Consider the following 70,730-nt stretch of genomic DNA (forward strand, 5'->3'; position numbering starts at 1 on the left):
CAACCCATACGCAGGATGCCAGTTGGGGAAGGTGATCTCTACCCTCACTAGGGTAACCAGAAGACAAGTTGGAACATTTGCCCTCACCTGGAACTTTTGTGTAATCAAATGCCTTTCTCTAAATCAGTGTTTCTCAACCTCAGCAACTTTAAGCTGCGTGGACTTCAACTCCCAGAATTCCCCATGGCTGGCTGGGGAATTCTGAGAGTTGAAGTCCACGCAGCTTAAAGTTGCTGAGGTTGAGAAACACTGTTATAAATGGTGGACAATGCAACCAAGCATCCAGGAACAGTCTCAGGAGATCCCTTGTTACCCTCCTCTTCTTTTAATATTCTACAAAATTTCATGTGATACTATCATGCTGTTGCTAAATTACAAATTAATACTCATTGGGGCTGAGGTTATCCGGATACCTCTAAAATCCTCTGGGCTCAGGTTTGGCTACCTTCTGGACCGCTGCTCTCTGCAGGATCCACTAGAACATCTCTGGCAGATCTCTGTCCATTCTGTTTGAAGACCTATCTCACTGGCTGACACCTTGTACAGTCAGGGAGGACCTCCTGATGTGTAGCCTGAATCTCCTTTTTTGCACTCTAATTAACAAGAATGTAATTAACCAAATGTTTCTGGTTCTGGTCCTGCCCTCTGGGGCAATATGGAGTAAACCTGCTCCCTCTTCTATGTAACAACCCATCAGATATTGAACTTCCCATCAGTCGTCTCTTCTGCAGGCTAAGCATACTCAGATCCTATAATCCTCATATGCTTGGTTTCTGTCCTGAAGGCATGCTACACATCCCCTGTGAAACTAAGGTCCAGAAAACTGGGTGGTTCCTGCCCTACTTTCGTATGTAAAGATGGCTGCCTCCCTGTTAACGGGAAGGTGAAAAGAATTATTCCTTTAATAATGTTTTGTGATTTCATGCTTTAAGGTTCTATTATATAAGCCCAACAGAGTCTTATGATGGGGGAGACTCATCAGAATCCATCAAGAAAAACAAACAAATGTATGGGAGGCCAAGGGATCTCCAAAATCTGCAGTTCAATCCCCTTTATTATTTATGTAGCCCCATTCTTGGCTCTGGGTACTTGGGGGACCTTCGGCATCCTATGCAGGTCTAGCAGGTCTTGACTCTCAGAGTGAGAGACGACCTCTGATGATTCCCTGCAGAACTGCTGAAACAAACCGCTTGCACGCTTCTCTTCACAGCTGGTCCAGTTCTTGGGGTGATCAAGGATACATGTTCTTGGCACAAGGATCAAACCAATGCGGCATCGCCAACATGGCTTGCTATCCCATTCCATAACCAGCCAAGTGGGCATCTGGACCATTTGAGAAGCAAAGCTGACAGCCACCAAAAAGAAACCACTGCTTCCGAAGCTTCTGGAGAACTAGGAAGGAAATGCTAGGAAAATTAATAAATGCTTTTAGGCAACGCTGCCCAAATCTGACCAAGCACATGGCTGTTCTATTATGTGTGTGAGTTTGAATGGACACAGCGACGGTATAAATCCTGGCAGACTTTCTCACAGAATTCAGAATTTCTGGTGCATCTAGCCCTTTAAAAAGCACATAAAATGCGTTTCAAAGGTATAGAAGTTTCATACAAACCCAGTTTGAGATAACTTTTAACAAGCCAATCGTTGGAGGCCTAGTTCTCATTTTCTATGCAATATCTCTGCGATGGATATCTGTAAGGCAGCAAGAAACAACCTCTATGTCCTGGCACCATTTTCACATCTGTCATTATGGCTTGTACCAGAGAAGATCTGAGTTCTAACTTCTTAACCCATATTAGCATCTTGGTTCAGAGATCACCCTTATTCTTTACAAACCACAGCAACTGGGTTTGGGCAAGATGCTAAGCCAAAAAAAATATCCAAATTTTGGCTCAGAGCAATACGTAACAAGCAAACCAGGCTGTTCATATCAAACTTCCAAGGAAGTACTGTGTGATACTGGTTTTTTTCAACAGTGTGTCAACTTCCATTCTTAAAGCTGCCATTCCCACGAGTTCAAAACTAATTTTAAAAGACAAAACCTTGAAATACCAAATCATACATTCAGTATGTTTTATTCCAAGCCCAATTCTACTTTCTATCTGCTAGCCTCAATTCTTAGTGAGAAATTATGAAGAATTATAGGTCTTCACAGGACTGAAGGGCAACTCAAATGGCTGGGAGGGAAGTGACTATTCCTTTCCTTTGGGATCATACCTCCTTCTCTGAAAAGCCATAATGGTGGAGTCAATCTGCAATTTAAAACCCAAATCAAAGGGATATCTGCATGTAGGCAAGGAGTGCTAGAGGCAACATCCCGCTTCTGCTCTTCCCATTTCCTCCTAGTCCATGGTGTTGTTATCCCATGGTGTGTGATAAACCAGGGTATCTCATACAATCTCATAGTGAAATCCAGAGAGAAGGGCAGGCAAGCTTGGGTTCCAGATTCAGCTCTATTAATTGAATCCTGAGCTATTTCTAATTTTCTGCACACAAGATTCTCCCTCTCCTCTGGTAGAGCAGAAGGGAAACCTGGCAAAGAGGAGGAAAGCTGTTGGTAGGCCACCCAGTCGTTCAGCTTTCAAGATCACATGGATTTCTCAGTCCTCAGAAGGAAAGAGAGGAAATCCTTGGTGGAAAGGACACTTGCAGAGATGCGGTATGAATGGGACTAAATCTGCCTCAGCCCCTTGTGTTTCAGACCTCTCCCCCATAAGAAAAAGTGGGGGAGAGAAGCAGAAACTTCAAGGAAACCAAAGAAAATCGGTAATTTCCACTCAGTAGAAAGGGTGATTTCTGGATTTGCTGATTAAAAGTGTTGAATATGGGACAGAGAGGAACTTTGTGATATAATCTTAGAGCGGGGGGGGGGGGGGGATAATAAGTTGGTCTGTAACTGCTGTAAAGAAGATCAGAGGTCGCTCCTTTAATTGTCTTTTTCTTTTCTTCTTTCCTTATTGGTATTGTTTCTCACACTTCCTTTTACCTTCTACCTTTTTTCTTAACTTTCCTTTATGTGTGTTCTTATGTTTACCTTTTATTCATGTAAAAATCTTCAATAAAAATTATATATATATATATATATATACACACACACACACATATACATATATACATAGGTAAAGGTAAAGGTTTCCCTTGACATGAAGTCCAGTCGCGTCCGACTCTAGGGGGCAGTGCTCATCTCCGTTTCAAAGCCGAAGAGCCGGCGTTTGTCCATAGACACTTCCTCCGCGGTCATGTGGCCGGCATGACTACACGGAACGCTGTTACCTGCCCGCCGAAGCGGTACCTATTAATCTACTCACATTTGCATGTTTTCGAACTGCTAGGTTGGCAGGAGCTGGGACTAGCAACGGGAGCTCACCCCGTCATGCGGATTCGAACCGCTGACCTTTCGATCGGCAAGCTCGGCAGCTCAGCAGTTTAACCCGCAGTGCCACTGCGTCCCATACATATATACATACATACACACATATACATATGCTAAACATATACACATACATATGAAAATTCCACTCAGTAGGATCACTTTCAGTCAACTTTTCCCTCACAGCAAAATTGAGCAGGATCATAGCAGGAGCATTAAATCTAAACTTTTGTTTATTTCTTTATTTCTTTATCAAATTTGTCACCACCCATCTCCTCCGACCGTAGGGACTCTGGGCGGTTTACAACACAGAATAAATATACAATAAAATATACAATAAAAACTCAGATAAATACACGATAAAATTCCAATGAAATCCCTTTAAAACCAAAACAATTTCTTAACTATCCCAGCTCATAAAATCCAGATGGCTGTGATCTCCTTCAGTCATTATGTAGGAGGGGCACTTCAAGGCACTAGCCAGCCCCAAGCATGTCGATTCTCCTCCCTGCCCCAAGCCCGGTGGCAGAGCCAGGTCTTCCAGAGCCAGGTCTTCAACTTCCTCCGGAAGGCTAGAAGGCTAACACTTTTCCTGGGGAGTTTTGTTCACTCTCACTTCCAGGACCACAAGGGATCCTGGGAGGGATTGGACTTTTCCCTCCTGAAGCAGAATGTTGCCAGGCCCTGTGATTGGCTGCAGAGAAGAAATCTATCACCCAATCAGAATGCCTGCATTTCCCACCTTTTGGCTCTGAGGCGCTAGAACAGGAGAAGCAGCCAGGGCCTGTGATTGGCTGCAGAGAAGAAATCTATCACCCAATCAGAATGCCTGCATTTCCCACCTTTTGGCTCTGAGGTGCTGGAGCAGGAGAAGCAGCCAGGGCCTGTGATTGGCTGCAGAGAAGAAATCTATCACCCAATCAGAATGCCTGCATTTCCCACCTTTTGGCTCTGAGGTGCTGGAGCAGGAGAAGCAGCCAGGGCCTGTGATTGGCTGCAGAGAAGAAATCTATCACCCAATCAGAATGCCTGCATTTCCCACCTTTTGGCTCTGAGGTGCTGGAGCAGGAGAAGCAGCTGGTTAAATTTCAGAGGACCCCTCCCTGTCTCCCCAGAGTCCCTGAGAGACTGTGAGGGAGTCCCCAGGTCCCTTGTAGGAGAGCCTACTAGCTGTCCTAGGGAAAGAATAAAGAAGACCCATGAAAAGGAATTAGAAAGAGCTACAAAGAAAGAGTTAAGACAGGTAGCCCTAAACTAGAGAAGAAACTAAGGAAAGTAAAATATCCGAGTAAGCTGTGGTTAGCAAAGGATGTTAAGAAGAACAAAAAGGGCTTCTTTAGATACATTTAAAAGAAAAAGGAAAGATTTGGGATACTACTTGCTCAGTGAGGGCAAATTGCTACCAGGTAAAAAAGAAAAGACAACCTTCTCCAACCAAATACATAGGTTCCATCAGGAAACAGTCAAGGGCAGGATGAAGGAGCAGGACTGAGATGTATGGCATCAGAGTTGAGGAATTCCCTATCACTTCAGGTCTTCTTTACAGCTACAATAGTTGGCATTCCTTCTGTCCTTGAGATAGAATGTGTTGATACTTATCACATTTATACCCAATCACATTTATACAGTACCCTGCTGCAATTGTACACAGTCTTCCGGGGGCTCACAATATAAAAGAAAAGCAACAATAATAAGGGACATTTCATAAGCCAACATAAGGATCGTTACCTTGCCGTGGTGCTGGAGCTTGAGCACCTCAATGATGCCATGAGCTAAACCATGAAGGGCCACCCAAGACGGGAAGGTCATGACAGAGAGGTCAGACTAAATGCGATCCCTGGGGAAGGTAATGGCAACCCACCCCAGTATCCTTGCCGTGAAAACTAAATGGATCAGTACAACCAGAGATATGTCGGTATCCCATCGAAAGATGAGACCCCCCCCCAGGTCGGAAGATGGTCAAAATGCTACTGGGGAGGAACAGAGGATGAGCTCAACTAGCCCCAGACGTGATGACGCAGCTAGCTCAAAGCCGAAAGGACGGCTAGCGGCCGACGGTGCTGGTGGTGAACGGCGAATCCGATGTTCTAAGGATCAACACACCGTTGGAACCTGGAAGGTAAGATCTATGAGCCAGGGCAAATTGGATGTGGTTATTGGTGAGATGTCAAGATTAAAGATAGACATTTTGGGCGTCAGTGAACTGGAATGGACTGGAATGGGCCACTTCACATCAGATGACCACCAGATCTACTACTATGGACAAGAGGACCACAGAAGAAATGGAGTAGCCTTCATAATTAATCGTAAAGTGGCTAAAGCAGTGCTTGGATACAATCCAAAAAACGATAGAATGATCTCAATTCGAATTCAGGGCAAGCCATCTAACATCACAGTGATCCAAATATACGCCCCAACCACAGATGCTGAAGAAGCTGAAGTAGAGCAGTTCTATGAGGATCTGCAGCACCTACTGGACAACATGCCTAAAAGAGATGTTATTTTCATCACGGGAGACTGGAATGCTAAGGTGGGCAGTCAAATGACACCTGGAATTACAGGTAAGCATGGCCTGGGAGAACAAAATGAAGCAGGACACAGGCTGATAGAATTTTGCCAAGACAACTCAATGTGCATAACAAACACCCTCTTCCAGCAACCTAAGAGACAGCTTTATACATGGACTTTACCAGATGGACAACACCGAAATCAGATTGACTACATCCTTTGCAGCCAAAGGTGGCGGACATCTATACAGTCGGTAAAAACAAGGCCTGGAGCTGACTGTAGTTCAGATCACGAACTTCTTATTGCACAATTTAGGATCAGACTAAAGAGATTAGGGAAGACCCACAGATCAGCTAGATATGAGCTCACTAATATCCCTAAGGAATATGCAGTGGAGGTGAAAAATTGATTTAAGGGACTGGACTTAGCAGATAGGGTCCCGGAAGAACTCTGGACAGAAGTTTGCAACATTGTTCAGGAGGCAGCAACAAAATACATCCCAAAGAAAGAGAAAACCAAGAAGGCAAAGTGGCTGTCTGCTGAGACACTAGAAGTAGCCCAAGAAAGAAGGAAAGCAAAAGGCAACAGTGATACGGGGAGACATGCCCAATTAAATGCAAAATTCCAGAGGTTAGCCAGAAGAGATAAGGAATTATTTTTAAACAAGCAATGCACAGAAGTGGAAGAAGACAATAGAATAGGAAGGACAAGAGACCTCTTCCAGAAAATTAGAAACATTGGAGGTAAATTCCAGGCCAAAATGGGTATGACCAAAAACAAAGATGGCAAGGACCTAACAGAAGAAGAAGAGATCAAGAAAAGGTGGCAAGAATATATGGAAGACCTGTATAGGAAGGATAACAATATCAGGGATAGCTTTGATGGTGTGGTCAGTGAGCTAGAGCCAGACATCCTGAAGAGTGAGGTTGAGTGGGCCTTAAGAAGCATTGCTAATAACAAAGCAGCAGGAGACAACAGCATCCCAGCTGAACTGTTCAAAATCTTGCAAGATGGTGCTGTCAAGGTAATGCATGCTATATGCCAGCAAATTTGGAAAACGCAAGAATGGCCATCAGATTGGAAAAAATCAACTTATATCCCCATATCAAAAAAGGGAAACACTAAAGAATGTTCAAACTATTGAACAGTGGCACTCATTTCACATGCCAGTAAGGCAATGCTCAAGATCCTGCAAGGTAGACTTCAGCAATTCATGGAGCGAGAATTGCCAGATGCACAAGCTGGGTTTAGAAAAGGCAGAGGAACTAGCGACCAAATTGCCAATATCCGCTGGATAATGGAAAAAGCCAGGGAGTTTCAGAGAAACATCTATTTCTGTTTTATTGACTATTCTAAAGCCTTTGACTGTGTGGACCATAACAAATTGTGGCAAGTTCTTAGTGGTATGGGGATACCAAGTCATCTTGTCTGCCTCCTGAAGAATCTGTATAACGACCAAGTAGCAACAGTAAGAACAGACCACGGAACAACGGACTGGTTTAAGATTGGGAAAGGAGTACGGCAGGGCTGTATACTCTCACCCTACCTATTCAACTTGTATGCAGAACACATCATGCGACATGCTGAGGAAAGACTTTGTATTCCTAGGTGCAAAGATTACTGCAGATGCTGACTGCAGTCAGGAAATCAGAAGACGCTTAATCCTTGGGAGAAGAGCAATGACAAATCTCGATAAAATAGTTAAGAGCAGAGACATCACACTGACAACAAAGGCCCGCATAGTTAAAGCAATGGTGTTCCCTGTAGTGACATATGGCTGTGAGAGCTGGACCATAAGGAAGGCTGAGAGAAGGAAGATCGATGCTTTGGAACTGTGGTGTTGGAGGAAAATTCTGAGAGTGCCTTGGACTGCAAGAAGATCAAACCAGTCCGTACTCCAGGAAATAAAGCCAGACTGCTCACTTGAGGGAACGATATTAAAGGCAAAACTGAAATACTTTGGCCACATCATGAGAAGACAGGACACCCTGGAGAAGATGCTGATGCTGGGGAGAGCGGAGGGCAAAAGGAAGAGGGGCCGACCAAGGGCAAGGTGGACGGATGACGTTCTAGAGGGGACGGACTCGTCCCTGGGGGAGCTGGGGGTGTTGACGACCGACAGGAAGCTCTGGCGGGGGCTGGTCCATGGAGTCACAAAGAGTCGGAAGCGACTGGACGAATAAGCAACAACAATTCCAAAAGGCATCTGCTATCAGCCCTCAAACGCCCTCCGGAAGGGTTCAATTTTAAGAAGCTACTGGAAGGCAACCAGAGTTGGGGTCAAATACACTTCTCATGGGAGACCATTCCAGAGGGTTGGGCCAACAACTGAAAAACAACTCTCCCAGGCCTCAGCCCTTCTGACCTCCCAAAAATGAGGGACAACCAGCGGCTTCTCCTGACAGGATCAAAGTGGTTGGACCGATTTCAGTGGAGAGAGATGATTCTGAGGGTAGCCCAGTGCCAAGCCCTTTATGCCCACGTTAAAAACAGCACTTCAAATTGCAATCCAAAGCTGATAGGAAGCCAATGCAGGGCCTGCAAAATGGGTGTAATATGGGTCCAGCAGCAAGCGTCTATGGGCACCCTCCACTGCCTTTGGCACCAATGGAAGCTTCCAGGAGGTCTTTAAAGGTAGCTTCATGTACAGTGTATTGCAGTAGTCGATGCATGAGGTGATGAGGGTTGTGACATACAGTTGGGTATCATCAGTGTACTGGTGATCCTGGACCAAAACTGTCAGGTGACCCCTCCCAGTAACTTCACATAGCTAATAAATAACAGGGAGGAGAGGACAGACCCTGTGATCTGATGGGACGAAATGAGAAGTAGTGCCCCAACAAGCTACCTTTTAGAACACTTCTGCAATGTGTTGCTGCCCTCACACTGTCCTTTCCTCTACCACCCAACCTCATCCACTGGTGGAAAAACCATCAAGCGCTCCCCTGAACATGCGGCGAGGCAGGGTTAGGCATTTACTGTCATTTTTATTGGTTTTTGAATGGTGCTAGAGAAGATGTGTTCCAGTCTTTTTGTTTCCTTCCTTGCTTTTTCACTGCCTTTTTTGAATGGTGTGTGAATGTGGTTGTTTGCAAAACCTTTACTATGCCAGCCAAAACTGCATGTAGAATTCACGTCTGGAAAATATATACCATGTCATAACAATTTGAGCATAAACATTAAAAAAAGTTCTCCAAGTTGAAGAACCACACGTGACATTTGCACAAATAAATATCAAACCTAAATTCACATATGTATCCCCCCACAATGGGTAACTACTGTAGTTGACTTTGAACAACTTGCTTGGGGAAGGAGCAGGGTAGAGCACACGCCTCTAGGACTGACCGACAGAGAAGCTAGATAGAAATCAAACACGAAGTTTATCTTCTTAGGACATTAAAACTGTTGCAACCACAGAACGCAGAGATGTTTCCAGAGATAGGAGATAAAAATCCGTTCAACAGTCGCAACGGTGGCTTGCTTCCAGCTTTACGCTTTATAGAATCACCCAACACAAGATGCCCAAGAAAGTGAGATTTGAAAGGACATTATCTTATTGAAATGAAAAGCGCTGCTCCCCAGAGACACGCAGAGATAGGTTAGGAACAGCCTTGCAGAAGTCAGCTGAAGAAAGTGGGAAGTGGTCATGTTAGCAGCATCTGCCTGTTATAAAAGGAGCCGCTGCAGCTGTGTTTGACAATTGCCGCTTTGCCTTACGTGGGGAGCCAGCTTGAGGTGAGGTCTCAGCTGTCTGTGGTCAAGTCCACCCTGCGTAGCTCTGGCAAAGCTGTCCTTTCTTTCTCCAGTTGCCCTTAGACTAGACTGGCCAGAGATTTCCATGGCTTTCACCGGGTTTGTGTATTTAGAGACAGCAATTTATACAGAATCGTTTTAGTTGTTTGTTTGTTTGTTTGTTTATTATTCAAATTTAGCCACCGCCCATCTCCCCCAAAAGAGGGACTCTGGGCGGTTCCTTTTTTAACATTCAAAATCAGAGTTGGGAACCAGTGGCCAACCAGATGTTGCGGGCCTGCAACTCCCAGCGTGCTGCCCCATTGGCCATGCTCCCTGGGATGTTCAATTCTCTTCCTTCTCCTAGAGAAAGACAATGCCGTCCATCCCGGTGGTGGCCCTGGCCTGGCTGGTCTCCCTGAGGACTTTGTCTGTGGCACTGGATCCAACCCTGGAGGGGACATGGAGAGACTGGAAGGCCACTCACAGCAAGGAATACGCCAAGGTGAGTTTGCTCCAGTAGAACTCAGGTTAAATAGCTCTGTGTTTGCTCAACAAGTCTGAAACAATGGGAGTGAGTTGGCTGTCACGTTTGCTGATCTCAGAGGCTTCTGTAGGCTCGTCCCAAAGTAACAAATCTTACTTTCACCTCAGGTGTTCCAATTCTGTACCTTGATTTCAACCTAGAATGGAAAGGTTTAACAAGTGACTTTCTGCTATCAAACTTCAGACAGGCTTTGCAAGGAATGATGCCCCGTTTGCTGGCTGGACATTAAAGGAGCTTGGTGCATCCCCAGGCGATCGAATCCTAGCCCCAGAACCATCTTATGGAGGAGAGGAACGCTAGTTATAAGCCTCGTAGGTGCCACTTGCTTGGGCAGATGGGACTAAGGGGTCTTACTGGTCTTGGCTTCCCAGCAGGAGGAAGAAGCCTTCCGAAGAGCTGTGTGGGAGGAGAATCTGCGCATGATCCAAGACCATAACAGCCAGGCCGACCTGGGGAAACACACCTACAGGCTCGGCATGAACCACTTTGGCGATTTGGTAAGCCTGGATCACTGCTAGCTTTTAATTCCTGATTAGACATATATATCCCCTTTCCTCTAGGAGCTCCCGATGGCCTATGTAGCATTCCCACCTCCCATCTCAACAGTGTTGAGAAGAAGATTAGGGTGCTTTCTCTATCTCCGTCCAAAGCCACCCAGGGAGCTTCCTTGGCTGAGGGTGGTCATGAACCTGGGTCCTCCCAGGCCGTGGCCTCTCCCATCCTACCACGTGGCAGAACTTGACTCCAATCGTACGTGTTATACTTATGATCACCTGGTTCCAGTCCTTCCACCCGGCTCCCCCATCTATTCATATCGTAGCTTGAGGATGCCAAGAGGACATGAAGCAGACCCAGCCAAAGCCACTAGCAATGGAGTTATTGATAATTAATTTGCAGGCCTTCCATCTGAGTATGGCGTTCTAATATTACAGTGCCTACGGACACATACTTTTGATTTGCAAAGACCGGATGTGTTTAGACTGTCTGAACTCACTCCCTGTCTACTATTCTGGCTGGGAAAGGTAGCATTTCCCAGAGAGACCTAGAAGCTCATGTCCAAAAGCATCTGAGTAACAGCTGACTAATATGGAGGGCTTTGCATTGTGCAATGGCAGGGAGAGCGCCATCTTTCTTTCTCTCTCTTCTACTTCACCATATAGGTTCCCATCACCACTGCTTATATCTCTGATCTTTGAGGGGATCAGCTTGGGGACCTGGCAAGTACTGGGGGAGAAACCGGTGTATACTTGCACCAGCCTAAGATGGGATTTGGTGTTAGTCTGATGCCATCTCCTAGGGGTCTCCTGACACTGACTGAATGGTCAACGAAGCCAATCAGATTTTACGTCCCTTAACCTAGTTAAGGCAGCCAGACGCGTAGACTATTTAGCTGTGACAAGTCACGTTGCCCGGGGTGCACCACGAGGAGGCTCGTCTACCTTGCACCGAGTAAAGATTTCCCAGCAAGAAAAAGCAGCATGAACACCGAACTGCTATGCCATACGATTAAAAAAAAAATCCTAGTGACAGCCAAAAATACCACTTTAACACAGGTATAGCTTTAAGCTGCCTCAGGTACGTGCTGGGGACAAGACGAAGGCAAAACAGGCTGGCGAGGCGTGGCTATGCCCTTGGGGCACTTAGGTGCAATTGGGGAAAGCCTCCCTGAGAGTCACAAGAGCAGCTGCCAGTCAGTCAACCACTTCAGAGGCTATGCTTTATGTAAATGCTTCACAGGGTCAGATCCAGCCTGCCCTATACACTTCATAGACCACTGGTCTAGACCAAAACATCCCTAAATCCACACTCCAGGCTGAAATTCTGAAACCGATGCTAAACGATTGGAATCGCCTGGTCAGGCCATTCGAGAGACCGGTTGGTGTGGTGGGCAGCAGGAAAGATCAGAAGAACCAATGAGCATATTTTCCCACCTCAACGGTCTCCTGCAGGAGTTCACACATTATAATGCATACAGTAGACTATCTCAGCTACACACAAAAACTCTGTGATAACAGGATTGGTGACAAGGGCGTAATTTTGTTCACATCATATATCCTTTGCATTAGATCATGGTATAAACCTTTTAAGGGGAAAGTTAGGAACTGGGAACGGAGACCTGTTAAGATTGCTCTTCTCCTCAGACCAACGAAGAGATTAACCAGAGGCTGTATTGCCTGCTTCCTGACTCGGATAATGTCATTGGAGACAACATGATCATGTTCAAATCCTCAGAAAGTCTGCAGATCCCTGACAGTATGGACTGGAGAACCGAAGGTGGTGTCACCAAAGTCAAAGATCAGGTAGGTCCTGGTGGATGGTTCTGGGCAAGCGTGGATTGAGGGCTGCTGTAGAGATGCTTTTAAGGAAAAGAAGGGTGTTACGATCTGCCCATTCTGCCACAAGTCAGAATTTGACTCATTCATGGAGACCTGCAGATGAAGTTAAATTCTTTCCTCTCTTAATCCATCCCGAAAGCTTCAATCCTGTCAGAACTCATATTTTTGCCCAGCTGCCTACTTCCAAGAACTGGGAACAAGTAACTTGCTAAAGGAATATAAACTGAGCCTTCAGATGCTCAGTGGGTCACCCCAGCTTTCTTTCTGCACAGGGTGAATGTGGATCTTGCTGGTCCTTCAGCGCCACTGGAGCTCTGGAAGCTATGCATTTCAAGAAGACGGGGAAGCTGGTCTCGCTGAGCGAACAAAATCTTATTGACTGTTCTTGGGACCAGGGGAATGGCGGCTGCGAAGGCGGATGGATGCACCAAGCTTTTAAATATGTGCAGAAGCAAGGAGGGATCAATTCGGAGAAAAGCTACCCCTATGATGGAATGGTAATATATGAGTAAATCTGTTTATATCCCAGCCCATTCCTGTGCATGCTTTAAACTAAGCTGCTTTGCTTTACTTTTCTAGCTGAAAATGGCCCCTGCAATAGTATGGAAGGACTTTTAGTCATGGGTGGAGACAATTTCTACCGAGGCCCTTCAACAGCAACGTTTTGTTATGATCAGGATTTTCTTTTTAATGCAGGATAGTAAGAATTGTCACTATGATCCTGAGAAGTCTATTACCAGATGTAGCTCGGTTGGACTCATAATGGAGAACGATGAAGATGGCCTTCAACAGGCTGTGGCCACGATTGGCCCCGTTACTGTTGCAGTAGATACTCGGAGTTCCAAGTTCCACTACTACAAGTCAGGTAAGGTTCCTGTAGAATAGGGAGGAGGCCTTTCACATTTAAGCCACATCCTCCCCCAACTAATATTCAACATTGATGAGCCTGGACTCTACCTGAATATGAAGTGGTAATTTTTTTTTCCAAGATGGCAACAGGGAGGTCATCCTTTTGTACAATAAGGAGAGGTTTTGGTTTATTTAAGGTTAGGTTGTGGAGCTTTTTCTGTTAGTTTTGCTGGATTGTTTTGAAGGTTTTGGTTTGTTCGGTTCTGTGAAGCTTGGACCTGCTGAGGCACCTGAGTGGCTATCAGGCTGATTTTCATTTGCTGTATTGCTCCTGGAGGCTTGTCAGTTGCATCATTGCTGCAGCTGTGGGGCCAACTGTATGGCTCCCACATCCCACCTTTGAGCACTGGTCTCTCCTTGAAGGCTGGTCACTACTTTCCATCTTTCTGGCCAAGTAACAGCCCAGCGCCAATCAATATTCTCCATCATTGTCTGCTTCACGTGTTTGTTATCTATCTTTGGAACTGTGTGGATATTTTTGTGACTCTGAAGGAAGAGGAGCAGCTGTGCAGCAGAGATGGATGGCCCTCAGGATAGTGTCCCTGTCATCTTGTTTCTCCCCAACCTTTGCTATTACAGTACTTCAACTGTGGGTTGTTTGTGAAGCCATTAGTGAACAGCCAGGACCACTGAATGGAGCAGAGCTTAACACAGCAGAGAAGCTGCGCACAGAAAAAGAATATTCTCTAAAATAGCATTAATGAGCATGTTAGAGGAATACAGGTTATTGATCTGACACACTTAGCCCTCCCAGGCACAAAGAATCACACAAAGGAGGTTCAAAAGTAAGTTTAAAAAGTCTTACTGATTCATTTGGTTCAATTACGTGTCCCTTGTTTCTTCTCTTCTTTCCCTAAACTTAATGAACTCTCAGCCCTCATTGCTGCCAAGAGGTGCGTGGAAGAAAAGGGAAAAATCCTTCTGATTCTTAGGCCCACCGCATGGCCCAAGACGGAGGGAGAGCAGTAAAAGCACGCTGCCTCCTCAGACAGTAGAAGGAGAAAGAAAGAAGAAGTGGGAGGGACAACAAACAGCTTCCTCGAGAAGCACGGAGAGTTGCATCACAGGATCAACTCATCTATATGCTAATGAGGCATGCCAGTTTGCCAGGACCTCCAATAGTTTGCTCCATCTTTTGTGGGATACACTGGGCTGGGGTAGTCAGGCAGAGAGCTCTTGAACCCTCCAGCACCTGATGTTTTGGGATTCTGGCAACTGGCTCCTTTAACATCCATGCCTGACACATACATAAGGGGCTGTGCTCCTTTCGTCCCCTTGGTTCCCTCATGCTTCCCCCTCCCTCCCTCCATCTTCATGAGAACTAGGGAGGGGCCTTGTCAGACATTTACTCATGTTATATTCCTGCCATGGAATCAGCCTCTTTTATTTGACCTTCTGTCCTTCAAGGCCATTCCCTCTGTCCTCTGCAGGAGGTGGACTACCATTATTCCAGCTATGGGTCTGTATGATTGGTCTTGTCAGATTGCTGGATCCACAGTTGGGTGAAATGGGTAGGTGTGAGGGTTGAGATGGGAAATTGGCTCCCATATTCCATGGGGTTGGGGCTTGGGCTGATTCGAGGGGGGGACCTAGGCTACAATATCCTGATGTTGTTGGTCCTGGGGAGTTATAATGGAGGGCACTAAGAGAGAAGAGAGGCCTCCAGATTGGTAACAGTCTCTTCTGACTTGACTCCCTCTCCTTGGGGACCTGGCAGCTGGAGTTTGGATGTGCCTGGCCTCAAGATGGTGCTGGTTAATGCGACTAAGACCACATCCATGAATGACTTTGTGCTGGACAAGCAGGCAGGTCTTGCTGTGTTATCAAAACCCAGCTGACAGAGAGCTCTGATGTTGATTTCTCCAGCTAGGTTTGGGGTCCTGCACCAATCTAGACACCAGGGCCAGGGAGGAGGGATGGCATTGATATTTTGCGATACCCTGTCTGTGGCCAGCGTTACTGTTTTGGAAGTGGCTAGGTGTGAATGTGCAGTTAGCCATAAGCATAAGCTGGAAAACATTTTGGTGTATTCCTTAGGATCCTTCCCTGGGCTTGTGGACCTGGTTGCTGGCCTAGTGGTGGAGATCCTCCATCTGCTAGTAGTGGGAGCCTTCAACCTCTAGGTTGGGAAGTTCAAATCTAGTAGAGCTCAGGAGTTCATGGCCTCCACAACATCCATGGGCTTGTCCCAGGTGACTCAGCTGTGATGCGCATGTGTGGCCACATTAGACCTTGTGCTCATTTCTGAGCAATTGTTGCATGATCCAGATGTGCAGGTTATTACCATATTCCTGTTGTTGTGGTCTGATCACTTCCTGGTCTAGATGTGATTGACTACTGGGGCTGGACCCTAGGTACCTTATGGATCCTGTTGGTTTCTGGAGGGCACTTAGGGATCGTCCCAACAATCTGGCAGGTGAATCTGTTAAGGGCCAGAAGGGGCATTTTGGGCTATTGACCTGATAATATCTGAGCTGTTAGCCAATCCCAGGAAACTCCTTGGTTTTCAAAGACCTCTGAGAGATGAAGTGGCAGAAGCGATGCCTGGAACAGAGCTCATTCAACTACAGTGTAAAAAAAATCTATTTAAAATACAGCTGGTGCCCATAGGTGGGTGGGAATATAATTCCCAGAACTGCCACCCAGCATTCCCAGTGGACAGGGACACCTGAAGTTGTAGTCCACTGCCATCTGCAGCATCGCTGGTCAACAAAATCTGCTTTAAAGAATCAAGAGGCATAAAAGAGGATGTGGCTACTAACTTAACCCCACCTCCTCCGGTGCTTTCAAGGGCCCCCCAATCCTACCTGTGGTTTTACCCAGGAAGATGAAATGTACAAGTTGGAGAAATGATTACGGTTATTCTTTGAAATACAGAAGGAGGCGATTGGGGTTCTGGAAAATTTCTATTTACTCAGAAGTAAAGCTCACACATTTTCATGAAAGTAACACAGGAAATACATAAACCCTTGTCAATGTTCTGTATTATTTAGAGTGAACTTTTTTCTTCCGGCACAGGATAAAATAGCTGCTAAACAAAACTACTACTACAAGGGCCAAAAAAACCCCAAACAGCTAAAAGACACCTATTAAACATAAAAAATTGGTTTGATCAACATAGTCCTAGGGGATCGGTTCCATGGAAAAAGCTGGGAAATATTCTCTTGGGTCTGATGGAGGAGGAACTTGTGAAACAACATGGGACTTTGCTTTTCTCTACGATTACAGTAGCAAAACTTTTATATGCACAATGTTGGAAAGATTCACAAATACCTACAGTAGAAGATTGGATTTTTAAATTAATGGATTTGGTTCAAATGGCTAAGTTAACTGCATTAATAAGAGAAAACACTGTTTCTAGATTTATTTCTACTTGGCAACCAATTTTAGATTACTTGCTTGTCCTAGAAAAAAATGAAGTTTTGACTTTGGGTTTTAGTGATTAAATGGTTTGTTTTGACAGAAATAATGTTACTAAAGTTTAATTAATGGTAAAAGATTATATTCATAAATTTATTCATACAGTATCTGTATTGGAGAAAGTCAGAAGTCACTTTCTGTTTCTGTTTCTATCGGTTTGCGCTTTTATAGTTTTTTCTTTTTTCTTTAGTTCTATGCTCTAGCTTTCCTATATTCTATATTTGGTATTTAATTATACTTCGGAAAAAAATGAATAAAAGTTCTAATTAAAAAAAGAAAAAGGTGGGAAATAGCACTACAGGATAAAGGTTTTGTCCAGTGCTTGAACAACAGCTGAGGGGCCCAGGGGAAAGCCGCTCCAGTAAGGCATGTTTCAAATTAGGGTTGTTATCCTTAAAAAGGCCTGTCTTTCTTGCAATCTCTGCTGCAACTAAGATGGGCAGCTATGGAAATCAAATAAATAAACAGATGGGGTGGGGTACCTGGCTGCCATTTTGGAAATCCTGATGAGCCTGCCAACAAGGATGGTCTTTCTCTTTGCCAGATATTTTTCACTAGGCCGTTTCTAATTCTCACTATCCTATATCTATTAAATAGGTATATTTAAAGAAAACTGGTCTGGAAAACGACAGCTGACTCATGCTATGCTGGTTATTGGTTATAACAACTCCAGCTCAGGTTATTGGATCCTAAAGAACAGGTGAGTCAAAAGGCGTCAGTCTGCAGAAGTGTAAGAAAGGGGAAATTCAACTATTGTATAATGGATTCATTTTTCCCATGGAATTTTCCCACAGAAATTTTGCTTCCCCCAAGGAGACCTTCAGTTGGGTTAGGTTACAATACCCATGAAGCACCTGGAGATGGTGGGAGTTGTAGTCCAATTCATACTGAGGATGCTAGTTGGGGAAGGTGGTCTCTATCCCAAGTAGCATAACTAGAAAACAAAATGGAAAACGTTTTCTAACCTGGAGCTCTTGGGTATTAAAATGCTGTGTCTTGTCTTTGTAAAGGGTAGGCAAGGCAACCAACAGGACTTGCATTGAGCACCCAACAACATTCTCAAGAGTGGGTTTCCCTTAAAACCCATATCTTTTATTTATTTATTTATTTATTTTTCAAATTTGTCGCCGCCCATCTCATCCGACCGGAGGGACTCTGGGCAGTTTACAATACAGAATAAATATACAATAAAATTCAAATAAATATACAATAAAATTCAAATAAAATCCCTCTTAAACAATTTCTTAACTACCCCAGCTCATAAAATCCAGATGGCTATGATCTCTTCAATCATTATGTAGGAGGGGCACTTTAAGGCACCAGCCAACCCCAAGTGTGTCGATTCTCCTCCCTGCCCCAAGCCTGGTGGCAGAGCCAGGTCTTCAATTCCCTCCAGAAGGCCAGGAGCGATGGGGCTAATCTCACCTCCGGGGGCAGCATGTTCCAAAGGGCGGGCGCTACTGCCGAGAAGGCCCGCCTCCTGGACCCCGCCAGACGGAATTCTCTTATCGACGGGGTCCCCAGCATGCCCTCTCTGCATGAGCAGGTGGGACGGGCTGATGATGCAGGGAAGAGGTGGTCCCTCAGGTAACCCGGTCCCATGCCATGTAGGGCTTTAAAGGCGATAACCAACACCTTGAATTGGACCCGGAAGCAGACTGCCACCCAATGCAGCTCCCACAGCAAAGGTGTTACGTGTGCCAATCTAGGGGTGCCAAAAATAGCCCGCGCGGCCACATTCTGGACCAGCTGAAGCTTCCAGATACTCTTCAAGGGTAGCCCCATGTAGAGCGCATTGCAGTAGTCTATATGGGAGATAACAAGGGCATGAGTGACTGTCCGAAGGGCTTCCCGATCCAGGAAAGGGCGCAACTGGTGCACAACACAAAGCTGTGCAAAGGCCCTTCCGGCCACAGCTGCCACCTGCTCCTCGAGCAGGAGCCTTGAGTCCATGAGGACCCCCAAGTTACGCACCGGGTCTGTCTGGGGCAGTGCAACCCCATCCAGAACTAAAGATGACAAAGTCCCGGATACGGAGGAACCGTTAACCCACAGCCACTCGGTCTTACCAGGGTTCAGCCGAAGCCTGTTGTTCCCCATCCAGACCCCTACAGCCCCCAGGCACCGAGAGAGGGCAGTCACAGCATCACTTACCTCACCCGGGATGGAGATATACAATTGAGTATCATCAGCATATTGATGGTACCTCATCCCGTGGTGCCGGATGATCTCACCCAGTGGTTTCATGTAGATGTTAAATAGGAGAGGAGAGAGAACTTAACCCTGTGGCACCCCACACAGAAGAGGCCGAGGGTCAGATCTCTCCCCCCCACCATCACCACTGACTGGGACCAGCCCTGGAGGAAGGAGGTGAACCAGCTCAGAACTGCGCCGCCCACCCCCAACTCCCTGAGCCGACCCAAAAGGATATCACAGTCGAGGGTATTGAAAGCCGCTGAGGGGTCAAGGAGAGCGAGGATGGATGCACTACCCCCATCCCGCTCCTGCCAGAGATCATCCATAAGTGTGACCAGTGCCATTTCTGTCCCATATCCGGGCCTGAGACCTGACTGAAAGGGGCCTAGATAATCCTTTTCCTCCAGAACCCTCTGGAGCTGTAATGCCACCACTTTCTCAACCACTTTCCCCAAAAAGGGGAGGTGGGAGACTGGACAAAAATTATCCAGTACAGTAGGGTCCAGTGATGGTTTCTTGAGGAGGGGTTGTACCAGCACCTCCTTAAAGGCAGCTGGAAACACCCCCTCCCTCAAGGATGTATTAACCATCGCCTGGACCCAACCACATGTCACCTCCCGAGCTGCTTTCACCAGCCAGGAGGGACATGGATCTAACTGGCACGTGGTGGCATTTACTGTCCGGAGGATCCTGTCCACTTCCTCAGATCCAACAGGATCAAACTGTTCCCAGATAGCATGGTAAGTACAATCCCTTGGTATCTCCACAGACCCTGCCTCACTCTTAGAGTCTAGCGTGGAGCAGATCTGAGCGATTTTGTCTTGCAGATGCTCCGAAAACTCCTCTGAATGGCCCTGTAGGTGGGTCACTGCACCCACTGTCCCCAAAAGGGATTGAGTGATTTTAAATTGGGCCGTTGGGTGGCATTCTGCAGACACAATAAGAGCAGAGAAGTATTGATGCTTCGCCGCTTTTATTGCCACCAGGTAGGCCTTAATAGCGGCTCTAACCAGTGTTCGGTCGGATTCGGTCTTTGTCTTCCTCCAGCGGCACTCTAGATGTCTCTTAATCCTCTTCAAAACCCTCAGCTCCTCCGTAAACCATGGGGAGCATCGAGTATGATGAGGCAAGAGAGGCGTCACAGGCGCAATCCTGTCCAAGGCCCCAGCCGCCTCCCTATTCCAGGCAGTGGCTAGGACCTCCACTGGACCATGCAGATCCTCAAGTATAATGCCCAGCTCCCTCTGAAACCTCACTGGGTCCATCAGTCGCCAGGGCGGACCAATTGAACGGGTCCTGCCTCCCTGTGGAGGGGAGCGGCATAGGAGAATCTCAGGGCCACCAGGGTGTGATCTGACCATGACAATGGGGACAGATGCAGCTCTCCCCTCAGATCACGTTGCCCCTGCTCCGACAAGAAGACCAAGTCCGGGGTGAGGCCACTGTCTCAAGTCGGGTCCCGAATAATCTGGGACAGGCCCATGGCTGCCATGGTAGCCATGAATTCCTGAGGTGCCTCATGCCTTTAACCCATGATCTTAACATACCGTGCTGTGCTGTGGGAAATTGCAAATGAATTCTTGTTGGGGCTGAGGGGTTATCCAGGTTGGCTAACTTCTGGATAACTGCTCAGTGCAGGATCCACTAGAACATCTCTGACAGATTTCCATCCAGCCTTGAAGACCCTAGTAAAGATGCGCATCACCTCAAGTGGCAGCCTATCTCACTGGCTGACAGCTTATTTATTTATTTATTTAGTATTTATTAATCAGATTTATCACCGCCGATCTCCCAAAAGGGACTCTGGGTGGTTTACAACAAAACATAAATAAAAAAATATAAAACTGTAAGTTTATACAGTCAGGAAGGTCCTCCTGAAGTCTAGCCTGAACCTCTTTCCTTAGCCCAATGTTTCTAGTTCTGGTCCTGTCCTCTGGGGCAATATGGAATAAGCGCGCCCCCTCTTTTATGTGACAACCCTTCAGACATCAAACCCCCTCACCTGGCTAAACGTACCCAGATCCTCCTATGCTTTCCATCCTGAAGTCATGCTGCATATCCCCTGTGAAGCCATGGACCAGGAAGCTGGTCTGTTGCTGCCCTAGTTCCTCTTTTAAAGATGGCTGCCTCCCTGTTAACAGAAGGCAAAAAGGGTCCTCTTGTACCATGCTTTTGCATATTGCTGAACTTCAGCCAGAATCATAGATGATTGCTGTGCTGCAGAATTCCAGAAATAAACCTTCTGTATTCTTCCCTTCACAGCTGGTCCACTCTTTGGGGTGAAAAAGGTTACATGCGTGTGGCAAAAGGATCGGATCAATGCGGCATCACCCAACGAGCTACCTTTCCCATCCCAGATCCAAGCAAGGGAGCAAAATCACCTCTTTCTGCATCAGGATCATTTGAAGTGCACAGCTAGAAGCCACCAATGAATAACCTGCTGCTTCTGAAGCTTCTGGAGAAGCAGAAAGGAAATGTTAATAAATGCTTTTGGGCAATGCTACTCAAATCTGACCCAGCATACGCTCTTCTGTTATGTGCATGAGTTTGTAGGGACATGATGTTGGTATAAATGCTGGCATATCTCCCTGTAGAATCTCAGAATTCTGCATGCATCTAGCACTGTAAAAAGCACAGAAAATGTGTCTTTCAAAGATACAGATATATCATACACATCTGGTTTGAGATAACAGTTGAGATAACAAATTATGAGTTAGAGGACTTGGTTGACATCTTCTTATGCTATATATCTGCCACAGGCATCCGTAAGGAGATTTTGTTGTTTATTGTTCAGTCGCTTCCGACTCTTCGTGACTTCATGGACCAGCCCACGCCAGAACTTCCTGTCGGTCGTCAACACCCCCCGCTCCCCCAGGGAAGAGTCCGTCACCTCTAGAATATCATCCATCCATCTTGCCCTTGGTCGGCCCCTCTTCCTTTTGCCCTCCACTCTCCCCAGCATCAGCATCTTCTCCAAGGTGTCCTGTCTTCTCATTATGTGGCCAAAGTATTTCAGTTTTGCCTTTAATATCATTCCCTCAAGTGAGCAGTCTGGCTTTATTTCCTGGAGGATGGACTGGTTTGATCTTCTTGCAGTCCAAGGCACTCTCAGAATTTTCCTCCAACACCACAGTTCAAAAGCATCGATCTTCCTTCGCTCAGCCTTCCTTATGGTCCAGCTCTCGCAGCCATATGTTACTCCGGGGAACACCATTGCTTTAACTATGTGGACCTTTGTTGTCAGGGTGATGTCTCTGCTCTTAACTATTTTATCAAGATTGGTCATTGCTCTTCTCCCAAGGATTAAGCGTCTTCTGATTTCCTGACTGCAGTCAGCATCTGCAGTAATCTTCACACCTAGAAATACAAATACATTTTCTCCCTCTATTTGCCAGTTATCAATCAAGCTGGTTGCCATAATCTTGGTTTTTTTGAGGTTGAGCTGCAAGCCAGCTTCTGCACTTTCTTCTTTCACCTTCATCATAAGGCTCCTCAGTTCCTCTTCGCTTTCAGCCACCAAAGTGGTATCATCTGCATATCTGAGATTGTTAATGTTTCTTCCAGCGATTTTAACTCCAGCCTTGGATTCCTCAAGCCCAGCATGTCGCATGATGTGTTCTGCGTACAAGTTGAATAAGTAGGGTGAGAGTATACAGCCCTGCCGTACTCCTTTCCCAATCTTAAACCAGTCCGTTGTTCCGTGGTCTGTTCTTACTGTTGCTACTTGGTCGTTATACAGATTCTTCAGGAGGCAGACAAGATGACTTGGTATTTCCATACCGCTAAGAACTTGCCACAATTTGTTATGGTCCACACAGTCAAAGGCTTTAGAATAGTCAAGAAAACAGAAATAGATGTTTTTCTGAAACTCCCTGGCTTTTTCCATTATCCAGCGGATATTGGCAATTTGGTCCCGAGTTCCTCTGCCTTTTCTAAACCCAGCTTGTACATCTGGCAATTCTCGCTCCATGAATTGCTGAAGTCTACCTTGCAGGATCTTGAGCATTACCTTACTGGCATGTGAAATGAGTGCCACTGTTCGATAGTTTGAACATTCTTTAGTGTTTCCCTTTTTTGGTATGGGGATATAAGTTGATTTTTTCCAATCTGATGGCCATTCTTGTGTTTTCCACATTTGCTGGCATATATATATATATGTCATTACCTTGACAGCATCATCTTGCAAGATTTTGAACAGTTCAGCTGGGATGCCATCGTCTCCTGCTGCCTTGTTATTAGCGATGCTTCTTAGCGATGCTTCAGCCTCACTCTTCAGGATGTCTGGCTCTAGCTCACTGACCGCACCGTCAAAGCTATCCCCGATATTGTTATCCTTCCTATACAGGTCTTCCGTATATTCTTGCCACCTTTTCTTGATGTCTTCTTCTTCTGTTAGGTCCTTGCCATCTTTGTTTTTGATCATACCCAATCTCTGCAGATATATATTTTAACCTCCAATCTAAATCTAATTTTAAAAGGCAAAATCTGTAAATACCAAATCACATATAAAGTATATTTTATTTTCAAAGGCAAGGTCTAATTTCTATCTGCTGTCCTCCTGTTTTCACACGCAAGTATGGAACTACCAAAGGATTGAAAGTCAGTTCAGAGATGGTGCCGTGATCCTTTAAGAGGGAAATAGCACTTCCTCTCTTTGCAGTTTGATGGTCCTCCTAGACTCATGGCCCCTGCTCGAGGAGCAGGTAGCAGCCGTCGCTGTGGGCGGGTTGTTGCACAGATTCATCTTGTACGCCAGTTGCGCTCATTTCTAGACCAGGAGGCCTTGCTCACAGTCACTCATGCCTTGGTCACTTCCCAGTTGGATTACTGCGACATGCTCTACAAGGGGCTGCCCTTGAAGACCACCTGGAAATTACGATTGGTCCAGAATGAGGCAGCGCATGCAATGTTGGATGTCCCTAGGTTCACCCATATTGCATCCCTACTGAGCAATCTGCACTGGCTCCCACTTTCCTCCCAGGTGCAATTCAAGATGTAGGAAGGGTGTCTTTTCTGTGGTGGCCCCTGTCCTGGGGAACCCCTTTCCCCTTGAGATCCAGCAGGCCCCGCCCTCTTAGCCTTTCTCATTTTTTCTGCCTCAGCCTCTGGAAGAGCAGCCCGTCCCGCCCTTCTGCCGCCCTCCCTCTCCCAGCCCTCAGAATTGGATGGAGTCTCCAAGGGCAACAGCAGTGGAGGTTGCTGTGGCCTGTGATTGGCTGCAGAGAAGCAATCCATCACCCAATCAGAATGCCCACATTTCCCGCCTTTTTTCTCTGAGGCGCTGGAACAGGAGAAGCAGGCAGTTGTTATTATTATTATTATTACAGTATTATATTTTTATCCCACCTTTTTTATATACAGCTCAAGGCAGGGAACAGGAGAAGCAGGCAGTTGTTATTATTATTATTATTACAGTATTAGATTTTTATCCCACCTTTTTTATATACAGCTCAAGGCAGGGAACAGGAGAAGCAGGCAGTTATTATTATTATTATTATTACAGTATTAGATTTTTATCCCACCTTTTTTATATACAGCTCAAGGCAGGGAACAGGAGAAGCAGGTGGTTATTATTATTATTATTATTACAATTACAGTATTAGATTTTTATCCCACCTTTTTTATATACAGCTCAAGGCAGGGAACAGGAGAAGCAGGTGGTTATTATTATTATTATTATTATTATTACAGTATTAGATTTTTATCCCACCTTTTTTTATATACAGCTCAAGGCAGGGAACAGGAGAAGCAGGCAGTTATTATTATTATTATTATTACAGTATTAGATTTTTATCCCACCTTTTTTATATACAGCTCAAGGCAGGGAACAGGAGAAGCAGGTGGTTATTATTATTATTATTATTATTATTATTATTATTACAGTATTAGATTTTTATCCCACCTTTTTTTATATACAGCTCAAGGCAGGGAACAGGAGAAGCAGGTGGTTATTATTATTATTATTATTATTATTATTATTATTACAGTATTAGATTTTTATCCCACCTTTTTTATATACAGCTCAAGGCAGGGAACAGGAGAAGCAGGTGGTTGTTATTATTATTATTATTATTATTATTATTATTATTACAGTATTAGATTTTTATCCCACCTTTTTTATATACAGCTCAAGGCAGGGAACAGGAGAAGCAGGTGGTTATTATTATTATTATTATTATTATTATTATTATTATTATTACAATATTAGATTTTTATCCCACCTTTTTTATATACAGCTCAAGGCAGGGAACAGGAGAAGCAGGTGGTTATTATTATTATTATTATTATTACAGTATTAGATTTTTATCCCACCTTTTTTATATACAGCTCAAGGCAGGGAACAGGAGAAGCAGGCGGTCATTTTTCGGAGGACACCTCCTTCTCTCCCCACAGTCCCTGAGAGGCTGTGAGGGTCCCCCCAGGAGCCCCCCCAGGAGAGCCTGTAGCTGCTTCAGGGGCTCCCGCTGTGTACAAATACAACGCTGTGACAGATCCAGACTCCCCTCCCCCTTTGCTGAACCTTTTGCTGAAACAAGGGATACGTCCGCACTTCTAGAACAAAAGTGGCCTGAATTTGCATCAGAAGCTGCTTTCCCTCACATTCAGGCCAGGTTAAGAAACAGGCATAGCCGAGATTTCAGGAATGCTATTTTATTGTAGAATATATAGGGTGGAATAACAGGGTCTTGAAAGCCTGTCCCAGTTTCTCTTGGTCCGATCTTATACTAAACAAAATCAAGGCAGGGTTATTTTGAATCTCTTTCTCACACTACTATCTGTCCTAACAGGCAGGAACCATGCTGAGACGAGGAATAGGTCTCTAATGTTTTATTACTGCTACATAACAGAAAATCCTAACAAACTGAAGAAGCGTGGGAAAAACCCAGACATATAAACCCCAAAGGCTAAGGCGGATCTGATCTGCGTCTCTTCGAATGGCTGCTTAACTCCTCAGTACTACGCATGCGTTTTCCCCCCTGGATAGAGGCCCCCTCCTGCTCGCCATCAGTACTCATGACACTATCTCTAGATTGTGTAACCTCTTCTCCATGTCCCTCTTTAACAGCTGGCTCATATTTTTCTCAAGACTAGCTCTAAATCTTTGACTCAGTGGAGTCCTGGTGCTCTCTGAGCCTGGCTGTTTCCTTGCAGACGTTTCATTGCCAGGCTAGGCAGCATCTTCAGTGCGAGGAGGGAGGGGGCCTTGCTCTCAGTTTATAGACCGTGGCTTGCCCTGCTTGTGTTGGTGGGGGTGTTGTTCTCTCCTTGGGAGTTCCTTGATTGGGCTGTTGTTTGCTGCTTGGTTGACTGACTGAGTTGATAGTTCCTTGATGAGGGTGTCTTGTGCTGTTTGATGGTTCATCTGGTGTTAATCCTAGTGTTGATTTTTGCCTATCTGGGTGTTGATTGCTGGCCAGGGAGTGTCCTGGTCGTTTGGCTTTTCTATTGTCTCTTCTGAATGGTATGTAGATGTTGTTTACCTCTATGTGTCTGTCGATGGCTGCTTGGTCTGAGTGCCAGGCTTCCAGGAATTCTCTTTGACTCAGCTTTACACTAAACAGGTAAATAGGGAATTGCCAGAAAAGCACCTGGCTAGGTAATCCAAAGTCATTGGTGAATTTGATGGACAGGCAGAAGAACAGAGTCCTGAACTCCTTTATATAATTTCTTTCCGACAATAAAAGGACACATAGAGGAACTGGAAAGAGGGTAAGGTCAAAAAGGAAAAATATTAAACCTCAGAACTGTAAAGTTGGTATCAGAAAAGTGAAAGCTCAGCATGAGCTGTGATCAGCAAAGGATGCTAAGATTAACCAAAATGGCTTATTTCGATACTTAAAAATAAAAGGAAAAAAAAAGAATCCACATATTAGTTGCTCAGTAAAGAAAGCAAAAATGGAACCAAATATATATCCTTCAGGTAACTGAGAAGGGCAAGATGAAGGGGCAGGACTGAAGCTTGAGGTTAATAGAAACATGACAGTCACTTTGAATGATTTTAAATCTCCAAGATGTGATTAATTCCATCCTTGGGTAAACAAAAAAAAGCTGATCATCCAATCTTTGAGAAATCTTGGGATCATAGTGGAAATTGACTGGAGAAGGACAAATGTGAAAAAGGGGAAAGATGGTCTGAGGAACTTCAGATGAATCAGTCTGACATCAATACAGGGGAAAATTCTAGTTCGTAAAGAGATCAGTCTGTAAACTCCTTGACGCTAGAAATACACATAAAGGTAAAGGTAAAGGTTTCCCTTGACGTTAAGTCCAGTCGAGTCCGACTCTAGGGGGCGGTGCTCATCTCCGTTTCTAAGCCTTGGAGCCAGCGTTGTCATAGACACTTCCGGGTCATGTGGCCGGCATGATGACTCGGAACGCCGTTACCTTCCCGCCAAAGCAGTACCTATTGATCTACTCACATTTGCATGTTTTCGAACTGCTAGGTGAGCAGGAGCTGGGACTAGCAACGGGAGCTCACCCCGCCGCGCGGTTTCGAACCGCCGACCTTCCGATCGACAGCTCAGCGGTTTAACCCGCAGCGCCACCGCGTCCCTAGAAATACACATAGATTTCTTAAAATCAATTCCAGCAAAACTATCTAAATATTTTATTTCTTAATGTAATTAAACTTATGGGCATCGGGCATCATGAATTCTTCACGGAATATTCACGCCAAATCCTCCAGAATGGAGGAGATCCAGGGTTGTGTCTCCTGCCAGTACTTGGCTATTCATTGACCCCAGCTCAGTGCTCTTGATATTTTATAGAAAGATGATGCTGGTTTTTCTCGTTCTTCTCAGTTGAGTGGGAAACCACATGAATGAGCAACTTTGTAGTGAAAACCAAATTTTGAAAGGACCTGAGAAATTTTTTAACTACATTGCCTGTAAAAATGATGGGGGAAATTACGTTTTTAATGTAATTAAAATTTTATTTCTTTATGTAATTAACATTATGGGCATTGGGCATCATGAACCTCTTCACAAGGAATATTTATGTCAGGTCCTGCAGAAGAATCATTAAATGTTGTGTGAACCGTATGATGTTTGGTTTATATGACCAAAAGTTCTTTATAGATCTTTCCACAATTTAAGTAAGCTTGTACTATCCACCTATCTATGTGGTCGCTAGGAGACAAAAACGACTCGATAGCACATCATACTTTGATTGCTCTGTAGATGTCTGTCTAGTTGCCTTGAAGTCTTGTATTTGTGTCAGCCATTCGAGGTCATCCAGACAAGAAGCACCAACCATGACTACTTACACTACCTTTATTGTAAGGTAACAGTAGCAAAATCTTGCAAGTCTGAAAGTACCTCTCCCCTCCCTTACTTTTACTCTCCTGAAAACCAAGGAGGGTCCTTTCTGAGACGCTTTCTCCACCCCCACCCCTCCTTCAAACTCAGATTTTGTTTATTAGACTGTTGTCTAGGCTGTGGCTCTTCCTTCTGTCTCCCAAGGTCATTCCCTTATCCATTACACAGTCCGACTGACAGTTCTGTGTGTGGTGCTTTAAGGACAATTGCTTCGGAAGGACAGATGTGGTGGAAGATTCTTTTGGTTCTTTTACTATGTACAGGTATATTTACAGGAATTTGTGAAAACCAGAAATATTATAGCAGAATTTCCAAACTTTCCCATTTCCAACTTTCTCTACCTCACTCCCAAGGCAACCACCTGCTCCGCTGCTTAGCTACCAACTCCCCCCTTCTCCTCCTACTTCCCCCTTGGTATTTCACGAAGAGAGGGAGAAGGAAGGGATTTGGCTGAGTTACTTTGGAATGTGCGTAATGCCTTTCTTCGGGTTGGTTTGTGTTTTTTTTTTAACCTTATCAGCTGTCCCTCTGCATAGAGGTTGTTTGATGTACCTCCCTCTGGGGCTTCTGCCCAGCCCTTCCTGGCCTGGGGCTTCCCTGAAGGCTCCAGACCAGCCTTTCTCAATCTTCTGACCCTGGAAGGAACCCTTGAAATATTTTCAAGGCCTCAGGGAACCTCTGCACATTCAGGCTCAAATATAGGCCTCAAGTTACAAAATTATTATATTTGTTTCACGCATAGGCCTGTATATATGCATTCACAGTCTTCTTAAACTAAAAATAATGAAACTTACCTCTTTGATGTGAACTTGGCTGAATTTGAAATAATTTTTTAAATAAATTGTGATCTTGCAGGGAACCCTTAGCGACCTCTCATGGAACCCTAGGGTTCCACAGAACCCTGGTGGGGAAACCCTGCTCCATACATCTGCAGGCAGTTGTCTCCTTCTATCTCCGTCTGTCCTGGGTCTTGGTTGAAGCACATCCCTCTGTCTGGGTTTTGACTTCTCCTAAGGAAGCCTCCAGCCAACATTTTCACCCTCTTTGACCGGGAAACAACAACTGCACACTCCAGCAGATCAGCTCATGCACAGCAGTGCCTCTCTCCAGCCACCAACTTCCCACACGGTCTCTCCAAAAGCACTTTCGGCCTTGATGCCTCAAAGCAGAACAGACTCAAACAGGGCAACGTGTCTCTGTGTCTTTCTTCCATCTCTCTCTCCTTTTACGGCTCAACTTGGCAGCAAGTCCCCCAGCAACTGAGGAGGTGGGTTTCCCCCAGGGTTTTAGTCCCCAACCCCTATGTTCGAGGTTGGGCTGATACGAATGCTGCCTCCATCTGTCCTACAACAGCCCACCTGCCCTCATGACAGCACAGTTGCTCTTCAAGGCTGTGCCTGAGCTGCTTCTCCCCACTTTTTCTCTCTCTCTCTGCTGACCCATTCCAGCACAACGGCAGCCAGCCTGGCCACAACGCCCAGATGCCATACTCCTTCTCTTCCTTCCGCAATTAATTCAGAGTCATTGTGTTAGAAGAACAGCTCGCACCCTGGCGCCTCCTTGTGTGTTCCTACGTTACATTTCAAAAAATGTTGTTGTAGTGTCTTCACACTCTGAAGAACCGCTATGCTTCCTTTCCTTATCTTGTATTTATAAAGCAGTTCTCTTTGGTTGGCGGATCTTATTAGATGTGCGCATGCTCGAATTGTCTTTGATCAATAGTCTATACAGTATAAGATCTGTGTAATCTTGAGGCTTTTGCTCTTGGCCCATCTGGGTGCAAAAGTTTGCTGTATTGTGCCAGCTTTGGAAAACAAAACAATTATTTGGACCCTCTCCAACTGTTGGCTTTTATTGGGTGAGTATTCTTAATAGCCACTCACTATCAAGAAGTGTCTACGGACAAACGCCGGCTCTTCGGCTTTGAAACGGAGATGAGCACCGCCCCCTAGAGTCGGACACGACTGGGCTTAATGTCAAGGGAAACCTTTGTTGTTGTTTATTCGTTTAGTCGCTTCCGACTCTTTGTGACTTCATGGACCAGCCCACGCCAGAGCTTCCTGTCGGTCGTCAACACCCCCAGCTCCCCCAGGGCCGAGTCCGTCCCTTCTAGAATATATTAAGAATAGGAAACCTTTACCTATTCTTAATAGCCACTCACTATAAAGAAAGCTAAATTCTCAAAATCACACAGGTCAGATTGAAAGGAAAAAAGAGTTGGTTACAAAAACTTGGAAACTGTGTATCTGTACTTTAGCCTGCATTTACAGGTAGGCACATCAAAGTGGAGCCTCTGTCTTGCCTTTGATCTTCTTCCAAGCGTTCTTTTGATGCAGGGGAGATAGACTCCTTACTTGCCAGAGAATAGTACATATTCTCATGGTACAGGATTGCAGAGTAGACCTTATTTCTGGAAATAGTAGTAACGGCCCTCTTTAAAAGAAGAGTGGGACAATCCACTGAGACCAGCTTGTCAACAGTTGTCAAGTTATAACAGCATTTTGTCTGGTATCTGAGACCATGGGCCGCTTGATACTAGGCCTGCTTCTGTGGCTTCCTTTCAGTCACCCAACTCACCACTGTGGGACAAGGGGTATTGCTCATAAGCATCCTCAAGAAGCCACAACGGCATCACGTGCATCGTTTCTGTCATTTCTGCAATGACACCGTGTCATGTTACCCGGCCTGCTTCGCCCCACAGACACCCATGGCTTTTGCACTACTCTTTTTATGTTCTTATAGTTAAAAATATGTGCAATCCTTAGAATCGTTACAGGATTGGGACATCAGCTGTCGCTAGATCGCAGACAGACAAGCAGTGCATTTAAAAACTAACGACGATCGGCTTGCTGGAGGAATTCAGCCCTGACCAATTCTGAAAGCAGCCTTACCGGCATCTCTTGGACAAGCAACGGTTTTTGAACCCAACAGCTTTCACAGCCGTCATAATGTTAATCTATCGGTGTGCAAAAGGCATGGCTTTCCTCATTGTTTTTCAAGGTTCAAAGATTGTGGTTTGAACACAGCCGGCTGTGGTTGTGTAGGAGGACCCTAGAGGAAAATGAAAGACAGTCTCTTCTCAGCACAGCATCAGCTACTCTCTCCTGCATTGCAGGGTGATGCATCAGTCTCTGAAGTCTTTAATACCTAACGCCAGCAAAGGTGATATTCACTAGCTGTACAAAATAAAACAAAAAAGTGGACAAACATTTTGAGATGGGACGCTCTGTTGGAAACTTTCAGTTCGGGTTTTCTGCTCCGCTTTGTGTGTGAATATCCCGGTTCAACACTAGCTTGGGCTGGGAAAAGTTCCTTTTTGAAACATCGGAGAAACCCTTTGCTGTTCATGGTAAACTATCTTGGATAAAACAGAACGGTGATTTGACTCAGGAGAATAGAGTTCCCTGTGTTCCTGTTTCCTAGAAAGTAAATATTTATGATGCTGATTTGACTAGCTGAGAAAGTGTGTATGTACATACCCACATACATTACACAGAGAAGCAATCCAGGTCTGGTACGAAGAAGCAAAGCGCCTCAACTACATCTTTGAAAGCGTAACATCCTCTACCATCAGTGAGCGTATGGAGCAGACAACGGCACAGAACTTGGTTAATCTGCTGACATATTCAAACCATATATGAAAGGTGCAATGCATGACTTATGATGGCGCTATAACCCCCCATTTGTGACCGGTCTTTGCACGTAAGACCTTTATGTCCCCGTGGTCACATGATTGCAGCTTGGGCACTTGGCAACCAGTCCACCTCTGCGACCGTCGCAGCGTCCTGCAGTCACGTGATCACTGGTTTTGACCTTCCCAGCTGGCTTCCAGCAAGCAAAATCAGAGTCTCGTTCTGGAATATCCTGCAGCATAGACAGCACCAAACAGGGGCTTGGTGCCTGAAGCATGGGTTTTGGATAGACTTCTTCAGAATATGGAAGTTCATGAGTACTCGCCATGAACAGATTGCTCCACCTCTGTGACTTGGTCCGTTCTCCTTTCCAGCCACCTAAAATAGCTAAGCTAAGCTAAACCATCTCTACACTTTGGGAGGATCCTCCTCTGCCAGTCACTCCATTACATCTGGTTTCTCCATCCACTTCAAGGTCCAGGTCGTAACTCCTGCTAAACTTCCAGTGGGCGGAGAAGCTTGAAGAACTTCCTGAGAATCACTTCTGGCATGACACCCTCACAAGTACCCTTTGTTCTTTTTCTCTAGCCTCCTGCCTGATAGAAACCATCTGAGGACAGCCTGTCACACTCTGAAATGCCACTGCAAATGTGTGAAAAGTAAACCACAGTTGCATTCTGAAGAATGATGTCAGAGCGAAACCTGAGTTTGAAAGAAAGCTTGGTGAAAAGCTTGAAGTTTTGTGGGCGGGTGCATTCTCCCACCACCATGCAGCGGCACCCAATCTGTTTTCCGAGGTTCGTCAGACCAACAAGTTCACGTCATTGTCACCACTTAGAACAAAAAGGGACGACGCAAAGTCCCAAAAGTGTTTCTCCAAGTTGTGAGCATGGCCCCCGAAGTGGGAAATGGGCTTCAGTTAAGCAAGTAGAAAGTGTACGTTGGGCTAAAGAATATCCTAATTCTTTTTTATTTGCTGTTGAAGTTTGAACAGGCAGCTGCAATGAGGAAAGGGGTCTTGACGTTGTGGTAGAAGCTCAAGTCCATCTGCAAACTGATGTAGAAATGGAAGATCCCTCGTTGAGAATGATGAAGAAAATGATCAGAAGCAGATGGCAAACAGAATGCCTTCCTTGTTACAACTGTGTAATCAGACTCGGTGTCCCTCCATACCACTAGGTAACTCCATTCCATAATCCTTCACCAAACAACGTACAGTGTTCCCTCAGACTGCTTTCAGAGCTTCCAGCTTTCTGTCAACCCCAGATTCCATCAGTCTATATTGGGAAGTCTAGAGCTCACCCGCAATACACCCACCTCTTGTTCCTCTAGCTGAACGATAGGAACGATTGAGTAAGGTTCAATCCGGGGTCCTCCTGTTGGAATTCCTTGTAAACTTTTGGCCTCCAGATGTCTGAATAGGACTCGTAAGTGCAAGTGGGAAAGCTGCTGGGGCAGGGCGGTGCAATGGAAGCCATGGAGCCCTCTGAATCATCCAGAAGAGCAGGGCCTACAGGACTTATTAGGACAAGCCACTGATGCTGAGGCCCTTCTCTCTGCCCAGGTTGCTGGCAACCTGCAATGGGATCAGGCACATCCCCCAGGACAAATACCCCCTTGTTCCCAGAGATCAAGGTTGTTTCCTCTTCAAAATGTCTGCTATGACCTAAGGTGTCTGCTATGTTGTCGTCTTGTGTTGCCACACTAGAATGACGCTCATTAGTTACTCCTTTGCCCGCGTAGGCAGAATGGTGTTCTCCCGGACCCTGTCCATTTGCCCTTCAGCTATTCCCAAACATGCCACATTCAGGAGGCTTCCGACCCCGCCTGCCACCCCAGAAAAAAAAAATGAACACCCTGGGAATTCAGGTTAGGAATCTCGATTTAGAATAACTCAGGTTGGGAGGTACAAATTAGGAGCAGACTTGGGAAATAAAACATGATTTATTTCATTTATTGATTACAGTTCTTTGTATGCTGCCTACTCAAATGATTCTACACTGAATAGAGCATATGAGTGTGGAACTGAGAAAGTAGCTCAAAACCCTCAGAATGGTAGTCTTGAGAATGGAATTCGGAGTACTCTTGAAAATACAGGTCAAGGCATGTGCACAAATGCGTGAATTTACCCAAAGATCTTTGGAAACTTGGTAACAATAATCTGCTTTGCATATTGCAAACAGCCAAATGGTAGTTGGCTGGGTGTGAGCTTGGTCCGGTGGCATTTATTTGAATGAGGATCGCGTGAGAAAATGTGCCAGCATTTCTACCAGTACCGAGTAAATTCAAGGTCACAATCAAAACAACGGTTGCTTGGCCAGATGTCTAACTGCATTTTCCTACAGCATTTATTTATTTTTTAAAAAAATTATTTTTGGCTTTCACAGAAGCTTTGAAAGCAGCAGCAGGAGGGTTTTGGCAATTCAGCTGTTCTCGAAAAGACAGACAGGCTGGCTACTTGATAGGATAGCAGGCCAAGTCTGCTATGCCACATGTATTTGACCCTTTTTCCAAGCGCATGTAACCATCTTCACCCCAACTGGTAGACCAGCTGTGAAAGAGAAACAGGTTTATGTCTACATGTGAACCCCACAGCAGTGGGAGAATAGCAAGGGAGACTATCGATCTGCCTGAGTAAGAAGAAGTCTCTCACCCTGTGGGGGAATTTCATGTACAGGTAGTCCTTGCTTAACTACTACAATTGGGATGGGAATTTCAGTTGCTAAGTGAAGTGGTCGTTAAGCGAATCCAACCTGATTTTATGACCTTTTTGTGGCAGTCATTAAGTGAGTCACTGCGGGCATTAAGCGAACCATGTGGCCGTTAAGCAAATCATGCAGTTCCCCATTGATTTCGCTTGCCAGAAGCGGGCAGGAAGGTCAAAAATGGCTATCGTGTGACCACAGGACACTGCAACCGTCATAAATGTGAACAGGTTGCCAAGCGCCCAGACCATGATCATGTGAGCATGGGGGAACTGTGACAGTCGTAAGTGTGAGGACCAGACATAAGTCATTTTTTTCCAGAACCTTTGTAAGTCTGAACCGTCGCTAAATGAATGGTTGTTAAGAGAGGACTACCTGTATAGCAGTGGGACTAAGGATGCAATATTTGCCTTTCCTCAAAGCAGGGTGTCCGTAGTATGGTCAAAGACGGCTGCTGTGATGATGTGATCAAAGCTCTGTCTATTTTTATGCGCATCTCTCCCTCAAGGGGTTTTGAGAGCTAAAATGAGGCTAAGTACGAGAAGACAGAGGACTTGGAATCATCTGAGCCCAGGATGGAGCTTTAAAAATGGCAAATGTCCCAAAGCATCATCCCAGGGAATGGTGGGAAATGAATAGTAAGTAAAGCCATCATTTCAGTTTCCCACACTGCTCTGGCACAATTTTAACACAGGCATAATGTTGGAAAATAAAAGGGTAAGTGACAGACCCCATTCTGGCAGGGAAGGATGAAGTTTATGGCAAGTGCCAGGCTGGGGAAAATGGTGGAACCTTGCCTTTGGTCAAGCTGAAATCATAATTGCCAGCCCACTCCTTGGGGGGTGTCAGCCCTTCGAGGTAGACCAGACTTGAACACCAAAGTCATGAATACTAAATCTACAGGTAATCCTCATTTAGCAACCACAATTGGCACCAGCAACTTGGTCATTAAGTGAAGTGATCGCTAAGTGAAACCTCAACTGTACTTATGATCTTTACTTCAGCTTTCCTTTGCTTTACAGACCTGCAAAGGTCATAAATGCAAGGATTGGTCACAAAGTTACTTTTTCATCCCCGTCATAACTGCAAAGAGTCACTAAACGAGGTAGTTGCTAAGCGAGGACTACCTGGACTCTGATTATAGGGTTACAGTAACAGAATCTTGCAACTCTGAATGTGCCTCCCTGCCTTTATCCCAAGGGGAATTAGGGAGGGTCCGGTCTGAGACGCTTTCTCAAATTACATTCCTGCTTTGGGCTCTGATTTCTCCTGCCTTACCGTTGCCTTGGCAGCGGCTCTTCCTCCTCTTCCTCAAGGTGATACTCACAGCCCATTATTTCAGGGCATTTAGTGATTTATTCCATAATGATGCAAGCGCCTCTTGGCACATACATCGTGAGTTCATTCTGACAAAAGCAGCCAGCTTCTACATACATGTGTCTCCCATGGGGCACCTGCTCCCACTGACTGCTGACATCCCATCTTCTCACCTGTTCTTCACAATCCAGAAATCTGTATTCTTATGTCTGCCGTAGCCGACTATCAGCATTGCATGATTCAACACCACCACTCCATGCCAGGGGCAAGAAAATATACCTGGCAAGGGAAGAGAAGCCACAATCAGGAATTAAGAACAGTATCTTGGATTAGGAACATACTTAACACCGGTGAAGCAGGGACACAAGTCAGCCGCATATAAAAAAGAAAAAAAAGGTAGAGCTCCCATTGCACTGTCCTGGCTGCCCTCTTGACTTGCTTGGCAAACTCTGTGGACACCCCTGCAGCGAAGGATTTGTTGGAAAATTACTGGGAGTGGTTTCTGCTTTAATTTGCCCCCAGCACACCCCCAATCAGTCCCTCGAACCAGACCAGAGCACACACGTCATTCTGCGTATCCAGCAAAAATATAGCTTGATGTTTATGTATTAAAAATCAGCAAAGATACCTGACAAAATGGAATAAATGGAAAAAAACAAGGAGGGAGGGAGAGAGAGAGAGAGAGAGAGAGAGATGAACAGGCAACAATTTACATTATCTATATACCTTTATTTCTATATATCAAAAAGTTGAGAATTTCCCAAAGCCACTGGAAACAACCCCAGGGTAATTAGCACAGAGAGTCCCAAAGGGAGCTTCTTTTGGTTATTCCAGCTTTAATTCCTTTATGTACCTAACAGCAGCAGGATGAAAATGGAAAGTAGGACACCAGGTGATCCCTCCTCTATTCTGCATCATTAAAGAAACCATTTGGTGGATGGGGATGATGTATCCATCAGTATTAATAGATTATAGATCTGTTGTAATATTAAGTGAACCTATTCTAACCCATTTTAAAACAATTCATTCCTTTATTTAAATGTCAAAAATACAGTTTCCCCATATTCCACCTAGTCATACTACCTCATGCTTGTAAAGAAACAGGGAAGAAAAGCAAAACCGAAAATGTGGCAGCAAGACCATGAGATCCTTCAGAGATATTCCTGGGATTGTGCTTTAATTTGGAAGGGAAAAAGAGAAACGAGAAAAGAACATCCACAGCACGTACGGGACGCATGCCAGCCATGCTGGGCTTCACGCCTGAATGAGAATTTTAGGGGTCAAGCTAAAATCTCCTCACCCAAATACTCTTTCCCAGGGACACTAAAACTGTCGGCTCAGCCATAAAATATTTAGAAAGCCAAGAAAAGTTGATATGCTGGGAAAAGACCTGGGAGGCGAGCAATCTCTGGGAAAGCAAGGGAAAGTAATTTATTTATTTTACTTATTTATATCATTGATGAATAAATGCATCCCCCAGAGTTAGAAACTATGAAAGAAAGTCTGCTCATGGAACAGCGCCCCTCTGCTCTTTCAAAATCCTATTGTCTTTGCAGTCCTGCCCTACAAAGTCCCACTAACTTTACTAAGTATATGATCCAACCAAATAACTTGCTGCTGTATTTTTATTTATTTTTTTATTCATTCATTCATTCATTCATTCATTCATTCATTCATTCATTCATTCATTCATTCGACTTCTACAGCTGCCTATCTCAGCAAGTGACCCTGTATCCAAAATAGGTCCTACAAGCCGTTGCCTCCTAGGAGTTAGCAGTCCAGAAGAAAGGTAGCTCAGTGCAAAGATAGAATATCCAAAAATATTGTGAGGTAAAAGTTGTCAGGAAGGACACCGTTGGCAACTAGAAATGGTAAAGCTGGAGATACAGAGGCAGCTTGGGACGTAAAAGCTAACCAAGAAGCAATTATGGCTATCACACGTTGGACAATGAACAAGGCAGTTTTAATAAAGGAGTTTTAATAAAGGAGCAGTGAATTTAGTAAAGTGATAGGCCTACAATTTGTAGGGTCGAGTCTATTTCCTTTAGTTTTGTTTAACAATGGCCTGATTCCAGTCAGATGGAAATCGTCCTGTGTTATTAATGTGTGTAAATAAGGTGGCCAAAACTGGGCCAACCAGTCTTTATTTTCCCATATTAATCCTGGGGAGATAAAAATCACCTCCAGATGCTTTACCTGGTTTTAATTGGACAATAAGATTTTTAACCTCAGCTATGGATAGCGGCGGCCAATCCGGGAAGACGTCACAAGAGGGAATCATACTTTAATAACATATTTAAAAGGGAATCTGCTGTAACCTTACAATAAAGTGGAGCTAGTACTTCTGGGTGTGTGTCTTCTCTGGACTACCTCGCAAGGCTGACAACTGATTAATGAATGCAGAGCTGCGACATCATGACACAAAACCCACCCCTTGTCTATATGCATTGCAATGTTGCATACATTGCCCCAAAGGGGTGGAGCTTGCCATGTGACACTGTGACATTGCGTCACTGTGACAAAAGTGATGGGAGACTGTGCATGACCCTTTTCTGCACCTTTCAGCATTATTTCATATCAGAAAAACGGGTTGAGGCCTGCTTGGGACAGCTTACCTGACTTGTAGAAATGGAAATGGTTAGCACGACCATCCAGACCTACAGAAATTGGGCCAGCTGTGGCCACAGCTTGTGCCAGGCTACTTTCATCCTTCCTTTCAATCCGTTTTATTGAGCCACACGTTGAAGTAAATGTCCTGGGGTTGTAGCGACAATTTCCAACCTGCATAAAAATAATAATCAAGTTCTGTCCTGGGAACAGGGAGAGGGGCAATTTTTATAATCCAAAGGCGGAAGGGAAAAAAGCTGGGCTTGCCCTTAGATGCAGTGAAGGTGTCAGCCTTTTGAGGTAGGCCAGATCAGGAAGCAGATTCCATAAGTCTGGTTGGAACTCTGCTTTATTGATGTAAGCTATAGCAGTGTTTCTCAACTTTGGCAACCTTAAGATGTTTGGACTTCAACTCCTGGAATTCTCCAGCCAGCAACACTGAGCTATAGCAACAGAATCTTGAAAGCCTGACTGAGTTTTCTCTGTTGGAAGTCCTGGCAAATCCAGCATGCCTCATTAGCATGTGAATTAGCATGTAAATTGAGTTGTCCCACAATGCAACTCTGAGGAAGCTGTTTGCTGCCACTCCCACTTCCTCTCTCTCTCTTCCTCCTTCTTCCACCCAGGGAGAAGCAACCATGCTGCTCTGCTCTCTGTTCATCAGGGCCATGTGCTAGGCCTTGATGAAGGATTCTACCCCTTTCTTCCACGCAGCCCTTGGCAGCAAATACGGCTGAGGGCTTAGGGCAAACTAAGTATTTAGAAAGGAAAGAAGAACAAAGGAACTTCATCTTTTCCACCAAGATGGATGTAACAGAAGCAACAATAAAGTCAGTAAAACCCTGTTTTACTTATCTTAACCTAATCTGTCTAAGCGTGTGATTCTTTATGCTTGGGAGGGCTGAGTGTGTAAGACCAATAACCTGTGTTTCTGTGACGTGCTCATTGAAGCTATTTTAAGATAATATTCTTTTTCTGTGTGTGCAGCTTCTCAGCTGTGTTATAAGCTCTGCTCCATTTCAGTGGTTCTAGCAGGCCACTAAATTGGCTTCATTCTCTTCCCTCTCTCTTAAAGTCTAGCGAATTAGGGAGGAGTCGGCCTCAGTTTCTTTCGCAGACTTTCTCTGTTTCAACTGTTGTCCCCATCTAGTTTCTCCGAGTTCACCTCTGTGACTCTACAGAAGGGAGGTTTTCACATTTTCCATTCTGCATAGTGGAAGATATGGGGGCAGAGCGGACAGATCATCCAGTCCTTTGCCCAAGGCAGAAAAAATCTGCTATTGGTGGCCATAGCTTTAAAAAAATTACCCTTACCCACTCCTTAATATTCCTCCATCTCATTGCCTGGAGGCATTTTCAGCTTTTAAAGCCACGGAAAAAAAAAGAAAGGACAGCGGGATTAGGGTTCCCAATCTGATTCAGTTCTGAACCGGAGATCCAATTTTTATATGCACTGAACGGGGCCAAACATATACACTTATGCTCCTTGTTACCTTTCCATCATAGGGATAATCTTCCTCTGAGTTGATGCCTTGATTCATCACATACTCAAAGGCTGTGCATGGACTGCCACCTCGGCACCCGTTATTCGGCTTCTTGGAGCAATCAACGAGGTTTTGTTCGCTCAGCGAGACCAGCTTCCTGGTTTCCTTGAAATGCAAAGCTTCCAGGGCTCCAGTGGCACTGAAGGCCCAGCAAGACCTACAATCACCCTGTGAAAGAAGAGGGATGGAGTGATCCCCTGAGCAGGGTTGGAGCATGGGCTTGGTACCGTTCCAGAAGAGGGATAAGGCAAATTTGCTTGTGGAGCAAATTCATCCTGGGATCCTGCTACCACACCAGATCATGGCTTCTTTTTCTCCAAGGAGTTTTTGTCACTGCAGATGCCGCTAAGTTTCTGTTTGATCTCAGTCACTCAGCTACACTGAGCACTGATTGCCTGAGAGGTCTTTGCTCAGACCTTGGCCCAAAAAGGGAAATTTCTGATCAGCTGTGTGATGTTTCCTTGCAAGGGCTGTATAATATTGTAGTAAGTTCAGTTGTCAGGACAGCTGCATTCACATTTCTTTTTCCTTTTTGCTTATTTTAGAAAGAGTCCCTGACTTGACCATCCTGGCTTAGCCACAACCACCACCCAGCAGTTTGGGACTCACCTGGTCTTTTACTGCGGTGACATAACCTTTGGTGCGCCAGTCTACTTTCTTGGGAAGCTGCAGGTTGGCCGATGCTTGGAAGAAGGTCACATTGCCAGTAAGTTGATCAGCCCCATCAAGTTGGAAGCTGCTCAGCCTCTGGTTAACCTCTTCATGTGTCTAAGGAGGAGAGCAATAGTACCAATCCCCTATTTCCAAATCTCTTATTTCCTCTTAAACACGCCTAGATGTAGCAGTGAAGTTGGATACCTTAACCCCACCCACCAAATGGTTCCCTTCGTGATGCAAAATAGAGGAGGGATCAACTGGTGTTCTGCTATTCTTATGCCCCCAAAAGAGATAAAGCTGTGATAAGCAGGGAGCACTCCCTTTGGGACCATCCATACCACTTAACCCCCAGTGTGGTTTCTAATGACTCTGGAAAGTTCTATTATAGTTTTATTATAGACAGAGAGATAATGTGAATTCGTGGTAGCATTTATGTCTCTTTCTTTCTCTACCTGTTTTTACCTGCATTTTATCCCAGTTTTGCCAGGTAACTGCTTCTGAGATTTGTTGATGTTTAATAAATCCTCTTCTCCCTCCTTCTAGAACTGAGTTTTGAGACACTTCCAGATAGGCAGTTTTTGATAGCTGAAAAATGACATCACGGTTCTCCCTGTTCCACCTTACTAGACATTTTGTGCTAACCAAAAAGCCTGGAAGAAATATGATTCAAATACTAGAAGGCCATACTGGAGCCCCTTCAAAATTTTGTGCCTGAGGCAGGGTGATTGCAGAATCCTTTTTTGTTCTTTCAAAGCTGGCTTTTTCTGTCACCCTCACCCATACAAAAGAGAGACAGAGAAGTCTTTAACGCTTTCCTGAAAGGTTACTCACTTGGAGCAGGAAGTCCTTTTCCAAGGACACCGGTACACCTAACATTCCCATCTTCAGCACGTGTGCATTTCTGCATGCACCTTTATGTCCAATGACCCTGAAGAAGAGTTGATTCTACTTCGAAGCACAATCAGGCTAGAAAGTGGCTTAATAAAGTGATTTGCAAGAATTTTTAGTTTCCCCATGACTCTTTTCTACAATTTTGTTATTTGTTCTTCTGTCACTTGCAAAAGCCAGAAGGGTTTCATCACAGGAGGTCCCCTTTATGGAAGGTTCTTCTGGCTCCAGAGAGTGCTACTGTATGCAAGAAGACAAGGTGTCCCCCGGACCCTGACCGCTGTCTTCAGCAGCATGGACCTGGTTTTCATGCTGTGGGAGAGTGCTTTCAGGAGAGTCCCAGTCTCACTTCCAAAGCTCAGAGAGGCATTTTTTCAGGGGTAGTGCATGAGCAGGAGCCTGTTCTTGCCTTTACAGAAGTCAAAGAGGGACTACAAAGCTGAGCCAAGGGAAACTGTCTGGTCATTTTTCCCTCTTCTTCAAAGCGAGGCAGCTATGTTTCATGAAGGTGCTCTCAGAGACATTCCTTGAGCCTTAATTTAAGGAAAGCACGTCTCTGAAGATTTGGGTGTAAAGTATCCATGACTTTATAAACCGTGTGTCCTAGGCCTCCTGTGTTCTTGAACTTCCCATGACTTCCATCCCTAAGAAGACAGAAACGGAAAGGCAAGGGGGAATAGAGCAGCTAGAAGGTGACACTGGGCGTCCTTGTGGAGAAAGAGGAGGAGGCAAGAGAGAAGAGGATGAAGAAAGAAGAAAAGGAAGACAAGTGGGATCAAGGGAATGAAGACATTGGGAGGGGAAATACATGACATTTTAATTAGAATATCAGAAGCATGTAGTCATACAGTCTGGGTGCCACATTTTACAAAAGACAGGGGAAATCGGAGCATGTCCAGGCGCAGCAACCAAGTTGAAAAGGGGCTGAGAAGGAAAAATAACTTAAAATAAACATAAATTTAGCCAGAGAAGAGAAGAGGAGCTGTCTTTTCTGAAGAACTGTTATATAGAAAATGGGGCAGAATTGTTCCAGAAGATGGCACAAGAAGCAATGGCTTTAAATGAAAAGGGAGGAGATTTGGCTGGACATCAGGAAAGGCTTTCTAATAGAGGAAGCTATTCAATAACGGAACAGACCGCCTTGGCAGGTGGGGGACTCTTGGTCACTGAGGTGTTTAAACCAAGGCTGGTTGGTCTTCTGGGGCCACACTGTTGTAGTGGATTCATGCATTCAGAAGAAGTTCGAGTAGATGACCTTCAAGTGTCCCTTCCAACCTTTCCATTCTATGGTTCTGTAATTCTGTGATCCTAAATACAATTTTTGTGGGTAGAATCTGCCACATGCTCTGCAATGAGAGACAGAGTTGGCTTACCAAATCACCAAGGTGGTTCATGCCCAGCCAGTAAGTGTGTTTCCCCAGATCGGCCTCCCGGTTATGCTCCTGGATCATCCGCAGGTTCCTCTCCCAGATGTCCCTCCGGAAACTCTCTTCCCCCTGCAGAGGAGCCAAAAACAAGACAGCTCTGTAACTCCCCCCAATCTTTAAAAGCAGCAGGGCTCAGCACCAGCTGCTAACATTGATTACGCAGGGATAAGCAATACTGATTTTATTTTCAGCTGGAGGCGCATGTCTCTGACCATGCACAAGGAAATCCCACTTGCAAGGATATCTAAGATTAATCATAAAAATGTTTCCACATTTAATTCCCCTTGAAGTTGAAGCCAAAGGTTGGGACTAACGTAGATGAGGTGAAGTAGATCACTGGGGCAGGAATTTCAGAGTTCGTAGTAAACCTTGAAAATGGAAAGAGCTAACTGTAGCTACCAGATTCAGCAATCTGCTCCCAGGACCAATAACAGGAGGGGGAACTGCCTCCTAAGTCTTGGACAGCTGCTATACTGTCACTTTGGCAATATAGGTAGTCCTCGCTTAATGGCATAACTGGGACCAGTGTTTTGGTTGCTAAGCAAAGCAGTCATTAAGCAAATCCAACCCAATTTTACAACCTTTTTGCGGTGGTTGTCAAGCAAATAACCATGGTCATTAAGTGAACCACATGGTCATTAAGCAAATCATATGGTTCCCCCATTGATTTTGCTTGCCAGAAGCTGGCCAGGAAGGTTGAAAATGGTGACCACATGACCATGGGACACTGCAACAGTCATAACTGCGAACCGGTTGCCAAGCACGCAAATCATGCAACGGTCATAAGTGTGAGGACTGGTTGCAAGTAATTTTTTCAGCACTGTTGTAAGACTGAAATGTCACTAAACAAATGGTTGTTAACTGAGGACTATCTGCAAGTTGTCCTTATATTACAAGGAAGGTCAGTATTTCCCCTATGCACAAATTGCCTTTTATAATTCTTTCACTCTCTCCCTGCTCAGAAATACCAGGTTTCTATTAGCGGAAAATTACAGAACCCCAAAATAGGTGCTAATTTTATTCTTGTTGGAGCAAACTCACCTCGGCATATTCTTTTTCGTGGGTACCCTTCCAGTCTCTCCAGGCATCCTCCAGGGCTGGATCCAGTGCTGTGGATGAAGACTTCAGAGAGATAAGCCATGTCAAGACCACCACCAAGATGGAGAACCTCATCTTTGTCTAGAAGAGTGAAAAGAACTGGGCAATGAAACTTTGCGCAACCCAAAAAGCATGGCAAGAGGGACAGAATGCTGGGAATTGTATCCATCAACACTGGGGCGACTACACTCCTTTCCTCCCTCTGATTTCTTTTTTTTTTAATCAATAATGGCATTTAACCCCCGAATCAACAGATTGATAATAGACGCCAGTACACACATGAACCAAATTCATCTTCTTTTTTGGCAATTCCAAAAAAGACAATGAGTCTCTGTAAAGTCCAGGGTGCTTTAAAAAACCCTCAAGGACAGTTTGGCTGAAGGTAAGAAGAGCATAGTTAAAGCAATGGTGTTCCCCGTAGTAACATATGGCTGCGAGAGCTGGACCATAAGGAAGGCTGAGCGAAGGAAGATCGATGCTTTGGAACTGTGGTGCTGGAGGAAAATCCTGAGAGTGCCTTGGACTGCAAGAAGATCAAACCAGTCCATCCTCCAGGAAATAAAGCCAGACTGCCCACTTGAGGGAATGATATTAAAGGCCAAACTGAAATACTTTGGCCACATAATGAGAAGACAGGACACCCTGGAGAAGATGCTGATGCTAGGGAGAGTGGAGGGCAAAAGGAAGAGGGGCCGACCAAGGGCAAGGTGGATGGGTGATATTCTAGAGGTGATGGACTCGTCCCTGGGGGAGCTGGGGGTGTTGATGACTAACAGGAAGTTCTGGTGTGGGCTGGTCCATGAAGTCACGAAGAGTCGGAAGCGACTGAACAAATAAGCAACAACAACAAGAACAGCATGAGAGTCAGTTTGATATCCTGGTTAAGGCACCTGGCTAGAAACCGGGAGATGGTGAGTTCTAGCCCTGCCTGAGGCACAAAGCCAGCTGGGTGACCTTGGGCCGGTCACACTCTCTCAGCCCTAGGAAGGAGGCAACGGCAAACCACTTTCAAAATCTTGCCAAGAAAACTGCAGGGACTAGTCCAGGCAGTCACCAGGAGTCAACACTGACTTGAAGGCAAGAAGGAGAAGGAGAAGGAGAAGGAGGAGAGCATACCTTTGAGACTTGCGATTTCGCTCTCAAGGACGTTTCCCCAGAAGACAAAGAGATGGCTGCCTACCTGAGAACTTATTGGCTCCTCTTGAGGTGGGAGGTGAGGCTGAAAAACCACAAAATAGAAGCAAAATCATATTTTACTTTCGTTTGCTAACTTCTGTCTGGTAGGTTTCGAGGTAGTCAAAACTGTCAACCCTAATGCCACTCCCCCTCTCTCATGCCTATCCTTTTGAAGCCTCCTTAATGCGACCAATTAAAAGACAAGACTGGCTGTTAAAATGATATTGAGCCTTCCCTTTTATCCCTGGAGGAGTTTTCAGATGGAGTTGCACACTACTAGAGAGGGATGTCTCTTCTTCCTTTATCACTGGATGTTTAGGACGTCTGAAATATTCATTCATTCATTCATTCATTCAATTGATGTCCAGCCTTTTTATTCCCTTAAGAAGAAAGGGGGGAAAGGCTGAGAAGTACGTAGAAGTATTGCAGATAGATGAGAATTCCAGATCTTAGAGGGCCTGTAAAATGTTATCACAAAGGCAGAATTTGGTCTTTGGACAAAGTACCAGCCACCCCTAGGATTTTTTATCCCTTTTCTAGCTGCAGAAGTACCAAATTATGAATAAGTATTACGAGTTTTTTCCATGCTAAACAGCTAAATGGACTTTGGGTGAATTTCATTGCAAAACTTTAAGGGATATAAAGTTTAAATACCTTTCACTTCATGCACCAATCCAAAAAAATGCAAAATTAGATAAATTCATATTAAAATGTGAACAAAACTAGTTCCCCACCCAAACTTGTGAATCTGTCCAGGGAGTGGGAAACCAGAATTTTATAGGGAATTCCAGTAGGAGGGCCTCCGACTCAGTTTGTTCCTTTCCACATCTCTGTTGGTCAGCCAGACAGGTAAGAAGTGAGCAGTATCAGGCTCATGACATTTTCCAAAAAATTTCCCAGAGTAGACCAGTACAGTTTGAGGCTGGCAGAAAGCTGGAAACAGTGAAAGCAATCGGGGTCAGTTTTACATTGCTTGATGAAGGATATGGGCATAGAATCACTTGATGGTGAAAGGACCCCAAGTCTGGGTTGCACCATCTGTATCTGTGAAGGTGTTCTGCCTGCCAATTTGGTTTTGACCGTTTTCCTCAACTTTCTCAAGATGGGATCTTCCATTCTACATTACTTTGCAGACTGAATTGATCTTCCTCCACAGTTCCATCAGCGCTTGTAGTAGATCTTTAAACTCCGCTAAAAGGGATTTCATCGTAGAGATACCCTGCGCCCAAGTGTAGGCTTTGTTGTTGTTTATTCGTTTAGTCGCTTCCGACTCTTCGTGACTCCATGGACCAGCCCACGCCAGAGCTTCCTGTCGGTCGTCAACACCCCCAGCTCCCCCAGGGACGAGTCCGTCACCTCTAGAATATCATCCATCCATCTTGCCCTTGGTCGGCCCCTCTTCCTTTCGCCCTCCACTCTCCCTAGCATCAGCATCTTCTCCAGGGTGTCCTGTCTTCTCATGATGTGGCCAAAGTATTTCAGTTTTGCCTTTAATATTCCCTCAAGTGAGCAGTCTGGCCTTATTTCCTGGAGGATGGACTGGTTTGATCAATATATCTGTTAAGGTTAGCTAACCTAATCTTAATGATTCATTGGAATTTCCAGTTGTTAAGCCTGGAACTGGAGGTCATTTATATCCTCAAGTCTCCTCACCTCCCAACATAGCCCAGTTCCTCTCTATGGGGGTGTCATTTGTTGTCAATTCATACGATTGTTTTTCCAAAAGAGCAAATTCTTTGTCTAGCCTTACTTCAGTTTCAACCGGCTCTGCTGTAAACATTTTATTTATTTATTTACCAAATTTTATCACCGCCCATCTCCTTCCCAAGGAGGGACATACAGTGTTTTTACTGTAAACCACTTAGAGTCCCTCTTCTCGGGGTCAATGGGCAGTGGCAAAATTTTAAATCAATCAATCAATAAATAAATAAATACGGTGAGGCCCTGATGACCAGTCATGGGAAGTCATCACTCTAGGGCCTTCATTTGGGGTAATTGAGCCACAGTGAGAAGGAGGGCTGTTATTATAATTTAAATACTTAAAATGGTCCTCACGGGAGGTGGCTATTGTCGGCTAGGATTAGAGCCAAAGACTGGAGTAGCAGAAGATTATAATGGGGGAGGAAGCCAAGCCAAGATCACGGATTATTTCCTCTGAACAAGACCCTCACCTAGACAGTCTTGTTCAGAGGAAAAAATCTGTGATCTTGGCTTGGCTTCCTCCCCCATTATAATCTTCTGCTACTCCAGTCTTTGGCTCTAATCCTAGCCGACAATAGCCACCTCCTGTGAGGACCATTTTAAGTATTTAAATTATAATAACAGCCCTCCATCTCATTAGGTTCTCAATCGTTCTTCCATCCTCCGGCAGTAAGTACTCTCAGCTTTACTGACTGACTGCCTGGGTTATCGCTGGCAGAGCTAAAACAAGTTTTGCAAAATGAGACACTCGAAGTTCCACCTTTCGTTTACGTTCTTCGTTATCGGCTTACCACACTTCTGCAATAACGTAGCTTGTCGCAATCAAACCACAGCTGATACTGATGCTGTGTACTTCAGTTAAGATCTCCTACCCAATGTTTATGGTATAAAATTTTAAATTATCAGAGGGTGTTCACATACGTCCTCTTCTGAACCTCTGTGAAGGGCCTTTAAGTTCCAAGCAGCAAAAACAATTTAGCCTTGTTGATCTGATGACCCCGAGGGAATAGACTGTGTGAAAGAACAGCACACCCATCTACCCACACTGGTTTCCTTCCTTTAAGCAGGCTTTTTTTCACACTCAACATTTGCTGTTACAGGCTCATTTTCAGAGTGCGATGGCGATGCTTGCTTTTCATACATTTACAGAGTTATTTCAAAGCATCGCCAGCTGTCCCAATAGAGTTTCCATCCAACAGGATAAAAGGAACAAAGAAAATTTGTGAAGCCAGATCTGATTCTCCAGAAGGCTTTCAAGATCCTTTTTAGTCCTCCTCTCGGCATGCTTTGGATTGCGACAATCCAGGGACTGTGTCTATTTACTGTATCTATAGGTTTCCATAGATGTTGCTGGCTCTAGCTTTCTCTGGCTGCTATCAGATCTTCAGGGCTAAACTCAGAAAAGCATCCGGAAAACTAAAACTGAACATAAAAGCAGCAGGGTCTGTGTCTCAGCAAACAATTCAAACTGTTCCAAGCATTGCTGTGGAGTTGGTTCACTGGTTTATTTTAAGCACCATCCGTGGCTTTTGTTCCAATACTTCTTTCCAGCAGATTTTAGCATCCTGCAAGCCAGTTTGTAGTTCCAGAGTGCTTGCAGGGAGGAAAAAATAGTATTAGCCAACATTCTTGGACGTTTGAATTTAACAGTAGCCCTTATTAGAGAATGTGTTCCTGTGCATATGCAGAATGCTGTTAGAATACCAGGTATTTAAGGAACAACAGGTCCCATTCAAAAAGAAAAATGCTCAATGCCTTGGCTGCAAATCTAGGGAAGTTCTGTCTACAGCAAGTCTATCATCAACCCTCATACTGCTGATGAGAACACAGATCTGGTGGGCAGGCCATGTCATTTGTATGTTGGATGAGCGCATACCAAGCAGCTCCTTTTTGGGGAACCCACTGCTGGAAAACACCCACATGGAGGGCAGAAGAAACCTTACAGAGATACATCAGAGGCCTCGCTGAAGTCACCTGACATAGACATGGCCACCTGGGAAACACTGGCACAAAATCATTTTACCTGGTGTGGCTGTCAAGCTTGCAAAGTGAGGTGCCCTGTGGAAGCACAACATAAGTGCACGCTGCGCAAGCCTAGAGTCATCGTTGCAACAACAACAACATGTGCCAGGACATTCCATGCCCGAATTGGCCTGAACGGTCGTCTTCAGACGCACATAGTTTTAATGTGACCAGTGGTGTTTTGATTGTGACAATAGGGATAATAAGAAACAGTACTGAAAATAGGTATCATAATGCACTTACATAAATCAATGGTGCCACCACGTCTGGAATATTGTGCGTAGTTCTGGTTGCTGCACCTTAAAAAGGATGCAGTGGAGCTACAGAAGGTTCAGAGGAGGGCAGTTAAGATGGTCCGGGGGCTACGAGGAAAGGATGTGATATTGGGAGCTTTTTAGTCTAGAAAGGAGGCAAATGAGAGGGAACGTGGAGTAGAAATACAGAGAACCTTGAATTGTCATCATCAAGCAAAGTTCAGTCAACTGTGAACGGAATGGGACTGAGTTTTCTAAATATGATGCGGAAGGAAGTTGGAAAGCAACAGACTCCAAAAATATATCAAAAAGATTATTTTATTTATCCCTGTATGCAAAAGGAGCTTGCAAATGTAAACAAACTTGAAAAATACAATAATGAAATGTTACTCTACAATATAAAATAAAGATTATTCTATGAAAACCTGACAGTTTGGAATCATCCCCGCTCCCTCCATGATTCCAGAAAGAGACTGTAATCTGCAACAGTATCGGGGAATTAAAGCATGTTCGTTATTATTTATGTATTACTTATTAAATGCTTTTCTATCACATCGCAATCAAAATGGCTTTGGGCAATTTTATTAATGACCAGAACTTGTGATGAACAAAAAATGATTGCTTATTATCCCGTTTGGTTTCTATATTAATTTATTTATCTATCAAATTTATCACCGCCCGTCTCCCCCACAAGGAGGGACTCTGGGCGGTTCTCGGATATTGTCCAGTCAGCAGCACCCACAGCATTTTGTGAGGCCAAAATGACGCTCAGGCAATGACATCTTCATGGAAACGCCACCCTTTTGTCTTCCTTTCCCAACATCTGATGAAGCAAGTTCCAGCATTGCTGTGACAACGTGGTGATGCGCATCACCGCACTCCCCGAGGATGTCCATCCAAACTTCATCCTGGATGGTTTACAACCCAAACCTTGAAAGCAGATAAAAGAGTTAAATACAACTGAAAACATTAAAAGTGTTTTTAAAAGCAAGACACAATGTTATGAACTTTCGGACATCAGAAGCCTCCAGCGTTCTTGGGAATTCACAGGGAGATCCATCTGCAGAATGAGGTTCAGTTAGTGGGGACGTCTGCCAATCATTCTCTGGTTAATCTCTTCCTGGGTCTGCAGAGAACAGTTAAGCACACATTCCTTGACAAAATTCCCCTTGCATCGCTATTATATTCCACTATACCCATAGTGCAGACAGGATAGGTCCACCTGGGCCTGGACTGCAAACTGAGGAAGTGCACAGCCCAAAGAGGCATAAATGAGCACATGCAAGCCCCTAACACTGTTCTGAGCTGACTTATGCCCATGCGGTAGCTGTGTTTTCCCTCCTCAGCCTCACAGTTATGTTGCTCGACTACATGCACATTGCTCTCCCGCACAGATCTTCGGAAGGCTTCTTCTCCCTGCACAGAAGCCCAGAAAGTGACAATCAATTAATCTGGAGTCCTCGGATTAAACAACAGGCTCAATTCAAGCTCCACAAAATGATTCTCGGCCAAGATTCAGGTGCACAGGAATGCACTGGATTTATTTTTATTTCCCACTGGAAAGCAGAATACCCCTGAGTATGCACAGGGTGTCTCCACCTGCAAAGCTCAAAAGGACTGTCCGTGGTTAATTATTGTAAAATATCCACCCCGCTTCTAGATTGAAGCCAAGAAGTGACGTCTGGAGAAGTTTCCGAGGTCAAGAGAAGCAACTAAACAGATCTTCCCTGCGCACCATTTCAGACTGAATGCCTACAAAACAAGTAACAGGAGAAGGTCAGCACTTTTCACAACCAAATCTGGGGCTCTCTGCAACACTTATCGACCTGCTCTTCGAGACACAATGCTATTTTGAAATACTTTATTGTATTTAAGAACAGAGTGATTCTCAAACTTAGCAGTGCTGTGTCTCCCTAAAAGGATAAATTAATTTGTGCGACACCCCCTGCCATGAATAAAACCAATGATTCCATTGGTGGTAGGGTTCAGTGAAATGAAGATCGCACTTGCTTTTAATCGTTAAATTTTAATTTTGAAAACAAGCTATCGTATGACCGGCATAACCAAGTAACCAGCTACCTATGTACGGTGTAGGCTTTCACAGCCAGTATCTGTTGAGCTTGAGGGTTTAGCGACTGTGGTCTAGACAACAGATTTCTTGACATTTTGCCAGCAACTGTGGCTGGCATCTTCAGAGGCAAGGTGGTCTGCTACATGTAGGAGCAGGATACCAGATTCCCACAGACCATTAAATCCTCTAACTATCCTACTTTGGACACATTATGCAAAAACCCAGCTCAAGGCAGAAGGAAAAAGAAGGGGTCAGCCAGCAGCCTGACAGACAGAGCCGAGTATAGTGTCAAGGGGTGCACCACTGGAGAGCCTGAAGGGCCAGGCTGGGGACAGATCGTCCTGGAAAAGGTTATAAGGATGCTGAGAGTCAACATTGTTTTTTTGGCACATACAGTAATCAATCAGTGAATCAACGTAACCTGCGGCTGCATCATTTAGGGCTTTAGAAATGACAGCCAGCTTGAGTGGCACGGAAGGCTACTGACGGCTAGTGCAGCAACTGCAAAGTAAGTGTCACCCTATAGTAGCAGAAAATATATAGCCACTCAGAGTCACGTAAGTGAGATGGTTGCTGCTTGTTCATTCAGTCGCTTCCGACTCTTCGTGACTCCATGGACCAGCCCACGCCAGAGCTTCCTGTCAGTCGTCAACACCCCCAGCTCCCCCAGGGACGAGTCCGTCACCTCTAGAACGTCATCCATCCACCTTGCCCTTGGTCGGCCCCTCTTCCTTTTGCCCTCCACTCTCCCCAGCATCAGCATCTTCTCCAGGGTGTCCTGTCTTCTCATTAGGTGGCCAAAGTATTTCAGTTTTGCCTTTAATATCATTCCCTCAAGTGAGCAGTCTGGCTTTATTTCCTGGAGTACGGACTGGTTTGATCTTCTGGCAGTCCAAGGCACTCTCAGGATTTTCCTCCAACACCACAGTTCAAAAGCATCGATCTTCCTTCTCTCAGCCTTCCTTATGGTCCAGCTCTCGCAGCCATATGTTACTACAGGGAACACCATTGCTTTAACTATGTGGACCTTTGTTGTCAGGGTGATGTCTCTGCTCTTAACTATTTTATCGAGATTTGTCATTGCTCTTCCCCCAAGGATTAAGTGTCTTCTGATTTCCTGGCTGCAGTCAGCATCCGCAGTAATCTTTGCACCTAGAAATACAAAGTCTTTCACTGCTTCTACATTTTCTCCCTCTATTGGCCAGTTATCAATCAAGCTGGTTGCCATAATCTTGGTTTTTTTGAGGTTTAGCTGCAGGCCAGCTTCCCTACCTTACCACACTACTAACCCTATGCTATCTTCCCTCTACCCATGCCAGCATTTAGGTCTACACCTGGCTTACTCCTGAACAGCCTGTTCTTGGCTGGTTGAGCTTCCACCAGTTTTTGCTGCCCTCAGCTGCTGCTCCAGACTGGTGCTGGAGCGCTGGCTTGGCCATTCCTTAGTCTGTGCCAGGGTGGGAAAAGGCAGGGGCTTTTCCAGCTGCTGAGGCTGCCCCTTTCAGCTTATCTGCTCCTGGTTTGGTGGAGTCCAGGCCTCCTCCTCCCTTACCAGCAGTTGCCTGTTGAGCTGACAGCAGCTCCTGGCCCTCAACTGCAAGTTCTTCCTTTCTGCTCTCCCACACAGTGCAGGCATTGCTGCCAACACACCCACTCTGATGCCCTCAGCGCTTTCCTAAATGGAATCTATCTTTTCGTGACCTCTTCAGGCCGCCTTAAAGTCCCAGGGGAGAAAACAGAGGGAAGGGGGAGCTCATGCTGGCCATTGCATGGCGTTCCTTCCCCAGTTTACTCCTGTGGGAAGGCACTCTGTTTTAGAGAAGCGGGTGCTTTCTTAGCTCCCCACCAGATCGCTGGAGTATGGCTTTCCATCTTAGATACAGCACAGTGTTTCATTGTTAAATCATTCTCTGCGGTGGAAAAAAAAAAAGTGTGGCTGTACTAGGAACTCATGTTGGACAGAATCAAGCAATTAAGTGAGCCAGTGTGGCACAGAGGTTAAGGTGCTGGGCTAGAAGCAGGAAGGCCTGGGGCTGAGACCATCTTAAAGGACACTTGGTGACTTTGGGCTGGCCAGTCTCTCCCAGCCCAAGCTACCTCATGGGGTTGTCATGTGGGGAAATAGGGGGAAGGGTGTTGGGTTCTTGATGGTCTAATTGTCATGTCCACTGATTCAATGTAGTTTGTACATCGTACCGTTTCCCATGCCATGGCGCTGACGTGCGTTTCTGTTTGGGAGGGAGCTGCTGTGAGACCTCGTGCCAAGCTCTGCATGTGAAATCAGTACAATGGAATGTGTTTGGGTTATGTTCTCTGCTCAAGGCCTTTTCCCGCAGACCATCAGGAACCATTAGGAGCACCTGGGATTGTGGACTTGAGAAGACTCTACGGGGGGAGGGATCTCGTCTGCACCGAGGGTTTTTAGTTTGCATTTGGCGCGCTTTCATCATTCTCAGCCTTCTCTGTGATCCTGCACACTATTCTTTAATAAATCAGATATTTTTGAATTCCTGCTCATGAGTCTGATGGTGTTTTAGAATAGGCAGCCATTACACTAACTGGTTTTTCTGCACATTGCAGAGGGTAGGACCAGATGATCTTTGTGGTCCCTTCTAACTCCAGAATTTTAATCCTATTGTGAGGAAAATAAGGAAAGTAAGTTTCTAGATGAGTGGGAAGGGCTGAATCAAATTGGTTAAATCAAACTGTGTGACATAAGGAATTGACAACAGCCTTGAAACTAGCTCTTCACGCCAATTTATGGCAGCCCTGGTCCGGACGTTCCCATGGCAACCCATGACAGATGCCCAAGAAGAATGCATCCTCCTCCCTGCATTTGGCACCCCTAAATTACTCCCTCCCGCTGTCCTACGGACCTGTTTATTTTCTTCACCAAGACAATTGCTTTCTGTGAAGTAGATAACAGAGGGGGCAGGAAGCAACCTGAGAGATCGATTGATCATGCATCGCTTTCCCTTTCTCCTTTCTGAAATGAGTAAGTACTATTGTGTTCCTTTCATTGGTAGGAGAAACACCCACAATCATTTTGCCGATTTCCCCTCCAGTACATACTGAATCGATACATACTGCAGTCAGCCTTGATTATTTTTGCTTTGAGTCCTGTGTTGATTCCACACTATGACAGAATTTAAAAAAAACCTCAGAGGAATAAATATAAACAATAGGAAAAGCTCAGGAAGTAGAGCGGGAAAAGCACTTATTCCGAAGTACCACAAGCAGAGGTAAATACAGAATCAAGGAAACTATTAGAGAATCGCTGTTTTCTTCAAGTGTTGGAAGTTCTGCCCAAATAAACAAGTGGGACACTCTCTTCTAAATAAATGCAAACGGGTTGTAATGGAGGGAAAAAAATGAGGATATCATTAGTAACATCAAGACCACAGTAAAAAGCAAATTAATCAAAGACAGCTGCCTATGGAGGAGTTAAATACAGAGACTGAAGAAATGCTAAGAAATAAAGATTGCAAAGAAGCTAAATTAATTGAATCTAGCTGTACTGTAAAACCTGCCTTGAAGTTAAACTTGATTCCTGTTGACTAACAGAGACATCCATGCAGTTTTCTCGGCGTGGTACAAAATGGGTTTGGCGTTTCCTTTTGAGATGTTTTGAGTTGCTGCTATAGAAATCTAATTAGCTTTTGTCCTCACCTCCTGTTCAGCTCTGGCTTTCGCCCAGACCTTAACTTGAGAAATGGATACGAGTGCCTTAAATTTTTCTGAATATTGATACGTTTAATGACACATGTAGAACAAAACTGATTCATTACAAACCTGCAAATATAACTATGAATTAGCCTAACTTATCAAAGAAGTGTATAAAGCTAAATGTAATGACTTAATGTTACTTAACTAAATTATTTTTTTAATTGATTATGTGCCATCAGGTCACTGTGGACTTGTTCTCTTAGCACACTTTCCAGCTTTCAGTAAAAAGTAAGGCTTCTGCTCCTGATTGCCAGCTGTTGGAGAGGAGCAACAGCAGGTATTTGTATGTCTGTTTGGCGGGGGAAAGTTGGTTGTTGCGGGGTTGGATTTCAATTAGATTTGGTTTCACAGCCTCCTTTGACTGAAGAGCTCCCTGAATGGTCTTTGGCCAGTTTCTTTCAGTCCAACCTACCTCACAGGCTTGCTTTAATGAGAATTAAAACTATGGAAGATCTCCCATGTAATGTGCCTTGAGAAAGGCCTCTTATTTATTCATAAATGCAATGAATAAATAGGTGGATCTCTGGTAGTTTGAAAATTGGCTTCCTAATTCTTCCTGTAAACAAGAGAATATGATTGCAAGAGAATCTGACTGTTGGAACAAATGCACAGGTGTATCCTTTCAAAAATTTGTTTCAAAATTCAAAGCAAAAAATGCATTCCATTCATGAAAACCAAGATGTTACAAAAAATATTACAGATAAAATTATAATGAGTGATTAACTATGTGCCATCAAGTTGGTGTTGACTCTTAACAACCACACAGATAAATTTCCTCCATTAAGATCTGTCCATTATTATAAGTATACACAAGTGAAATTCAGGTGGGGGAAAAGCAAAAGCACACCGCATAATCCAAAATAAGGTTTTACCCTGCAAAAATTACAGCATCATAATAAACTACGGAATTGCGCAACACTCCAGATTCAAAAGGTGGCTCAGTGTGTGCACAGGGACACACCTAACCCTAATGCAACTGTGTCTTTTCCTGGGTTTGTGCAATTCCAGGAAAAGGTGTGTTTAGTGAGGTATTCCCAGTATGTGCTACATCCCCACCCATGCACTTTCCAAATCACAGTTTGCCTTTTAAGTTCAGATTGCTTCACAGATCTAATAAACTTGATTTTTATAAGAAAAAAAGTAATAGTAGCCATGAAATGAAGTGGCCATATGTAATGATTATGACAAGCAAAATTAGCTATTTTATTTTTTATTATCTTAAACTCTTATACTGCTACATAAACTACCAGTACCATTTATTAAGTATGGCTCCTTCGAAAATTTGGTTTTACAGCAGAGTAGCCCAAATGGATGAAATCAAGACTTAGAAGTAGCTAATCCATAACAAAGCTTGGAGAGGTTCTAATAGATGTTGATGGAAGTTGGAAAGATCCAGATAGAATAATACAGAAGAGAACTGAAATAAAGATTGAATTTCCATTAGAAAATATAATACAAGCAATGAACTAAAACTTAAAAAAAAATCCTAATATCAACTGTTTAGGGACCAAATAGCCTAAACTAAAAAACTAATTTGAGGTGAAGTCTAGACTGGCCTGAAATCTGCAATCAAGACACAGTCAAAGGAACAACGTCTTACCTGCTTTTTCAGAGAAGGCAAAAGGAAGCCATAGTCCAAAATGCCTTTTTATTAAGAAAAAGTTAAGAACCAGACCACAACGATCAAGCAAAAGTATTAAAAGGTGGGGAGTGGGCGGTCTACAGACGCCTCCAAACGTCCTGCCTTTAGGTTATTTTCCCCTTGTCTCACTAAATATTCGGTTCTGTATCGTTTTTTCTAATGGACTGGTTAATATATAAAAAGAGGTTAAGCAGCAGACCCAACCTAGATGTCGTGGGGGCGGGAGGGGAGAAGAGCCTACAAGGAAATTTAAGCACCAGAGCAAAAGCGGGAGAATCAGCCCGGCAGGCAGGAGAAATCTGCTAGATTCTTTTAGATCCTGCTACTAATAAATGAGCGATCCTGAGTCACAGCCTTGCCTGACTCTACAAACCAAGCTTGCAGCATCTCTGGCAACGACGACGATAACGGCTTGTACACGAACACCTTCTTCCTAACAGCTTCTTGGTTCCGTTGCTGGATATTAGACAAGGCTTTGCAAATTTTCCAGAATGCTGCTTGCCCAGTTTTCTTGTGTAGGTGAGAGCCAGCTGTTGAAATAATCATCACCATCAGATTAGAGCCATTAGCTTAAAAGAGAGGAAATAAATTGAGAGACAGACAGAATGGCTGCAAGGTGTGTATACAGGCTTACAGTAGGCTCACCCTATGCCTGGTCTGACAGGATTGTCCTGGTTTTGCACTCCAATCCAGGCATCCCTGCCAGTTTACAAAAAAATATCCTGGAAAGTAGGATTTAACTGCTTGAAAATATGGTAAGTCTAGCTGGAAAAAAAAAGTCTTGCCTGAGGCAGGAGATGGGAGGGGGAGCAGGTATACAGGGAAGCTCTGCCTTTTTCTTTGGTGCAGCCTCGGGAAGCCAAAGGACCCCTTAGAGGCGGGGTCTCTCCATCAGCTGTTACAATTTAAAAAAGAAGATGGTGTGGAGTTACCTGAGCTTAAAATGTGTGGCTTGGAGAGCAGAGCCTGGAGTGGGTTGCAAACAGAACAAGGGCATCATCTCCGTATCTACCATGCCCCAGGACATTATAATGACCACTTGAGCCACACAGGTGAAGTGCGTTACTCCCAAAAGGACCGAAGCAGGCGTGTACTTTGCGTTAACGCTGGACTGAAAGCGGCTGAGCAGAAACATGAGTCTGCAGGATTGGAACCTGCTCAAAATGGAGACGGGGATTCTTTGCGTTGAAGGAAAAGTCTGCGGTGGTCATTAGCCTTTGGCTAGCGTGAGCAGGCAGTGCAGACTGTCCAGGGCTCACCTGGTCTTTCCTTGAAGGGCCGTAGCGTGCGTGGCGCTGTTTCTTGTGCTTGGGCATCTGCTGGACGGCTGGTGCTTGGGAAAAGCCTTGAGACGCGTGGTGTGGATCAGCTGAATCGGGATGCGAGCTGTCGGTCGTGCGGTTAAGTTCCTCGCTGGTCTGAGAGAACAGTGGAGTTAGCACATCACCTTTTGTTTAAAAGGAAGCGTACTTGTGGCATATTTGCCTGATCCCTTCAGACGCTCTTACCATTCCTATCTCAACACCCGGCAGAAGAAGTCTGGCTAGCTGCATCTGGGAAATGGGAAATGTTTCTTTACAAGACATGGTCCCAGACACCCAGTAAAAGTAATCTTCAGGCCTATTTTACTTGCTTGTTCACAGGTTTGCTGTTCTGGTGTCTTTACACTGCGCTTTATAGCGTGGATAGCGAAGGTGATCAGAATGAAGCTTATTAGCTGTTTCAGGCTGATGTGGGCACGTTCCTTCCCTCTAGTCTCTGATCATTATTGGAGAGCCAGTTTGGTCTGGTGGGTAAGGCAACGGGCTAGAAACCAGGAGACAGAGAGTTCTAGTCCTGCCTTGGGCATGGAAGCAGGCTTTTAGCAAGCTATTGGTTAAACAGAGCAACTGACTGGCACACAGCAAGGCAGTTTCTGAATAACTGTTTTGGTGCAGAAGGGCAATTTTTCATTTTAATTTGGTGGGGGGAGGGGGTTCATCTATAACAGCCAGTTTGGTCTAGTGATTAAGGTGCTGGGCCAGAAAGCAGGAGGCTGTGAGTTCTAGTCCCGCCTTAGGCATGAAGCTGGCTGGGTGCCCTTGGGCCAGTCCCTCTCTCAGCCCAAGAGCCAATCAGGCGCGGTAGGAGAGTTCTAGTCCCGCCTTAGGCATGAAAGCCGGCTGGGTGCCCTTGGGCCAGTCCCTCTCTCAGCCCAGGAGCCAATCAGGCGTGGTAGGAGAGTTCTAGTCCCGCCTTAGGCATGAAGCTGGCTGGGTGCCCTTGGGCCAGTCCCTCTCTCAGCCCAGGAGCCAATCAGGCGCGGTAGGAGAGTTCTAGTCCCGCCTTAGGCATGAAAGCCGGCTGGGTGCCCTTGGGCCAGTCCCTCTCTCAGCCCAGGAGCCAATCAGGCGTGGTAGGAGAGTTCTAGTCCCGCCTTAGGCATGAAGCTGGCTGGGTGCCCTTGGGCCAGTCCCTCTCTCAGCCCAGGAGCCAATCAGGCGTGGTAGGAGAGTTCTAGTCCCTCCTTAGGCATGAAGCTGGCTGGGTGCCCTTGGGCCAGTCCCTCTCTCAGCCCAACTCACCTCACCTCACAGGGTTGCTGTTGTGGGGAAAATAGGAGGAGGAAGGAGTATTTGGTATGTTCACCGCCTTGACTTATTTATAAAAATAACGGGATTGATCTATTGATCGATCGATCCTGCCATTTTGATGTTGTCTCCCTAAAAACTGGGTGTGCCAATGGTCTAGCAGAGCTGTGAAATGGGGATAGACTGCTCAGGTAAGAGGATGGAAGTTCAAGGCTGAAATAATGAAGCACTGGACGCATGCACACCCCTGCCAGTTGCCTCCCAAAATAGCATAAAGAAATCTGGAAATTGGCATTTGTAGCCCCTGGATGATTTGGGGCCAGTCACTCAGCCTGACCTACATCATGGGATTGTGGGGGAAATAGGAGAAGGGAATGCTGTGGATACAGCTTTGAACTCCAGATAAAAGGCGGGACTTTGATACGTAAATAAGGAAGGAAAGGAAATTCTAACTAAAACTTGGGATTCAGCTCCCTTCGTGACTCCCGTTTGTTTAAAAAGAAAACAATTCGACTTGGGTTATGACGGAATGGGGTGTAAGAGAAGGAGCAAAGAAATGAGGCTAGAAGAGACAGAAGAAGCCTAGAGCCGAGCCCGCCCTAATCTCGCTGAAACACCATTGACAGATGTTTTCCCTTCTGGTTCCCTTCTGGGTTCAGATCAACCGTCTTGCTTGTTGCATGCTGCAGATGCAAAATCGGGAAAACCCTGTTCAGCTCAGAACAGTCAAAAGAGGTAAAACTGGCAGAAGGAGCTGCAAATTTTACGCTGTTATCTGGGAGGAGGGCCCTTCAATTCACCAGAGGAAGAAGGCCTGCTTTCTAAATTGTAACGGATGCCTGTGCATTGGCATGCGAAGGTTTTTCTCCAACAAGCCTGGGCGCCCATTGAAGCTCCCGAGTTTGCTTACCAAATCACTGAAGTGGTTCGTGGCCCTCCAGTAGGCCTGATCCTCCTCATCAGCCTCACGGTTGTGCTGCTCGATCAACTGCAGATTCCTCTCCCTTGTGGCTCTCCGGGAGGGCTCTTCCTCCTGCAATGAAGCCAAGAATTCGGCTTGCTATGTTCCTGCCCACCTCAGACCGTCGCCTGCGGACTGAAGAACGGCTTAAATCCCGGGTCCACGGAATGGATCTGCCGGTGGTAAGATTAGTGAAACAGGACTATGCTGGCACCAATGGCCAGCAGGAGAGTAGAAAGCCTCTGAGGACGCACTGGGTGTTTCCCCGTGCTGTGCTCACCTGGGGGTAAGTACGAGGTGAGTCCCAACATCTATGTCCTCTGCAGGCTGGAGCCAAAACAGCATGGGTTAAAAAAATACCATAGGCCCCTGGGAAAAGCCCACCATAGTCTGAAAAAGGTAGCCGCCAAAGGGAAGACAGCCCTAGTTTGCTCTGAAACATCTGTCTGGGTGCCATTGGAGCCAGATGTTTTTTCTTCCTCAAAGCTAGTTCTCTTCACCAATCGTTCAGATTCTTAAAACAGAAGTGTCTTCAAGGGTAGTGAGATCATTCTGCATGATCTCTGAAGCGCTAAGCTGCTGTTGCCTTAGAATTACTGGACCCTAAGTCAGACATTAATCTCTTTGGGACCAAAACCAACCCACTCACTTTGCCGTAGGTCCTCTTCCAGCCTCTCCAGGCTTCTTCCAGGGCTGAATCTTGTGCGACGGAGAAAGTCCTCAGGGAAACCAGCCAGGTCAGCACCGTCACCCAGCTCAAGGGCATTGCTGTCTTCTACAAAGGCAAAGAAAGCTCTCGTTACATTTTTGAATCAGCCACGTCCCCCAGTATCACCAAGTAAATCCCTGCCATGAAAAAAATTGTCTGCCTGTTGGCTGGCCTCCAAAAAGTACCTTTTTCAGTGTCTTCTATTCACACAGTCCTTTTCCGAACACCTTCTCATTTCCTGTAGAAGTAAGTATTTCGCTTTATCCTTTGCAGCTCGGTGCTGTGACTGGATCCACGGAGAGACTTTGAGCTGTGAAGTTTGCCTTCTGCGTGGGAACTTTTGCTCCCTGTTTAAAAGGACTCTCTTAATGAGACTCTGGAGGGTTTCTGAGGGTCCCTGCGTGGCCTGATTCAACCTACCTGGCATAGGAGGAAGGACATGCGGTTTAGGGCTGCGCGGTTTCTGGCTATATCACCAAGTTCAATCTGCTGAGAACGGGAACGCCAGGAGGAGTGTGTTAGGGCAGCCAATTGTTCGTTGCCGTTGTTGGCCAGCTGCAAGTCCTCTCCCCATCGCATTGGAATATTTCTTGGAAGTTGGACTGAGAGAAACACAACTTTCCCGGCTTCCTCCTTGTTCACATAACAGGAGTGAGTGGACTTGCCAGCATCCTGTTTTCCTTCCCCGGCCCTAGTCCAATGAGTCAGTGGTTTCTCCACCTTGTGACAGGAGCTGCAGCTGTGAGAATGGGAAGGAAAAGAAATATGACACAGGGTGGGGGATAAAGTGATATCTGGTGAGGGGAAAGAGCGAATGACAGATGGAAAGCCTGAGTAAATAACCTTTGTGGAGTGAGGAATTAAAAGGAAGTTCAGAGGGTTGGAGAAGACACTCCTCTTCCTTCTGAGGGAATGGACCCAGCACGGATCTTTGGAGGAGACCACAAACTCCAGGAGGGGATCTATATATGTGGTCAGTAAGAGTCAACGTCTGGATGGCACATAATCAGTCAATGCTAGTTTGCGCAGCAGGAGAATCTGGTGGTTTCAAAATCCTTTGTGCGTACCAGGACTCCAACCCAACCCAAGCTCAGTGACCTGCATTTGAAAGAGGGACCAGCCCAGCTAGCAGCTGACAAGCACTGGGGTGGGGTGAGGATCGCATGGAGGAGGAGGAGGAGAAAGCATCGTTCCAGCTTCATAGTGCAGTCCCCCCAGCGCCAAACAGTTGTTAATTAGATTCGGTTTAAACATACATTGGAAGCTTTCAAAGCTTAGGTCTCTGATTTTATGGAAGAGCTGATTGTGGGATCAAGGCCTGATGAGAACATGGGGCACATCACTGCTAGATCGTGTCTCAGTTCACCTGGGCAGCATTTTCTCCCACAGTGGCCCACCAGATGCATCTGGGGAGCCCACAAACAGAAGATCACGGCAGACGTCTCCTGCTGTTGCTTTGTAGAGTGGACTGTCCCCATTCCTGCAGACAGCATCCTGGGTTCCAGGCTTGTTACCCTCAGTAGTCCTGTCCTCTAGGAACTGCTGTAGTCTCCTTGGGAGGATTGATTGCTTCATGAAGAAACACTTTCTCTCTCCACTTTTAAATCTTTTACTGGTCAATGTCCAACAGAAGAGAATATATATGTAGCTCAGGGTTAAACTATACAGCCCTTGGTGCTCTCTGAGCTTGGCTGTTTGCTTGCAGACGTCTCATCACCCGACTAGGGAACTACATCAGTGCTCATTGTTACCTAACTGATGTTACCTAGTCCGGTGATGAAATGTCTGCAAGCAAACAGCCAAGCTCAGAGAGCACCAAGGACTCCACTGGTCAATGTACTTGGGTGGCCTGCAGTTCCAGGGTTATGGGAGACGGAGGAAAACTTCTCCATGTTCACCATTTCTGTGCCACGCATAATTTTATAAGCCTCAACTGGACCTCCTCACAAGGGAATTTTCTTTAAGCAAACCCATTGCGTCCTGTCCTCCAGTTCACGTCCCGTAATCATCTTGGTTGCTCTTTTCTGCACCTTCTCCAGCTTGATCCCCCTTCATTTCCGGTGACCACAACAGAACACAGTATTCTGGGTGTGGCTGCACCATAGATTTTATAGGGGCATTATAATGTCAGCTGATTTATTGTCTAGACTTTTTCTAAAGATCGCTAGCATGACATTTGGCCTTTCTATGGCCACTACACATTGTGGAGATGATTTCATTGATCTATCTACAACAGGGGCCCTCAAACAATTCAGCTCATTGACCCCTTCCTGAAGTTTCAGATTGTTCACAGCCCTCAAACATTTAAAATATGAAAACAATTTAATAAATACTACTTTTATTAATAGCACTATGAAGAATAACAACAGCAGCAGCTCAAGGCCACTCTTGCTGGCAGCTGACCACCCAACCCTGGGTAACGTCATCTCCCCGTTAGCCACCTCACCTTCAGGATTAGGGACTGGCATGGATCTCTATGGAGACCCCAAAAGAGTGACTCCACTTGCCCGTCCGTCGTTTATTGACCTCCTATTGACCCCCCTGACATTTACTGACCCCCCTTTGACCCCAGACATTTAATGGCCCCTTGGATAGACCCGTCAACTTTTGGACAGATGGCAGCCTTCCATGCCTGGGAATTGAGGACACCATTCTCCAGATGCAAGCAGAATAAAGGCAGTGGGGATTTGCAGTGGGGATACCCAAACCTATGCCTGTTTAATTTTCTGCTGCCTTGGGGACGGGATCTCCGATGCACAGTAATTCAGTTTTAAATTAATCTCAGATGTGCATTCTTTTCCTTCGCTAAGAACACAAGCGTGTTCCAGAAAGCCAGTATAAGGGTCAGGCCTAATTAAACAAAAAAAGGAAAACTGAAATAGAAATAGTACGCATAGACCGAGAGGTATGTTGGGGAGAAAACTTGCAAGTAATTTACGATTCCTCTCCCCCCTCAGCTGTAGCGCAGCAAGGTTGATCCCAGTCCCTTTGTCTACTCAGCCGGATCATGAAGCCAATGTCGGTCTCCACAAATAATTTATTTGTGAGGGTGGGCAGAGCCTGTTCGGGCACACAAAGGAACTCTAGCAATGCTCTCAAGGTGAAAGACCCCCTCCCAGGAGACTCACATTACAGGCTACTGATTGCAAGACAGGCGTCAAACAGCTTCATACTCGGGTATAGATGAAGTCGTGGTAAGAGAGCTTATAGATATAGGTACCGGTACAGGTATAAATATAGATTATAAATATAGAGAGAGTCCTTGCTTAACGACCACAACTGGGCCTGGCATTTCGGTTGCTAAGCGAAGTAGTCATTAAGCGAATCTGACCTGATTTTACGAACGTTTTTGTGGTTGCTAAGCAAATCACCATGGGCTTTAAGCAAGCCACATGGTCGTTAAGTGAATCCCATGGTCCCTCATTGATTTTGCTTGCCAGAAGCCAGCAGGGAAGGTCAAAAATGACGATCACATGACCATGGGACGCTGTGACAGTCATACATGCGGACTGGTTGCCAAGCGCCCAAATCATGATCACGTGACCATGGGGGAGCTGCAGTGGTCATAAGTGTGAGGATCAGTTGTAAGCCAGTTTTTTCAGCACTGTTGTAAGTCTGAACCATCACTAAACAAGTGGTTGTCAAGTGAGGACGACCTGTAGATACAGTTAGAGAGATATAGATAGATGAAGTCATGGTAAGAGAGCCACCCTGATAATTAAGCAGTGTCAGGGTCAGCCTCGCTTCGCAATAAGACACAGACTCACTTAATGGGTATTAAGGATTTCTGGTTTATTGGAATGATAGCTGACAGAACGAAAAACGGGAACGGGGTTGGTGGTGTGGAGGTGCCCCTTTTATACCCTCTTGTATTGCCCCGGGCTTCCCCACCCTGCTTTGTCCCGATCCCTCTTGATGGGACCCTTGATGGCTGCCTGGGCGTTTTCCCGGTGTCTTCCTTTGTCTCCCAGCGTCGGTTGTGTCCTCCGGGGCACCAGGTGCAGCTTATCTCCGTTCCTCTGACGCCCTTCTTTTCAGCTGCCTATGGGTTCATGGGTGTGGGTGCTTTTGGGTGCTTGTGTTAATCCCTGGTTTGATTATCTCCTTCCTCTATTTCTTAATGATCATGATCTACGTTGTGAGGCTCTTTGTGCCTTGCAACGAGGTCATGACAAGCAGACTCTCGAGGACCCGTACACTACTACGGTCTACAGTGCAGAAGAGAGAGATTTTTCCAAGATCCTGCAGCTCTTTAACCTTTTTAAAAGAATTCTGTCTCTCTTCGCTGCATTTAGGACAAAGCCAAAATCAGGCCAAAATCAGGAAAAGCATCTTCGGACCAGGCCAAAATCAGGAAAAGCATCTTCGGCAGTAAAGAGGGAAATGGACTCACCACGATCACACTTACGCTGTTAAGCAAACTAGAAACTAGCCTCAAATTTCAAGCTCTCTTGCCTTGCAAAATTTCTCACCTGTGCCACCTACAACCTTGCTCCCTTTTAACTCCCTCAGCTGCTCTTTAGGAAACGGGCTGCTTAACGCCTGGAGAATGCGGGTTGGCATTTGAGGGCAGGAGGAAGTCGGGTTTCGCTCTGGTGCACATGAAAGGAGCTGAGTGAGTCAGAGGGCAAAGGAAACACTTGAGGTGGGAGTGGCTGGGATGGATGAGTGTACAAAGAGGGAGGGGTTCTGCATGTTCAAGGTGGATTTGTTTATTTACCTGAAGCCTATCAAGTCTTTGCAGGACTCGAGTTCCCCAGAACCCAGTTTGGGAAAACTCATGCTAAATCCTTTCCCAGAAGCGAAGAATGTCCCAGTTCTTTAATAACAGCTACCATGCAGTGAAACAGAGCTGCAAGACAGGTGTCAAACAACTTCATACAAAGCAAAAATGAGGAGGCAGGTTTTATCGGGGAGCCACAAAGGCCAGGTATCCCTGATTTTTCCAAATGAGCACATAATCATGCACAAGTCAAAGCATCTAGAAACAGTGCAGATGAAGACAGGCATCTGTCTTCATACTGAAACAAACCAACAAGCGTAAATCTCAGCAGTCGGAGCACAAATGCCAGGCAGAAGTTTGCCAGTGCCAACAAGGAGGTAAAGGGGGTAGCCAGCTGCATGCCTACCTTCGGGCATAATGAAGGCAAAACCATCTAGCTACAATTCGAATTTTGTGGTGGTGTTTCTTCCAGGTCAACTCAGGGCTTCATCGCTGAGATTGTGAGGCCACAACCATTGTGAGCTGCTGCTTCATTGCTATCAGCAGGAAGGAGTGAAAAGGCAGCAGGGTTATGGGAAGAAGAATGAGTGATAGTAATTGTAGGAGTCTGAATCCAGAAAAGATGAGGTTTGTGTTGGCAGATTGTTGAGAAAGCCTTTGGCCCAGGAGAGATCAGAAAAGTCACACACCAGGCATTTCTATAAAAATAATTTTATTTACAGAAAGCAAAACATATTCAAAAGTCTTGGGCTCTCAGTGAGAGCAGCTTGACTCTCTACATGTCTGCACAGTAAGGAAAACAGAAACTAAAACAAGTCCCGGCACTTTCCTCCCCCCAGGTGCTGCAACCATTAACACGTGAAAAGGAGACAATTGAATTCAACCTCTTCACCCGGCCAAAAGGATTAGTTACCATAGCAACCTTAATCTGTAGTAGAAAACATTAACAGTTTGTGCAGATGCACAGCAGAAATGGGTTGAGGATGAGCTAACAGCATAGCGCAGCAACAATGAGGGATTTCCAAGCACCAACAAATAACTTTTTTCAAAGTAGCACTGCTGTTGGCTCACAAGCAAGGTGGGTATGACTGGACCACTAGATCAAGTCTGTAGGAAGAGTGCCCCATTGGTCTATGACAATCATCGTAAGTCCCTGTAACTGTCCCCTTGCCTTTATGAATGTAAAGCCAAAATGGCAAATTACAGTCGGGCAGACCCAACTCAGGACTGTTGGTTAATGCCTTCTGTAATTGGCCAGAAGCTTTCTCAGTTTCTTCAATCCATCGGAAGGGAACGCTGTGGGAAAGCAAGGCATTTAATGGGGCTGCTAGGACTCCAAACTCCATAATCCACATGTGGCTGTGCCCAACCAAGCCGAGAGAATTTGGATACAGAGTTTGGCGGAGTAACATTGAGAATGGCTTGACTTCATCCTGGAGCTAAATGCCATAGTCCACCTGGTAACGAATGTCCCAGATTATTAAACTGAGTTCGGCAGAACATATTGGCTTCATGTCCCTGGCCGCCGAGAAATGAAAGGAGAGCAGCAGAGCTCCCTTGACAGGAAGCCAGTAGCCCAGAGCCTCAGGATATTGCCCTGCACCTTGCGGGACTTACAATATCCCTGGGAAGCCCATGTCTAAGGATCTTGGATGCCCTACGGGAATTGGGTCTCTGGATGTACCAGAACAGGGAAGAAGACAGAACATAACTCCATTACTGTGGAGAGTGACATCCGCCACTGTGTTAAGACAAAATGGTGGAAGGATTGGCAACAATAGGAAAAATAGGGTCAACCATCGTGTCAATTTCATGCAGATCTTGCTCCTGTTTCGTGCCGCCTCAAGGCTGGGTGGAGAGCACTTTTTATTCAGGAGTGAGAAGTCTGTCTGAGCCACAAAGAGCATGAGACCGTTTGGTTCCTGGTCATCTGAAGCGAGGAGGTGGCAATAAGGTTCCCAAATACGCTGCTTGTACAAGGTTCCTTGAAAACCTCCAGTGATGGAGCCCCCATGACCCCAGTTCGGGGTTTGGGGGAGTGCATACTTCTTTTGATGAAAACTTCTAGCAGCTACCAGTTTCCCCATCTCATCCAGGTCATCCAGATGCAGAACAAGAGAAGTCCCAACACTCACCCACATTCACACATTCCTTCCCCGCTTCTCCCAAGCCAGGTAGTGGCAAAGCCAGGGACATAATGGGCCAGATTCCAGAATCAGCAGGAGACCTCAAGGTCCATGCCCAGAGTCCATGTCCCAAAGTGGTGACCCCTGACTGCTGGCTATTTTTATCTCCCTCCTCTGGATACTTATATCTACAGGTCTGGTTCCTGCTTCTAACCCAGCTGTGTCCCTGACCAAAGGAAGAACTCAGTGGGAGAAAAGTAGGGGTTAGGTCTGCTGAAAAAAGAAGGCGCGAACTTAGGAACTCAAGAACGGCCATAGAGAAAACCAAGCCCATCCTAGTCTGCATTTTCTGTCTCACAGTGGCCAACCAGATGCCTCTGGGGCGCTTGCAAGCAGTCAGTGGAGCTGTTACTATCTCCCGCTGTCAATCTGCAACTGGGGTTTGCAGCCATGCTCCCCCAAAAGTCCCAAATATTTTAGCCTTTTCTCCTAGGGAAGATGTTTGAGCCAATCGTTTTGACTGACATCTTCTGGGCTTCCTCCAGCAATATAATCTCCCTTTCCAAATGGGGCGATCAGAACTGGGCAGGAAGGGCACCCTGCATGAAGTGCATTGTTTTAATTGTGCCCTGTGCCTTAAAAGGTCTTGGAAAAATAACATAATGGGAAGGAGTGAGAAAATAAAAAGGGGATGATTTGGCTTGCATGTTAGCTGTCCTCTGCTACAGGGAAGTGGCTTTTAATGAACATTTTTGTGAACCTTTGAGGATGCCATGCTGTGGCATTCAATTTATTTTTCTGTGTCTTTCCTCCCCGCTCCCCCCATGGCATCAAGCAGGGAGCGCCTTTCTGCAAATAATGGACATCAGTTGAAGCTTTTGTCAGTCACGGAACTGTCAAAACAGACCCGTCAACCTGTCACACCTTCCCAAGATTTTGAAAAGAGTTAATATTCTAAACAGAGCAAACACAGATGCTTTATTGCTGTGGATCGTGAAAAGAGAGGCTGCAGCAACAGTGAATTTTCATACAGATCTTCGGCTTAACCCTGCAAGGGAATCATTAACCAAGCCTGTTCCCCTCTTCCTTTGTCTTACGATGCCCGCCCCCCAGTCCAGAAGCCAACTAATAGATAGAGGGCTCCTTTCTGCATCCCGCTTCAAACAACAGGGATTTTATCTTTTTAATGTGTGGTTGGAAGAAGTGTGAGTTACTAACATTCCTTTTGGGCCCTCCCAGAATTGCTGGAGCCAAAAATTCCAAGCCTTTTGTGCCTTCAAACTTAAAGACGCTTAAGAAAGCCATTTGGCTTAAATGCAGCATTGTGAATGGGCTTTGCTCCTTGGCTTCCAACGGAGGTTTCAGATGTGGATATTTAGCAGGGAACACTTTCTTGAAAAACACTGTACAGGTCGTCCTCGTTTAGCGACCACAATTGGGACTGGCAACTTGGTCATTAAGCAAAGCAGTCACTAAGTGAAACCGACTGTGCTTATGATCTGACTTCAGTTTTCCTTTGCTTTACAGACCTGCAAAGGTCATCAATGTGAGGATAGGTCGCAAAGTTACTTTTTTTTTCACCGTCATAACTATGAACAGTCACTAAATGAGGCAGTCATTAAACGAGGACTGTATTTATTTGTCTGTATTAAACTTCTTATGAATGCACAGATGCAAAGTCAGACCATAAACTTGGTGTCCTTAGCAAAACTGACCCAGCCGCAGCTCCTCTATTCGTCATTTTGGTCCTTGAGGCACACACACACACACACACAGAGCCCCAAATCCACAGCTCAGTAGCCAAACCCTCTATGCAACTTTTGCTTTTAACAGTGATGTGCAGTTGTGAAGTTCTTGCTGCAATTTGCTTCTAAAATCTATGGGATCATAAAAGGTGAAGAGAGCTGGAAGGGACATTTGGACCAGCATCCAACCTCTGCTCAGTCCAATGACTGTTTTTTTCCCTTCAGTTCCAAGCAAGGGTGTATGTACAGCAGCGGCCTATAGCAGTGTTTCTCAGCCTTGGCCGCTTTAAGATGGGTGGGCTTCAATTCCCAGAATTGCTCCCTAGACACCCGCAGGAAGAATAAAACCTTAATAAAAACCAAGACAGGCTCTCAAATATTGCCGCTGTTCCCTCAGCCTTGTGATTCTTAATTTTCCTCTAATTTCAGGACCATGGTGCTGATATAAAAATCTCTTGGAAGTATTTTAGGGAGATGGTGATGGACCCATATTAAAATAATTCAACCAACGCTTTGATTTTACTACCACCATCAAAATGAAATGACGGCTGTTTACCACGTTCTACCTTTCGGATGACCTTCTTCGGAATACCAACGTAGGGCCTGCAGGTTGCAGAAAGCAAGTCCCAATTCGTGAGGCTCTTGATGCCATGCTTCCCCACCCGTCATGGCTCTTGAGAAGAAACATCCCACTGCTAACCTGGGGCTCCCTGGGGCCTCTCCAAGCAGACACCCCCTTTTAAATCCACCTCTCCCTTCTGCCTTCCACCCACCACCCAAGGTGAGTGGCTCCATCTTCCAACTTAAGAGGGGCAATGGGAGACCCCATTCAAATTCCAAGCAGTGTTTCTCAACCATGGCAACTTTAAGATGTGGGACTTCAACTCCCATGGTGGCTGGGGAATTCTGGGAGTTGAAGTCCACCCATCTTAAAGTTGCCAAGGTTGAGAAACACTGCTCTATAGCAAAAATAGAATTTATCTCTAATCCTGGCTTGCAAATCTCAGGAGCAGAAATTTGAAAAATAACTAAATAAATGAAATGCCTTGAAGTCCCTGTCTTCATAGCCTTGCCTTACGATTCCATACTTAGAA

General features: G+C 45.3%; 4 protein-coding genes across 4 annotated transcripts in view; 2 read left to right on the forward strand and 2 right to left on the reverse strand.

Annotated features, from left to right (window-relative positions):
* Window positions 1-1,437, forward strand: part of LOC134488503 (procathepsin L-like) — a 6,060-nt gene extending 4,623 nt beyond the window's left edge. The window contains exon 7 of the mRNA XM_063290970.1: window positions 1,211-1,437. Within this exon, the coding sequence (XP_063147040.1) occupies window positions 1,211-1,307 (97 nt within the window). The 3' untranslated portion in view covers window positions 1,308-1,437. The remainder of the gene's footprint in view (window positions 1-1,210) is intronic.
* Window positions 1,438-9,980: 8,543 nt separating this feature from the next.
* On the forward strand, window positions 9,981-21,532 carry LOC134488508 (procathepsin L-like). The gene is made up of 7 exons (XM_063290974.1): window positions 9,981-10,115; window positions 10,529-10,654; window positions 12,299-12,457; window positions 12,766-13,001; window positions 13,195-13,358; window positions 17,420-17,522; window positions 21,281-21,532. Exons 1-7 carry the CDS (start codon window positions 9,987-9,989, stop codon window positions 21,435-21,437), a joined length of 1,074 nt encoding a protein of 357 aa, XP_063147044.1. The 5' UTR covers window positions 9,981-9,986; the 3' UTR covers window positions 21,438-21,532.
* A 12,889-nt stretch (window positions 21,533-34,421) lies between these two features.
* LOC134487533 (procathepsin L-like) lies at window positions 34,422-44,586 on the reverse strand. The gene is made up of 7 exons (XM_063289385.1): window positions 44,154-44,586; window positions 43,059-43,181; window positions 40,750-40,908; window positions 40,090-40,308; window positions 38,605-38,770; window positions 36,163-36,268; window positions 34,422-34,518 (listed from the first exon to the last, which is right to left on the reverse strand). The coding sequence occupies exons 1-7, from the start codon at window positions 44,283-44,285 to the stop codon at window positions 34,422-34,424; spliced, it is 1,002 nt and encodes a 333-aa protein (XP_063145455.1). The 5' UTR covers window positions 44,286-44,586.
* A 12,382-nt stretch (window positions 44,587-56,968) lies between these two features.
* Window positions 56,969-61,621, reverse strand: LOC134487541 (uncharacterized). Its single transcript, XM_063289397.1, has 5 exons — window positions 61,463-61,621; window positions 60,983-61,108; window positions 60,283-60,405; window positions 58,062-58,220; window positions 56,969-57,332 (listed from the first exon to the last, which is right to left on the reverse strand). Exons 1-5 carry the CDS (start codon window positions 61,619-61,621, stop codon window positions 57,168-57,170), a joined length of 732 nt encoding a protein of 243 aa, XP_063145467.1. The 3' UTR covers window positions 56,969-57,167.
* Between the last annotated feature and the right edge of the window lie 9,109 nt (window positions 61,622-70,730).

This window comes from Candoia aspera, chromosome 1 (genome assembly GCF_035149785.1).
Source record: "Candoia aspera isolate rCanAsp1 chromosome 1, rCanAsp1.hap2, whole genome shotgun sequence".
Lineage (NCBI taxonomy): Eukaryota > Metazoa > Chordata > Lepidosauria > Squamata > Boidae > Candoia > Candoia aspera.

Bases quoted from the DNA above. Each gene is read 5' to 3' on its own strand.
- LOC134487533 (XM_063289385.1), bottom strand. From the start codon at position 44,285: ATGAGGTTCTCCATCTTGGTGGTGGTCTTGACATGGCTTATCTCTCTG. The intron at 38,771-40,089 runs GTAACAAGGAGC...ATTTTTATGCAG, and splicing joins ATTATCCCTATGATGGAAAG to GTTGGAAATTGTCGCTACAA. The intron at 36,269-38,604 runs GTAAGCTGTCCC...TTCCCTTGCCAG, and splicing joins TTTCCATTTCTACAAGTCAG to GTATATTTTCTTGCCCCTGG.
- LOC134487541 (XM_063289397.1), bottom strand. From the start codon at position 61,621: ATGCGATGGGGAGAGGACTTGCAGCTGGCCAACAACGGCAACGAACAA. The intron at 58,221-60,282 runs GTAAGCAAACTC...CTGTTCTCTCAG, and splicing joins CGAACCACTTCAGTGATTTG to ACCAGCGAGGAACTTAACCG. The intron at 57,333-58,061 runs GTGAGCCCTGGA...TTATTTCAACAG, and splicing joins GCCCTTCAAGGAAAGACCAG to CTGGCTCTCACCTACACAAG.
- LOC134488508 (XM_063290974.1), top strand. From the start codon at position 9,987: ATGCCGTCCATCCCGGTGGTGGCCCTGGCCTGGCTGGTCTCCCTGAGG. The intron at 10,655-12,298 runs GTAAGCCTGGAT...TCTTCTCCTCAG, and splicing joins TGAACCACTTTGGCGATTTG to ACCAACGAAGAGATTAACCA. The intron at 13,002-13,194 runs GTAAATCTGTTT...AATGCAGGATAG, and splicing joins GATGGAATGGTAATATATGA to TAAGAATTGTCACTATGATC.